Source organism: Zalophus californianus, chromosome 7 (genome assembly GCF_009762305.2).
Source record: "Zalophus californianus isolate mZalCal1 chromosome 7, mZalCal1.pri.v2, whole genome shotgun sequence".
NCBI classification, from domain to species: Eukaryota; Metazoa; Chordata; class Mammalia; order Carnivora; family Otariidae; genus Zalophus; species Zalophus californianus.
Window position 1 is genome coordinate 73,624,409 of NC_045601.1, and position 72,089 is coordinate 73,696,497.

At 40.8% G+C, this 72,089-nt stretch overlaps 2 protein-coding genes and 1 pseudogene across 3 annotated transcripts; 1 reads left to right on the forward strand and 2 right to left on the reverse strand.

The window, feature by feature from the left end:
* Positions 1-5,016: 5,016 nt before the first annotated feature.
* On the reverse strand, positions 5,017-5,831 carry LOC113927278 (annotated as a pseudogene).
* Positions 5,832-13,290: 7,459 nt separating this feature from the next.
* On the reverse strand, positions 13,291-14,095 carry LOC113927115 (40S ribosomal protein S2-like). 2 transcript variants are annotated; one of them, XM_027602754.2, is made up of 2 exons: positions 14,080-14,095; positions 13,291-14,033 (listed from the first exon to the last, which is right to left on the reverse strand). In XM_027602754.2, exons 1-2 carry the CDS (start codon positions 14,093-14,095, stop codon positions 13,291-13,293), a joined length of 759 nt encoding a protein of 252 aa, XP_027458555.2. The 2 variants fall into 2 exon arrangements, with proteins under 2 accessions (XP_027458555.2, XP_027458554.2); XM_027602753.2 differs by having other exon boundaries at positions 14,068-14,095.
* A 14,721-nt stretch (positions 14,096-28,816) lies between these two features.
* TBX18 (T-box transcription factor 18) lies at positions 28,817-58,154 on the forward strand. The gene is made up of 8 exons (XM_027600920.1): positions 28,817-29,502; positions 30,641-30,845; positions 33,030-33,131; positions 36,199-36,370; positions 43,970-44,137; positions 47,604-47,668; positions 53,511-53,605; positions 55,149-58,154. The coding sequence occupies exons 1-8, from the start codon at positions 29,196-29,198 to the stop codon at positions 55,871-55,873; spliced, it is 1,839 nt and encodes a 612-aa protein (XP_027456721.1). The 5' UTR covers positions 28,817-29,195; the 3' UTR covers positions 55,874-58,154.
* Positions 58,155-72,089: the final 13,935 nt, after the last annotated feature.

The following is a 72,089-nucleotide window of genomic DNA, read 5'->3' on the forward strand; positions in this document are numbered from 1 at the left end:
TCTGTCTTTTGTTTCTCTGGCTGCCTAGAAGATTTTCTCTTTGTCCATGGTTTCCACTAGTTTGAATATAATGCACTTATATTTGGGTATTTTGTGTGGTTTTTCCAAAGATTTTATTTATTTATTTGAGAAAGAGAGCTCATGGAGAGGGAGAGTAGAAGAGGGAGAGGGACAAGCAGACTCCACACTGAGTGGGGAGCCTAATGCTGGGCTCAGTCCCAGGACCCTGAGATCATGACCGGAGCCAAAATCAAAGAATCGGAGGCTCAACAGACTGAGCCACCTAGGCACCCAGTGTATTTGTTTTTATCCTGATTGATATCATCTGAGCTTCTCGGATTGACTGGAATCTTTGATTAATTTTGGAAAATTATTGGCCATTATATCTTTTTTCTTAACGTTTATTTGAGAGAGAGAGAGAACGCAAGTGAGCGGAGGCAGGGGGAAGAGCAGGGGGAGAGGGATAGAGAATCTCCAGCAGACTCCCCACTGAGCATGGGGCCCACATGGGGCTCAATCTCAGGACCCTGAGATCATGACCATGACCTAAGCATCAAAAGTCAGATGCTTAACTGACTGAGCCACCCAGGCACCCCGGCCATTATTTCTTCTTAAGAACAGATATTTTGTGTCCTATTCACTTTCTTTTCTTCTGGGATTCTAATTACACATATGTTAGACTTTTGTTATTGTTCCACAGATCTTGAGTTCTCTGTTCTGTTTCCCCTTTTCCTCTTTCTCCTCCTTTTTCAGTTTGGGTGATTTTTATCGATCTATCTTCAAGTACACTGATTCCTCCCGTGACTGTACTGATTCTACTGATGACGCAAGCAGGCATTGGAGGCATCCTTCATCTCTCTTAAAGTGATTTCCTAGCATTTCCATTTCATTCTTTCTTATAGTTTCCATCTCTCTCCTGATATTACCCATCTAATCATGCATATTGTACACCTTTTCCACTAGATCTTTTGACATATTAATCATTTTAAATTTCCTACCCAATTGTTCCAACATCTATGTTATAGCTTGGTCTAGTCTGTCTGGTATTTTGTCTCTTGAAATCGTGTTGTATTTTTCTCTTGCTTCTTTGTATGCCCTGTAGTTTTTGTTGAAACCTAGATGTATTGTGCAGTACAATAGAAACCAAAGGAAATAGATTTTATGCATGGAAATGGGCATATCTTTTCTTCTGCTAGGCCTTTAGTATGGGGGGCGTTGAGTGAATTTAGTCAGAAATTTAAATGGGTGTGGAGGATGTTGTTACTCAGGTTATACTCAGTGCACCATATGTTTCAAATTCCCATAGAATTACTTTGTATTTAGGGTGGTGGGGTAGTTTGCCAGAGGCTTTTCCTCAGTGTCTGCCCCACCCTCACTTTTAGGTCTTTCCTTTGTTCCTGTGCCTTGGATAGGTCTTCCTGCATTCCCATGCCCTTCTCCAGGCAGTGGACTATTAGCTGTTGATTCTTAGTCTGTGTTTTAGGGGTTGAGGGAAATGTTTACTCTTGCTCTAAAATTAAGTCTCAGTTTTAGGCACGAACTGTGTCACTGGATTGTAAGGCTGGGGTCTTCTTGGTGATGAAGAAGACCCAGCTCCCAGCTGTAGAAGACCTCTAATGGTCTAGGATAGAAGTGTTCTTGCCCCTCCCTCAGAGAGATTTCTCTGTTCCCTTCCACCAGCTCTAATGGGTCTTCACACAAAAATATGTAAATATTATGAAATGATTGGCACAATAAGGTTAGTTACATCCATTACCTCATATAGTCACCTCTGTGTGGGGGGCAGGGATGAGAATATTTAAGATCTACTCTCTTTGCAACTTTCAAGTATACCATACAGTATTGTTAAGTATAGTCACCATTTTATACATTAAATCCCCAGAACTTATTCATTTTATACCTGAAAGTCTGTACCCTTTGACCAACATTTCCGCACTTACCCCACTCCACAAGCCCCTGGAAATCACCAATCTATTCTTTGTTCCTATGAGTTCAGTTTTTTAGATTCTACATACAAGTGAGATTATTCAGTATATTTTTTTCTAGGCCTAACTTATGTCACTTAGCATAATGCCCTCCAGGTACATTCTTGTCACAAATGGCAGGATTTTCTTCTTTTTTATGGCTGAATAATATTCCATTATAGACATGGAATGCCATTGGAATTTTGGTAGGGATTGCATTTAATCTATAGATGGCTTTGGGTAGTATGGACATCTTAGCAATATTAATTCTTCCAATCCTTGAACATGGGATATCTTTCCATTTATTGATGTCTTCTTCAATTTCTTTCATCAATGTCTTTCAGATTTCAGCATACACAAAACTCCTTGGTTAAATTTATTTATTTTTTCACTTCCTTGGTTAAATTCATCCCTAAGTATTTTATTGTTTTTGATGCTACAGTGAATGGACTTATTTTCTTTATTTCTTTTTCAGATAGTTCATTGTTAGTGTATAGAAACAAATTTTTGTGTGGCTTCTTTCACTTAGTATAATGTTTTCAAGTTTCATCTATGTTGTAGCATGTATCAGAACATCATTTCTTTTCATGGCCAAATAATATTCCATTGTGTGGATCTACCCTTTTAATTCATTTATCAGTCAATGGATATTTGGATTGTTTCCACCTTTTGGCTATTATAACACTGTTATAAACATTCATACGCAAGTTTCTGGATGAATTATGCTTTCATTTCTCTTTGGTACATATCTAGGAGTGAAATTGCTGGGTCATATGTTAAGTCTTGTGCAATCATTTAAGGAATTGACAGATTGTTTTCCAAAGCAGCTATGTACTCTTTTACATTCCCACCAGCAGTGTATAAAAGTTCCAGTTTTTTCTCATCCTCACCATCACTTGTTATTTCTGACATTTTGATTCTAGCCATCCGAGTAAATATGAAATGGTATCTTATTGTGCTTTTGATTTGCATTTCCCTGATGGCTAATGATATCAGGCACCTTTTCTTGTGCTTATTGGCCATTTATATGTCTATTCAGATATTTTGCCCAGTTTTAATTGGATTGTCTTTTTATTATTGAATTATCAGAGTTCGTTATCTACTATTGATACAAGCCCCTTATCAGATACATGATTTGCTAAATGTGTGTAATATTTTATTTGGCAAGTTTTAGTAACTATCTACGTGATCATCATCTCTTTTTAGACACATTTTCTATATTCAAGTTAACTTCACCATGCTTTGTAATTAAATACTACAAATTAAATCCATTGGATACATATTTAGTATTATGCTTTCTCTTATTAACATTTCTATTAGATACATGCATACTGTACACAGCCAACACATGGAGGTGTTAATGGGTAGGAGAGGGTAGCTCTGGGGCTAGAGGTTCTGGGTTCTAACACTGGTTCCACTACTTATTTGTTGTGTTACTTAGGATGTTACTTCACCTCACTGAGTCTTAATTTCCCTCATCTGTAAAATGAGGCTAAGGATAATACCTACCTACTATATGGTAAAGTAATAGTGATTAAATTAAGCAAATGTAATAATGACTTAACCATAACTTCATACAAAAATATTAATAGTATTATGTTTGTTATTGTTATTATCATGTTTACTTTGTTCCAAGTAATGTATATATTTTATAGATATCATTTAATTTAATCTTCAGAACAATTATATGAAGTTGGTATTATCACAGATAATATTTTCCTTTTCTTAATATGCATACACAATTTTAAAATATCATTGTTATATAATCCAAAGAAGCACATTCAATAACAATTGCCTACCTAAAGATAACTACTGGATTAGAATATTTGTAAGACATATTTAAATTTTATTTCTCAAGATCCTGGTTTGTCTACCTGGTCTTGTGGATTCATTACTTAATCATAGTATGACTTAAAGGAATTCTTCATTTGTTTAATAAAGAATATTGACAGTGTTTGTTTGGATTCCTATCAAATTCTTCAGCAAACATTCACTCTTTTATTTGAATAGATTTTCATTGTCTTTACTCAAACACATTTTAGTGATTTATATTCTCTCATCACGTTAGTGAAATAAATGTTAAATGATTAACCAAAATGTTTATTTTAAAAAGTGACCAGATGAAAATATTTCAGGAGACAGAAATTTTGGAACAGCACATATTCAAAGAGAAAGAAGGAAAAATCTTTTTGGTATGTAGTATTAAATTCCACTGTCCCTGAAAACAGTCATCAAGTCCTTTACGCCTGCTCAATTTATAATTTATAGATAGCAATGGAGAGCCAATTATAAAAGCATATTTTGGAGGGTTGCTGGAAATTTGTATTGGCAATTTTAATTATTACCAGATATATTATTGTATGTACAGGCTATTTTGCTTTTGGATAAATAATGTATATGCTCTGACTCAACCAATTATTTGAGCACCAAACACTGAGGTGAATGCTATCATATTATTGTCATAATATTTCATTTATTCCCAAGAACAATGCACAGAGGTTGGTTTTATTATTACTTTTCTTTTATAAAGAACAGAAAACAGAAATTCAAAGAGGTCACATGTCTTGACAAAAATTCTTCAATTTCAAATATTTAAGAAAAATCTATTCTGTTACTTCTCCACCAGGAGGTGATGGAAGTCTTAATTAGTGAGTAGAATGCCTTTCTTTTTGCCCCCCCTTTTTTTTTCCACTTTTCAGACACTTTTAGTTTAAGAGGAAACTATTTCTCTTTCTTCCTTTTTTTTTTTTTTTTAGAATTTCAGCAACAGTATTTTTATTTGTAAATCATGCAAAGGCCTATGAAATAGGTTTTCTTAGAACAGACCCATCTTGGCTAACTCAGTAGCACAATTCAAAAGTGAAAAATTAAGATATATTCTTTGTACAGAAGAGTCTTCAATAAACCCAAGGAATGTTTTCCACCAAGATACAAACTAGACCCTAGTTTTGCACGCAAAGGCTGATGACTTTTATCACACACCAAGATTTGCTTTAATAGTTAAGGGACAGCAGTCAGGCTAGCAAAAAGTCACCCAAGACAACAAAACATTTCCATGAGAGTAGTCATTTATTAACTGACCAGATTACAAAAATAATCATGGCAGATACCTTAGTTCATCCTTCTAATAAGCCTATTGATCTGGTCTTCCCTGTTACCAGCATCTCCACCTTCTACAAAATGGGTGGTCTTTTTCTTCATTCCCCCTCGTGGAGAAGATAATTTGAAGGGACATAAAAAGTTGTTTGCTTCTTTGAAACGTTTTCCAACAGTATAGATCTCGTGAATCAGATCCTCCATGCAGATGATGCCATATTTACCATGAGATCGGGCAATCAATGTGTTATCTGTCAGGGCAATTCGCTTCTTGTTGATTTTGCCATAACCACGCTTGTAGATCAATTCATTCACCGACTTCAGATTTGGGTACCCCCATGCTATATAAGGTTCCACAATCCTTAGCATGTTAACTGAAGCCTTGTTGAGTTTAACAAAGGTGCCATTGAAGATCTGGCGAAGGCGAAGAAGCTGCAAAACCTTTCAAACCTTTGGGCTCACACCATTGATACCTCTGATCTTGATGACAAATGCCAATTTGGGTTCCGCAGGTACGTAGAAGTTGCCAGCTTTTCTTGCCATCCTTGCCATTCGAACCTCAGTTCTGTACATCTGCCTATATTCCTTGTGGTAATGCTTAGCTTTTTCATAGATAAGCTTCCTTCTTGCCTTTCGAAGCGTCTTCTGAGCAAACTTCTTCCTCAGACGCTTGATCTTCAACTCTGCGAAATTCCTTCACTTCTTCTTAAGGGTTTCTGGCACAGCAGGAACCTTCTTTTTTTTCTCTTCTGCACCCTCCATGGTTCCAGCCGGAAAAGCGAAACTATTTCTCTTTCATCCTCAAATAATCCAGTTGTTTTCTCTCTCTGGTATTCTATAGCGGTGGTTCTCCGAGTACGGTCTTGGATTGGCAGCAGTAAGTATTACCTGCGAACTTGCTAAAAATGTAAATATCCCCGACCAATTGAATCAGAAATGAAGGTGGGGGTATGTGGCTATAGAAATTGCTCTATAGAGATCACTCTGTAGAAGTTGATCTATATGATCACTGTCATTCTTAATTCCAAATTTGTTGACCTTAGTCCTCATGTAACTTTCCTCTTTGGTGGCACTTAGTAGAATTCACCACTACCTTAATCTTAAAACTGTCTTATGTTGTTTTCTAGAACACATTTTTATCTGATCACTTCTTCTGAGAAATCCTCACTAGCTCTCCTCTTTATTCCTTAATAAGATTTCCTAAGGTTTGGGGCACCTGGGTGGCTCAGTCATTGGGCATCTGTCTTCGGCTCGGGTCGTGATCCCAGGGCCCTGAGATAGAGCCCCGCGTCGGGCTCCCTGCTTGGCGGGAAGCCTGCTTCTCCCTCTCCCACTCCCCCTGCTTGTGTTCCCTTTCTTGCTGTGTCTTTCTCTGTCAAATAAACAAATCTTAAAAAAAGAAAAAAAAAGATTTCCTAAGGTTCCTAAATTCTCTTTTCACTTCTGTTCATGCTTATGATTGTTCATTCCTTCAGCTCCCACAGCTTCAAGTATCACAGATGCTGCTGACTTCCAAATCTCTATCTCCTCCCTAGGCCTTTCTAGTAGTTGAATTATTTAGTCATTAACTCAGTATACTTTTGTTACTGTGCGGTGGGCACCAATGAGCACCAGTGAGCACCACTGAGCACCATTTGCTAAGGACAGCAGAGGAAAAAACACTAAACCTTGATATTCTTTAGGCCTTATCCTAACATGCTCTGATGTACTAAAATCACCTTTCTCCCTAAAATTGATTTTCCTTTTGAGTCTGATATCAGTATCATTACCCACATTGGAACTGACTACTCCCTTTCCCTCATCCCACATATACAACCAACCGCCCTAAGTCTTCTTGTTTCTTTAAAAACATATCTCACAAGCATCTCTCTCTCTCATGGGCAATGTTTTGAGATCTGTTCTCATGTATACTGTAGTAGATCATAGTATATAATAATGCAGTAGATTCCTATGATTATTTTCCCATTCAGTATATCTTTCACAGTGTTGTCTGATTTATTTCCCTAAGATTAGAGATTATGTCCTATCTATGTCCATCTTAGAATAACAAATAACCATAAGAAACTCTTAATTATAAGAAACAAACTGAGGGTTGCTGGAGGGAGGGGGGAGTGAGGTGGGAGGATGGGGTAACTGGGTGATGGACATTAAGGAGGGCATGTGATGTAATGAGCACTGGGTATTATACAAGACTGATGCATCACAGACCTGTACCTCTGACACCAATAACACATTATATGTTAATTAACTGAATTAAAATAAAACTTAAAAAAAAGAATCACACAAATAAACAAATAACACACTTCAATGTTCCCAACTGCTCCCAAAGACCAAAATCTTAAATAAAACATTGAAAGTCCTTCTAAATGTGGCTTCAACTTCCCTTTCCAGCCACAAGTCCTAGCCTCCCCGTGCTACTTCCCCAATATGCTACACACTCTGACCCTGCCATGACTCTCATGTGTCCCTACAAGTGACTTGACCAGCACTTGTGCCTGTGGTAGTATCCCACATCAGGACCCAGCTCCAATGTCACATTTTCCGTGAAACCTTTCCCACTTCTCCTAACAGCCTCACTCCAACACCCGACAAAACAATAACTCCCTCTTTCATACTCCTAGAATATGTTGTTGATGTCACAGACAACGTCCCACTGGATTTTAAAAACTTGAGAGCAAGAATTATCCTGATTTATCTGTGTATGCCTGACATTTAGCTCAGAACTTGGCATATTAGTTAAGTGTTTAAAAAAGAGATGGGGAATTGATCTACCCAGTTTAAATATGTTTGATTTCCATGGTGCAACTATCTGGGGGCAGAAAAAGTTGTTAAACAGATTGTTCTACCTTCTAGATGCAGGCCCACTGAATTAGAAAGAGGTGGAGCTGACAAGGTAGGCAATCTTATAAACACGGTCCTCATAGGCTGGTAGTTGTGGTCTCCTAGATGTTGGCACATATAATCATAGCTCTTTGTGGTGATTCTTGTTTTTTGTTTGTTTGTTTTTAAGATTTTATTTGTTTATATGAGAGAGAGCAAGAGCGGGGGGAGGGGCAGAGGCAGAGGGAGAAGCCGACTCTGCTGAGCAGAGAGCCCCATGCGGGGCTCCATCCCAGGGTCCTGGGATCATGACCTGAGCCAAAGGCAGAGGCTTAACTTGCTGAGCCAGCCAGGTGCCCTGATTCTTGTTAATCACACAAAGATTAAATCACATTTTAAATTCTCAGTTTAAGGATTAAGAAAGTAAGCTATGTTTTGTTAAATAAATACTTTTTTAAAAAAATAAGGATTTTTAAATTGAACTTACATTGGTTAGGATTGGGTTCAGCAAATAAATGAAATACCAAAATAACACTCTCTTTAAATATACAGAATCTCGGGGCGCCTGGGAGGCTCAGTCAGTTAAGTGTCTGACTTCAGCTCAGGTCATGATCTCAGGGTCCTGGAGTCCAGCCCTGGGTCGGGTCGGGCTCCACACTCAGTGGGGAGTCTGCTTGTCCCTCTCTCTCTGCCCCTCCCCCTGCTCATGCTCTCTCTCTCGCAAATAAATAAAATCTTAAAAAATAAATAATAAAACCTTTTTTAAAAAGGTACAGAATCTTATTTCTTTCCTACATACCCGTCCTGATCTTGCAGCCTAGTGTGGCACATTGAGTCCACGGTGAAAGGGACAGAGACTTTATCTGTCTTGTCCCTGCGCATTTCAGGGCTTCCAATTCTAAGGCAGCTAAAGATAGTAATGGTGGAGCCCTAGCAATTATGTCCCCATTCCGGTTCTTTCCCTTTCAGGCTTCCCAGAAGATGTCACACCATCTCTGCTTATATGCTACTGCCCAGAACTCAACAAATGACCACTCCCGGTGGCAAGGAGGCTGGGAAACGCAGTTTCTCTTTCACAGCTAGAGACTGTGGTTCTACTACTAAAGGAGAAGGAGAAATGGAGGCTGCAAGACAACCAGTATCTTCTTAACCAGCATTTTTTAGCTTCTTTTTTTCTGAAGCATTCCCCAATATGCACTTTCACAATCTCATCCTCTAACCATGACCCATAAAGGAAGCATCACAGTATTTGAAAGATGAGTCAACCTCCCATGTCTGTATCAGTAAAATGTCAAAGTAGAAAACAACTTTGAAAACACCTATTCCAGTGACAGTCCCTAAATTCTTTGTTATTAGTTCAAAAAGAGAGAAGATCAAAATTGAGAACAAACACTTTAAGATTTACAACACTTTGACATTTCTGAGACATGCAAGCCCATGATCAATAGAGTCATCTCACTGAATTGAGTGTACACCGGTTCAAGTGTCACTTAATTTATTTGGTAAGTCATATGTGGCACAAGCTGAGTGTATGTCATTATACCGAGACCATGGGTCAGTGGGTTGGAAATGGAAAAAAAAAAAAAAGGCCTTCGTAGAGAATTTGAGAGGCACTGGGCTCCATCAATTTAAAGGAAGCACTAGGGCCAGAAGGTGGGGTTCCTGGTTTCTGCTCCAGCATTAGCTGCCTTGGTCCTGCACTGCTCTCAGACACTGGCACTCATGCCATCCACCCACATTTCTGACCACCCGGGGAGCTCCAGAGCCATTTCTCATCGGAGCTCTAAACCTGCTGTGTGTGCTTCTGAAACCTGACTGGCTTCTCTGTGTCTGGACTCCAGTATTCGTGGGATGGGACCTATATACTTGGGTTCTGTGGCCATCTCACACCCACCATTTGTCTCCATTCTTGTCCTATCCTCAAAACCATTCTGGATCCTGCTCCAAACCACATAAACTATAGAAAATTGTGATCTTAACTCTCACCCCGCTTTGAAGATTCCCATTGCCTAAAAGCACCATTGCAGTGCTCTTTCTTCCTCAAGACACACACACAATGGGGAAAGCAGTGCAGACACAACCCACTCTCTTTTATTTATTTTTTATTTTTTTTAAGATTTTACTTATTTATTTGACACAGAGAGAGAGAACACAAGCCGGGGGAGCTGCAGGCAGAGGGAGAGGGAGAGAGCCCTACGTGGGGCTGGATCCCAGGACCCTGGGATCATGACCTGAGCTGAAGGCAGACGCTTAACTGACTGAGCCACCCAGGCACCCTGCCACTCTCTTTTAAGTCAATGGTCACCCTCTACTAATCTGACCAAGTTGTTGAATTCACTGAGTTACTGCTGAATTTTTTTGAAAGTTTAGCTTTGGTGATTGTTCACACCAGTAGTTTCCATGGATGATTTGATAGAGGAGCTCACTTATCAGTTTCCTATGTGAGTCACATTTCAGATGCTGAAGCAATTCTCCAAGACTCAACATGAAGATGTGAGTGGATGAGCTTCCTTTTAAACACATTTTATAGCCTTTTCTATTTCTGCAGGTGTATGCCCTGCCCCTGCCTCTACCTCTGCTGGTAAAAAGTCTCTTTACAAACTCTCCTCCACTGGGTAAAAGATATATGCTTGCTGGTTTCCTGCAATTGGTAATTTGGCAAATTGATTTTCAGAGAAATGATCTAGTGTCTCCACCAAGTGCCACAACCTACTGTAGTTAAATTATGTTTCCATTCACATAGTAAATGATTTCAGCAGCTGGAAGCAAATTTTTAGGAAAAAAAAGGTCTTCATCCAAATTACTCTTTTTACATATACTTGTGGTGCCAAATAGCATACCAAATAGCCACCTCCACCCAAAAGTGTTTTTTCCTGCACTGCAATAAAAGAGTCCTGGTAGCTTGCGTGTAGAGGAGGGGGTGGGGGACAGATGAAGAAGAGAGAGTTGAGAATGCAGAACTAAGGCTTCTCTTTCTGCCTTTACCTTGATGGAGCACTTCACCATTTTAAAGCACTCTCAAAGATGCTGTGTCATCGGATCCACACAATCAGTTAACATATTTGCCAGGATCCGCAGTGCTCTGTTTTTCAGTTGAGGTAAAGGAGGCTTATAAAAGTTAAAGAACTTCCCCCAAAGTCACACAAGCAGTAGTGAAAGGAACTGCACTAGAAACAACCTCTCAACTCTTACTCCTTTACTTGGCCCTGACTCCTACTTGGACATTTTTTATACTTCCACCGAAAAGAGTATCAGCCAACTACTTTTACCTATGTTTCCTTTAGGTATTTTCATTAGTTCGCCTCAGACCATGCTTTTCCTGCCCTTTTAATACAGTTAATTTATTTTTTATTTTTCACACGGTTCATATGGCTATAAACTCTTGAAGGTGAAGGCCAGGTCTTCTCCATGGTCAGCATAGTTCACAACTTGTCTCTGGCATTCAATGGATCTCCATTTAGTTCCTCTCTGTGGCTAGACCTTCCTTGGGTGCTTTAAATAGTGAATACTAACCAATCAAGCAGTTTCTAAGGTTCTGGCAGAACTTCTAAGACCTGCTCATGTATAAGTTCAGGAATGAGAATAATATGTCAGGCTGTTTTAAACAATAAATGCAACTGTTCTAAGAACAGACAACACAAAGGTTTTTTTTTTTCTAATCTCTTTGAAGACTGGAAATACAGATCAATGTACAATGTCCATCATCTCCCCTAGAAGCTGAAGATTTCAAGTTTTCTCCTCTTAACTATACATCTCATCTGGAAAATTTGATCTGACTGGTGTTGAACCAAATATCCTAAAATGGTATTACAAAAACTGTTCATTGAGAAGGTAAAATGCAAAAGCGTGTTGGGGAAAGAACTTAACAAGAAGGCTGCAACCACTTTAGAAGTGTAAAACTCCTTCCACAGGGGAGTTGGGACACTAAAACTTCCATCAAAGCACATGAAAATGACATCAGTGGTCTGTTATCCCCTCATAAATGGGCCAGACCTGGGCAAAGACGTTTGAGCAATGTCAGCCCTTGTCAAATCCATAACAAAGTTTGACATCTGTTAAATCATTAAAGATACAAATAAAATGCTAACCAAGACAGAGAAGGAAGGGAGAGTGCTGATAGTATGTATTAGGACCAAAAGTAAAGGCCAGAAAAGACGTGATTAATTCCTGGACTTTGGAATATCACCATAGGTTGTTGGCTAAACCTTCCCAAGTTCCAAGTCACTGGAAACAACTCTGGTAATAAAAAGACTATGGAAATCTGTAATAGATGGATTTAGGGCTTTTCACACTGATATGGCTCTTTCTACAATAAGGGGATATGCTTTGGCTCCTTACATCCCCATCTTCCTCCAGATACCTGGTTTCAATTTCACAGAATGTAATTCTCCCTGACCTCAAAGAGAACTTTGTCCTTGAACTAGCTCCATAGAGCAAAATCCAAATATTGGCCTATGGTATTCATCTTAGTTTTTGTACCTGATTAAATAGTGTTTTCTATTTTCCTTGTCCTTTGAGTATGGGGCATACTAGTCTGGAAGTTCTCTTGTCCAGCAAAGAGAGGAGTTGCCCTTCAAAACTTGTGACAGAGAAAAAGCTACTTAGACATCAAGTAGCTTGTTTTACTTTCATTTTCCTGGGAAAAAAAAAAAAGGAAATACTACATTTCCCAGAGTCCTCTGGAGGTACACAGTGCTATGGGATTGATTTCTAGCCAACAGAATGTGACCGGAAGTCACAAGTGTCATCTCCAGGCTGAGGTAATTAAGAATGGGTATGCTTTCCCCACACATCCTCTCTTTCCTTTCCACCATCAAACTTGGAAGTCAAGTCCTAAATGACATAGCTACAAGAAGAGGTCAGCCTAGGTCCCTGAGTTACAAGTTGGAAGAAAGATGCCACCTCACCCACATGGGGATCTTAAGTAAGTGAGAAGTAAACTAGTATTGGGTTATTCCACTGTTACTCAGAGACTGTAGTTAGTATTCATGTCCATGACTAATAAACAACTTTTAGAATGTTGAAATTTTCTAAAATAAGTTTAAGTGTGAGGCTTACATAATAAATGCACTGTAAATGGATGGAGATGAATATGCATCCAATTGAGTTCAAGGAAACCTAACTGGCCCAAAGGGGAACAGATTCCAGACTTTATATGTGGGTAAATGGGGACTTCTTGCAGCTACAAAGGCGCAAAAGAGGAGAGGTGCACAGGGAGTACCATTCCAAACCCTTGGACCTGCCAATCAAGGAGGGGGCCTTTATTTTTTTTCATTTATTTATTTATTTTTAACAAGCTTTAGTTCACTTTATTTTTCTTGTATAAAACTAGGTGGTGGCCGCAGCTGGAGCCTGAGTCCTCTGCATGGAGACTGGTGTGGGTCTTCACAAGATGGTCAGTGAATTCCTGTTATGGAGACTTGGTGAACACCATCTCCTCCCAGATGTCAGGGGTGAGACAGCTGTAGATCTTGGAGATGGCAGCAAAAGTGGCATTAGCAAAGTTCCCCAGGGTGGCAGTGCAGCCTCTGGCCAAGGTGTGACAGTCGTTGATGCCAGCCATCATCAGTAGCTTCTTGGGCACAGGGGCTGAAACAATGCCAGTGCCTCTGAGGGCAGGGATGACACGCACCAGCACAGAGCCACAGGGGCCAGTCACCTTGCATGGGACAGTGTGGGGCTTGCTGATCTTGTTCCCCCAGTAGCCTCGCCTCACGGGGACGATGGAAAGCTTGGCCAGGATAATGGCCCCACGGATGGCAGTGGCAACCTCCTTGGAGCACTTGACACCCAGGCCGACGTGTCCGTTGTAATCTCCGATGGCAACAAATGCCTTGAACCTGGTCTGCTGGCCAGCACGGGTCTGCTTTTGCACAGGCATGATCTTCAGAACCTCGTCCTCGAGGGATAAGAAATCAATGATCTCAGATTCCTTGACAGGCAGAGAGAAGAGATAGATCTCCTCCAGGGACTTGATTTTCATGTCCTTTACCAGGCGGCCCAGCTTGGTGACGGGGATCCACTCCTTGTCCTCGGCATTGAATCCGCAAGCTCCGCGGCCTTGACCCCGGCCCCCGCCACGGCCACCACAATGGCCCAGAATGCCACTGCCGAAGCCACCGCCGAAGCCGCCGCGGTCTCCCATTCCAGGGCCTCCAGGGCCTCCAGGGCCCCCAGGGCCCCCAGCCTCCTGCAGCACCGGCGTCATCCGCCATTTGGTGTTCTCTTGGAGAAGAAGCAAGGAGGGGGCCTTTGGAAGGAATAGCCAGAGTGCACTAACTCACGAAAAGGGACTTCCACTGCTGTGTGTGGGTGGGGCTGGGAAAGGAAGAAGGAGAATCCACAGCAGGAGGAAAAGGCAAGTAATCTGGACCACCACAGCTCAATTCAATACAGGTAAGCAGGCAAGCTTCAGCAGGGCCTCCAGCGTGCAAAACCCAAGGGTGTACCCAGGCCTGGAGATGAGAAGTTGGGATGACCATGAAGAGCGTTTCAGTAACTTGGGGGCAGTGTGAGCAATGGCAGCAGAAGCTCCAGAAGCACCAGTCTTCCAAGGCAGAAGAGCAGGAACGTTGAGCCAGCTGGGGCAGGCTGAGGCTCTGGGAGGGCCACGGCATGAAGGGAGGCTTGGAGGAGCTCCGGTTTAAGGTAAGCGTTGAGGACTGAGGAAGGGGCAGGGCTGCAGGCCCAGTGATCCAAACAGTGCAAGAAGCAAGGAAATTGTGAGAATTTACTGTATCCTTCTCCTACCAGGACTGTTCTAGAAGACAGTTTACTGGTTCTGCATATAGCCATATTCTAGAATCCATTAAAGCCAGAAGAGGAATCCAGATGCACACATTTTAACAGGATGTGGCTGTCTTCTCACTCCTCCTTTCCACCTCCCTTTCCCTGGGAGAGCTTCAGGGAGTTGGCAAACATGAACAAGAAAATCATGCCACAGGAATAGGCAGGCCTTGCTGGTCCCCCTTCATGGGATGGGTAGACCCCATTGCCGGCTGCCTACCACATTGCTCATACCTACTATCTACACTCACGAGGGGAAAAAATTTCTTCCTCATATGCCTCTCTCTTTTGTCATCATAAAGCCTGTTTTCCTTCTGTCACATTCTGTGCATCTGCTAAGGAAAGGGGCTGGATATTTGTTGTAGATCATTTGGCCTGTACCCCACAAATGAGAAACACAGGCTTAACTGTGCACCCGGGCTGACATGGAGATAAGACAGCAGGACTTGTGCACCAGCCCTCCAAAAGTTTAGCCTTCCTCTTTTACCTCAAGCTAGCGGATGTTATGAATAAAGGGTAAGATTTTATTCACTCAAAAATATTTATTGAGTACAGTGGTGCAAAACACTGGAATAGCTCTTTTGGAAACTCTAATGTAGACATTGTTCCTGCACCCGTGGGGCCGGCTTATGGTATGACAGAGGAGATAAGAAATAGTTTCCAGTAAGTTTAATGTAAGGAAGAATGTATTATGTGCCCAAAAGATGAAGAAACAAAATGCCGTGAGGGCTAATTCAGAGGAAGAGGAGATTACTCTCAGTTGGATTCAGGATCATAAAGTATCGGTGTATGCGGCATACATCATCTAAATACTTCAGGTGGAAGCTAAGGCTGTTAGATGATGACACAAGTTCATGAAGCCAGTGATGGAGCCAACAAAGCCTTGAGCCCCTTTCTTCCGAATCCAAGTCTTTGCCCACCCTGCTATGCTATGCTGCTTCTTGGCAGCTTAGTCAAGGGGCTGCCTGAAACAAATTACCTGCTGTTCTAGATTCAGCCAATCAATGCATCAACATGAGGAAGTTCAAGAGCTTGGGAAGCTTACCAATCTAGCAGAGCAGGTCAAAGGCATACATGTGCATTTCCATACTCTTCTAAGATACAACTAACCTCAGAAAACGTAGAGAATATGTTAGATACACTAGATTGATATATTTAACCCATTATCAACCTGCAAGATTTAGCAGGAGGAGAAGGGTGACAGTTTAGTGGGTATTGAGCAGATGAAAGAGGGAAAAGGGACAAAAAGAGAAGATCTCAGAGGCCAGTGGTCTGGATAATCTTAGGTGGTAGATCCAGGACAGAGAACTTGTCTCCATAAAACCTAGAACCAGTGCTGGGTTCTCAACAAGTACTCAGTTTAAAAGGTCTACACAGTAAGAGACAGAGTGAGGGAGGATGGGGGAAAGGGGAGTGTCACTTGGTGTTTTGCTCCTGGTCCCAACCCCCTACATTTAATGGAATACTGACTTTCTGTAGTGACCTGTAAAACCTTCATGCTCCCATCCCCCTCCAACATAATACTCAGAGATCTGTCTACCTCCTCTTGGAACTCATTCATGCAGTGACTTATCCCAATATCAAGTGAACCTGACAACTGCCATTCACTGGTGATTAGGAGTGGGACTGCTGTCCAGAATCCACAAGACGACCTGCAGCCTCAGGGACTGAGCCACCCCTACCTTTGCTGCTGTAGGGCAATGCCTGTCTTACTAACATCCCCTTCTCTTTCCAGAAACTTAACCACTATGGGCAAGTAAGGAGAGTAAGGGAACTCAGAGACCTTGTTCATTTAACTCGACTAACAGATTTGCAAGTCCAAACTTTGGTATTCTTATTTGCTCTGAAGCCCCAAAGTAGTAGTACCCAAAATATAGTAGAATACTATATTGCTGTGGAAAAGGAGAAAGGAAACTAACCTTTGTGTTATGTTTATGACAATAAAAAACAGCAGTAATAACCTAACACTTACAAAAAAAAAGTCCCTTAGTGCCAGGCTCTGGAATACCCTCTCTATAAGCCTATGGGATAGACTGTCCCCGTTTTATAAAGAAAACTGGCTCTCAGAGAGAGAGATTAAGTGCCTTGCCAAGGGTTACAGCAGAATCCTAAGTGCAGAAGCCAGCATTGAATTCAGGTCTTTCTGATTCCAAAGTTCCTTCCAGAAACCAAACTGCCTCTATGTAGAGAAAGAGCTTTATTTTAACTGTAACAAAATAAAAATATCCCAGAAGAGTATCCGAGTGTGTGGGGGCTTGTGGAGGAGGGGAGCAGTTGGTCACAAATGGAGCATTTGAGTATCATTGTTATTGCCACCACCACCACCACCTTAGGGAATACCTTGCATACTGTAAGGAACTTCTATGCTTTCTTTTTGTGCTCAGTGGGAATCATGTTTCACTTTTTCTCCTAGGAGGCTCAGAGACAAATTTAAAGTTCCTCTTTAATAACTGTCTAGTACTCCACATACATATCAGCGTTCTTATTTTCTTCTCATCTTGACCCAAGATTGCTATTTCTATTTTAACTTGTTGTAATCACTTATTCATCATTTTTGTATTTATTTCTTATATGGATTCTCATGAGACTCCTCAAAACTTTAGTGGAATAAGGTATGCATGATATTAATTGAAACATAACTTACCTGGATAGAACTTTCATCTGTAGCATCACACAGATTCTTTAGTCCTTTGAATTCTATTGCTAGCAAATCTGAAAAAAAAGAAAAAAAATCAAGACACCATCTGGCTGTCTTTGGAAAGACAGAGGTAATTCAGGTCTTTGATCTGCTCTGCATATGGACTGGGAGAGGGAGAGAGGACCAAATCTCCCTGACACAGACAATCACTTGCTTTATTAAACAAGTGTCTTGTATTATACACAGAGAGTAGTGCATTATGTGGACGCACAAGAAAAAAATATGATGAAAAGTAGATACTGAGCATACTGAGTACTCTGGGTTTCGAAACATTAACGTCACAGCTGTTTCTAATAATTTTTCTCTAACTGCAAGCTTATATCCACAATATGTACTAATGTAACTGTAACTGCCCCAAAATGTTTTTCTTTTTTTTTAAACGGAGTCTTCTTAGAAATAACTATGCAACTGAGAGCCCATAACCATCTTAGATCACTACCCCATACACAGGTTATGTTGCATTATTTTTTGGTCTGCTATGACTGAAGATGGGGCAGTTTGAAACAGCTGACCTACTTAAAAACTTGTGAAATATGCCTTTCCAAACAACAATAACAAAACAAAAGAGAACCTCATTAATGAGAGAAGTCAAGAAAGTTATTAGGTGGTGTGCTCTGGGCTTTTAAATGGCAATGGCAATGGGGGAGAAGTGCATTCCTAACCCATATCTGGGGCGATGGTAATGGTAACAGGTCGTGGGAAGCTGACTGAGAAATCTCTGCTGGCTGCCCCAGGGCTTGGGGAGATTTAAGTCTTCTGTTTGAGGGTTGCCTTATATAATTAAAACTCGGGTTTACCTGCACTCGAGTGCAAAGAAAACGTGTGTTACTCTTCCTTTCAGGTTCCTCCTTCTAATTACCTTTCATTTGCAATTGTCTCCTTCCATCCAGTAGATGCTTCCTTTTCCAGATGGTTTTATATTTTTGTGAAGGGTTGGGAGACTTCTTCCTTTAGAGCCTCCCCGCGTAGGTTTGACGGAGTCAGAAGCCAATGCCTTCTCTGAGGCTGGTTCTCCTGCGCGACTCGGGGTCGCCTTCATTGCGCCCGCAGATCAGGACAACCTACACGACTTCCCTTTCAGCCTAAGTTGCGTGGGCCGGCGCCCAACTCAAGCTTCCGCCGGGGGCTGCGGAGTCCACGGCTGCTGCCCGCGGCGACGAGGTGGGGGGGGGGGGTCAGCTCGGAGCCGAGTACAGGGCGTGGGGCCGGGGCCGAGCCTGAGCCTGCCAGACGTGCCGGGCGAGGCTTCTCGGCCTCGGGCCGGGATAGGGCAGTGCGGCCGACGCTGCCAAGGTCGCCCCGTGCCCCCACCCGGCGCTCCGGCTGCGCCCACCGGCCCGAAGTATGGCGGGCTCCGCGGAGCCTAAACGCCCACGAGCTCCTCCCTGGAGGAGGTCGCAGGCCAGGGCCTGAATTACTTCAAAATTCTGGGCTGGCTGAAAACAGGCACACAGCGGGATAGTTGACAGTCTCTCTGACAATCCCCCTCCCTCCCCACCGGACTATATTACCCCACCACCCAGCGAGCGAGCCCCGCAAGGATTATTATCCCAGTTGTAACTTTGAGGAGGTTAAGGCTGGGACATGGTCAAGGTCACGAAACAAATAACGTGCGGCATCGCGTCGGGAGCGCAGCTCGGTCGGCCGCCACCCCTCTCTGCGCGTCCCTGAGCGCTCTGGAGGGGCGGGCCACTGGCCAGGGCGCAGACAGAGGCCCGAAGTCGGGGGTGGATTCGGGTTTACGCCCGGCGGTGAGGAAGTGGTGGGCGGCTCGGCTGCGGAGGTCGGCGAGGGCCGGGGACCGCGGGGCGGAGCGCGAGAAGGGGCGTGCGTCGCAAAGCCTCCGAGCCACAGAGGCCCAGGCTCTCCCGGACGCGGCTGCAGGACCTCACCAGCGAGGGCGGTGGGCGCCCAACTCCCGGGCGCTGCCCGCAGAAAAGCATGGCCTGCGCTATCCCAGAATTAAAGCTCCCCGCGGAAGGTGGAGGGTTTTAGGTTTTTCACTCTTTGCTCTGTAGCCGAGTTTTTTTAGAGGAATTCTTAATTCAAATAGAAGACAAGAATAGCCTTCTCTCCTCCACTCCATTCCCTCCTCGGCTCTACCGCGGTAACCCAGATAGCCTGAGAAGAATCCACATACGCGCTCGCGCGCACACAGATAGGCACACAAGCAGCTTTCGTTAACCCCGGGGTCCTCCTCGCCTCCAAGGCTGCCCCGGTAGGGTGGTGCGGCTTTAAGGGTCTGGGGAGGTTTTTGAGGGATTTGATGATCTTTATTATTCGTTCCCTTGCAGGAGGCAGACGCCGCGCTAGGCGGTGGCCAAGGCTGCGCACCCTTCTCGCTAGCAAGGGGAGGTATAGGGGGACCGCGGTCGCCCACACTAATCAGTAACTCCCAGAGGCCACTGAACAGCGGGGGCCTTTTCAGGGCAGACGCCCCAAGAAATGATCTATTTACTGTTCGCACTACTGTGCACTTAGCACCGAGAGAGTTGTTCTTTGCACTTATCAACAGAAACCCGCGGCTCCGCGGCTCGAATTCACTTTGGCCGCTGAGCGCGAGTCGGCCCGTAGCCCGGCGTCGCCGCCACCGGCAGCGCAAGGTCTGGCTTCACCATTCCAACAGGTGGCGAGGGCCGGCGGCGCCTGGTCTGGGCGCCCCTTGCCTTGCCTGACCTACAGGTCCGGGGGCGCCGTGGCCTGCCACCTCGCTCCAAGGAGGAGGGCGCGGGCTGGGCGGGAGCGGGGGTTCCGGAATGGGGCGTGTGCACTGGAAAGTGAATGCGCAGGCGGGCTCCGGACACCGAGAAACTAGAGCAACTACGGCGCCGCCGCGGAGAGCTTCCCAGGGAGCCACCCTTGATTTCCCGTAAAAAGAGTTTAATTGTTAAGACGAATATGCCTTTCAAGTGACTTGAGCAGAGAAACTCCTCCGGGATCCAGACACAGTCGAGGTTGTTACTCCTTGATCATCACCCCTTCCGCCGACACACACACCCCGTGCCAAGTTTGCCTCCCTTAGTCTTCTTTGATTTTACACACACACACACACACACACACACGTTTGCCTCCTTAGTCTTCTTTGATTTTACACACACACACACGTTTGCCTCCCTTAGTCTTCTTTGATTTTACACACACACACACACACACACACCCCACTGGTGAATTAGGGGGGTCGCTGAGGCGTAGTCATGCCTTTCTCCGCCAGTGTGTCCCTTCTGGGATGACTCTGAACCCGGGACCGAGTCCTGTCCCCACTCGGATCCCTGCGGCCAAGCCCACTCACTCCGGCCAGCCGAGCCCAGCGGCTGCTGAAAGTCGCTGCGGCGTGCTGTGGACGCGCCGCTCCGAGCGCGCTGCTTCCCGAAGCCGCCCGCAATGCTGATTTATGCTCCAGCGGCTCGCGAAAACCCCAACGCTTTGGCTGGGTTAATTTTTGTCAATTGTTCTTCATCATACTGAGATAGTTTGCAGCTCGAGGCGGGTCTTATTTATCACCCTGAACATTTGAAATACAGTCAGACATAAAAATAACTGACTCTGGGACTCTGGCGCAATATTGGAGCCGTCGGGGAATAATTTGGCTAACTGTCTTGGACGTTTCACCTTCTAAACAGAAATGCAATTCTCAGTCAAACTGTAAATCAGATTGTCTTCGGCAATGGAGGCGGGGGAAGCACCAAACCCAGAAGGGAACGCAAACAAAATGAAAGAAAACGCAGAAATTGACCAAAGCAAAATGAGCTTTAGAAACCCAGACTGGATTTTAATTTTAAGCGTGGAACCTCATCGGGAATGTGAATTCCTAAATGTTTTACCAGCCGGATCCGTCCCAGAAATTCTAGGTGCTCCGGAAACTGAAATGATTTATTTCTTTTTACCGTTATTGCTGTTTTTGTTACTAAACAATAATGAATTATAAATGCTGTTTTCGGGGTCTCCTTGAAGAGGTCTAATTATAAATGTTAATGAGAGGGCGCAGAACAGTTTGGGAAGGACTGGGTGGGAGCTTAGAAGTGACCTAACACTTGGAAAAGAAGGAAATTAGAAATTACCCTCTCTCTTTGTTCACAAAGTTCTGTGAATAGATAAGAAAGAATCTGATAATCTTTTCTGCGCCTCAGAGATTCCTTTCCCCTGCCTATGTGGAAGCCCCCAATAATGAAAGCTCAATTTCTTACCGCCCCACTTAGACCAAGTAGTTTAAAGCCTAGCCATGACTAGCCTTCCCTAAGGCAGGAACTGGAAAAGAAGAGAAAATCCATGCAGGCGACCACTCAACAGTTGATCATAAAGGGAAACTCAAAACACAACCAAATAAAACTTATGCCGGGGAAGGGTGCATCTGCTATTATTCTGCATTATTTCTACCCTCAAGTAAATTTCATTCTAGCACAACGAAGGGGAGATCAGCCTCCCGCTTTCACAGCAGAAATCTGAGGACGGTTTTCTTGACCTGAACCCACAGGGACCTTACCTGTAGGCACTTGCCCCACTTTTAGGGTATTTAAACAAGTATATATTTGTTTAAACTCCTTTTTTGACCAAGTCCTTTCACATAACTTGCTTCTTACATTTCTCCAAATAAACTTGAACAAGAGAGCTGTGACTTTTAAAATCCACAAATTAAAATTAAATTTAAAGATACCATGGGGGGCTTCAGGTAGAAAATTGGAAGGATTATTTTAAAATAACTTTGAAGCTTAAGGGATGATACTTTGGTGGTTGATAGTACTTGGTATCTATTGATAATACTGAATATATAATATTATGATTGCAATCAAAGTATGTAGTTTCAAAGGTGTTAAATGAAATAAATGAAATAAAATTTAATCTTTTGATGGGAAAAAGATCAGCAAATAGTTGGGCATTTTTTTTTTCATTCTTAAGAGTAAAGTGAACTGCTGCGTTTTTGACATTTGTGATCCAATTCTTAATCCGGTGGTTTTTATATCGGCCCCAACCTAATTTCCCCAAGTTGACATCTCTGCTTCTTCGAAGAGGGATCTCAATAAATTCAGAATGCTATGCTGATGGGCAGTACCCCTGTTGTGAGTCATCCTTTGCCAATAGAGGCTCTGATGTCCTTTTCAGTATAACCAGCTGGGAAATTAAAGGAAATGTGTTTGCTTCTCCACATGTTTATTTTTTTGTTTTTTCCCTTTATTTCTAACACATCAAGATGAGTCCTTTCTCTTAGAATCCCAAACCAAAGATATCTCCAAAAACGTATATTTCGAAAATTAAATCTACAGATGTAATACATACTGTGAACCCTATAAAATGCGTTTACAATGCTGACTTAAAGAAAGAAATTTATAACTTTCATATGTACCTTCCTTGTGCAATAGGCAACTGCCATATGTTTCCGACTTCCATAATTCAGTTTTTCCTGGACATCTGTAGCAGGTAGTGAGTGCTTCTTAAAGTACATTTTATGTAATATGAGAAGGAACCCGCACCAAAGACTAAAGGTTAACATAAAAAAGCAGAAGTCTTTCTAGAAATGCTAGTTATTCTAAATTTACATCACCTATTACGAGTGGCCTGAGATGGGTTTTTTCCCCTCCCTCTTTCTTCATGAGGCTGGATTTGGAAATGCAATATTGTATATGCCAAGGATTCTTTACAAGCAACATTTCCAAAACATCGAAATGTTTGGGTAGATTTCCTCTTGTTATTATTGTTCTTTAGGATTTTGCTTGAAGATTCTCATTTGGCTCTTCCTGAAAACCCGGGTTGGAAATACATTCCAGTAAGATTATTTTAAGACAAAGTTTAATATTTTTGTATTTCCCCCTATATTTTTAAGGGGAAAAGAACTCTAAGATCTTCATTTTTCATTGATCTCAATTGTTCCTGATACACTTCTTAAAGGATGGAAGAGTTCACACAATTAAAAGTGAAAAGAAAACAAAACCAAAGTCATGCAGAAATGTCATAGTTTGTTGTCAATTTTTTTGCCCATATGTTTAAATTCAGGGTTCATTCCCACTGCTAATACTATTTTTCAATCGCCCCCTTCTTTTTGTGCAATTCTTGTGCTAACTTTAAATTACTGTTAAAAATCTTTTCATTCAGCTGAAAATGTCTCATCTGTCAGTACAAAAATATGAATAAATCCCAGTCACATTCTTCATTGTTTACACTTTCAGCAGATTATATAAATGTGCACAAAATTTCCACTGTTCAAGAACTTTGGTATCTACAGTTGTGAAAAATGAGAACAGGGCTCAATTCACAGCCAATTAGAGGATGTAATAATTTTTAAAAAAGTTAAAAACCATAGCAAGTAATTCTTAAGTAGAGCCTAGTTAGAGACGCTTATTTCCATTTTCAATTTATTTTAGTAAAGCAGCAGGCTCAAAATAATCTTTGTTTATAGGGAAATAGTATTAAATATTTAATTCAAAGAACATGAAAGTACATATTTTAAAAATCAATTTAAACATAATTTTTTATAGCATAAGCTACTAAAATGCCCATTACCTATTTAGAGTATATAATTTAATTTCCCCATTCATTGTCTCAGTTTGATTTATATCCAAATCAACCTGTTGCAATGTTGGTATCAGCAAGGTCCAACTACCCATCCTTGGTATTTATTTACATCTGGATGTTAATTCCATTACTTCCTTTAAGCCATCTTATGTTTGAATCAGGTTTTAGTGATAGAGAACGTGTGGCCTTCTTGGACATTTCTGTTACTAACCCCTAACTGTAGGGCTGTGGGAGGAGTGTGGGTCACTGAATGAGGAAATGAAGCAGAGATTTTTTTCAGCACAGGGTGAAAAATAATTGCAGTATAGTCTGGAGGCAGAGCAGATACTGCTGGAAATTGGACATGAATGGGGAAGCTCATTAGCCCAGCAGAGTGAGTTTTGTTCTGGACACCTCACAACCCCTTTCACTTCTTTCCTTCTCCAAGCTGGAGAACTTGGAGATGGGAGGAATGGAGGAATGAAGACCAGCTTAACTTGAGAGCACACTTTCCTTTGGCTTTACCAAAACCTTGCACCTCCTCTAAGCCCCAGAGAGAAATGAGCCTTGATTTAAAAACCAACACTACTGGAGACTCTCTCTGGGTCCCCTGGAGCCCTGAAGGGCTCTTCTGTAGGCAGCTGGAGTGCTTTTGTAGAAGGACTCAGTCTCAAAAGATCAGACTTGTGGAACAGAGTGGTTGTTGAAGAGAAGAATGGTAAACAGGCGCCAACCCGTGCGAAGATGCTGTCTGTGTGTGCTATTTGCGACAGAAGGGAGCAGGGAGGAATTGCGGTTCTCCACGGGGCCTGGGTTTGCTGCTGGAGCCTGAGACTCGGCAGAGAAGCCCACGAGAGCACAGCCAGACAGACCCTGGCTGGCTGCATTTATTCCTGTAGACTTTGTAATCTTGCAGATTATAATTTATTATTTTTATTGACCCAAATCAGAGGGAGAGGCAAGAAGAAGAGTATGTACAAGGAGAAGGAAGGGAATGGGAAAGGAATGGAGGAGAGTGCGAGCCCTAGCCCACGTGTGGCATGGTCCTGTGACTCCGGGCGGCTTCTGGCATCCCTGGCCCCCAATTACGATATGGCTTCTTACCAGATCAAGTTACAAAGTAACACAGCCAAATAAGTATCCTTCTTGGGGCTCGGATTGGGCCTTCCTTCACCCGACTCTCCCATCTCTTACTCTATTTCTTGCCAGGCTAGTATTTTAGCGAATAATAAAATGTCTTTCTATGCATGGGAAGGAAGTCCAGATCCTGGGTGTTTGGAAATTTGGAGACTGCCTGGTGCATCTAGAGTTCAGGGGGCAAAAAACAGACCCTCCTGTATGCCAGGGTAAACCGCCCTGTGTCAGATTGTTAGTCTGGGAAATCAAACATGAGTTTGGAAATTTACAGCGATTGTCAAGTGTTAAAGAAAAACAGAAACAACAACAACAAAATAAGTCTATTTCGAGAATGAAATCCTGGCGCATAGGACTTTAAAATTTGGAATTAAAAATAACAATTGTTTATAAATAAAATACAAAAATAAAAACAAAATACAAAAATATAAACAATAGTAACTTAGGTAAGAAGAAACAGCAAGCTATATCTAAACATAGATAGATAGATAGATAGATAGATAGATAGATAGATAGATAGATAGACTCTAGACGAAAGCACAGCAGGAGCCAACAGAAAGAATGAGCTTCAAAAAAGAATCTTTTCAATGTTCCAATTTTAAACTGCAAAAGAAAGACGAGAAAGAAAAGAGAGACAAGAAACAGGAGGAACCAGATATGCTTTTTAATCCTCCCCCCCCGCCCGCCTCCCCTCCCCCTCCCCCCCCCCCCCGTTAATTTTCCTATCTGTTTGGATACAGATCCCACTAGGTACCATTCTCCCAGACCTGGATATGCAAGGCTCATATTATGCCCTTTCCCCTCTCTCCAAGTCTCTGAGACAGACCCACTCTGATAATGTTCTTCCCTGGGTGGCTTTTATTTGAAATAGAGCTTGGCTAGTCTTGCCAGAGGGCTGAGAGTTTAATTCAGTTTTAATCATTTCCTTAATGTAGCACAACCTGGGAAAAGACATTTTCTCTTAAAGTGACAGGAGGCGCACGCTCCCTGTACATACGCTCTCCTCCACGTTTGCACGTGCGCAGGTGCACACACGCGCATCCGCGCACACAAGCCCATACAGACAAGTGCACACATAGACAAGTGCGCACGATCGTACTCACGTGCACACAAGCACAGACATGTGCACACGCGCACACGTATTCCACCGAGCTTTTCTTCTGCCAATTCGCGTCCTGTCCCGTTTCTTTTGCTCTCTCGACAAGCAAAGTGCAAGGCCCTGGCTTGGCCCTGGCACGCGCAAGCCACGCTTTTGAGAAAACGCCTTGTAAGGGCGTTGGCTTCGCCTTCACTCCGAAGGCCGAGAATCCTCCCCGCCAGCGGACTCTGCCTTTCCTTCCCTCCCGCGCCTGGGGGTGGGGGGTGTTGGTGGTGAGGCGCCCCCCTCTCCTAGAGCTAAGGTCCTGGTGCTGTGAGGTCTGCGACTAGCTGCTTAGCGGGGTCGAGTACAGCTGGTCCTGTTAGGTCCAGAAGCCTGAGCCAGATGCAGCGCGAATCCCAGGCGGCAAGCGGCGATGCGGCTTTATAGCTATGGTTCCCAAAGCCTAGGCTGGACCTGTACTAAAAGGGACCAACGCTTCCTCCTGCCCTGGGCACCTAGCGCACACCTGGATTATTTGTAAGGGCCACGTTCAATCTGACATCCTGGGTGTCTGCGAGGCTCAGCTTTCCAGCTTGTAGTCTATGTGGACACAAGTACTCCGGTGTCTGTGGGTTCCGGGGTCTGCGCCCCTTTCTGCTCTGGGTAAAGGTGAAAGAGGAGGGAAAGAGGAGGCCTTTGAGTTGCATGATCCTGAGCGCGCCGTTGCAGGCTGTCTGGCCCCTTCTATATCAGTTTGAGCTGCAGAGCATGTAAATGGACAAGAACCCATCTACAAGGCAAGCTTCACGTCTGGAAAATGCGTTCGTCCCTGGCGGCCTCAGGTTTCTCAGGATGAGCCGCTCCTCGTCGGGCCCCTGGGCAGGTATAGACCTGAGGGTCCTGGTGACTCCACCCATAGCCCTCGCAGCCTTCTCCAAGTCTCAAGGGCTGCCTGAAGGAGCTTCGCGTCACTGAGTCTGGGCCTGCAGCGAGGCGCTGGGACCTCGAAGGCTGCTGATGCGGGCTTCAGACGCCCAGCGCGCGGAGCTCGGGGAGCAGCCTCCAGGCCCGTTTGCACACACCCCCCCACCCCCACCTCCTTCCACTCCCACTCCCAGCCCAAGCCCTCCAGGTGGCCTCCTCTGCTCTCCTACGCCTGCTTCCCCTTCCGCTAGGCTTCAAAAACCGGGTTTGCGCTTACATTTTAGGCTGTATTACCCGCCTGGGGCGCCCTCCGGGGTCTGCACAACTCCAGACTGTTTGCAAAGCCTTCTTTTACAAATGCAAAACATCTCCTTCCAGTTGAATCTGTTTCTCAAGAGTTTAAAAAGAGCCCTCTTCCTCGAGGGTGTTACCCAGGCGTTTTTTGACTCAGGCAGCTGGGGCCCCGCGGGAGGCGAGTTCGTGGATGCCCGGGGCACCGCCTGCTCAGGTTCCGGCTCTTCTAGTTACCTCTCAGGAATGGCGCGTTCCCCACGAGCAACGGTAAAAGGAACTCAGTCGCGAAGCTACTGCCTATCACTCTACTGAAAGCTTAGAGGGAAGTCAGAGGTAACAAGGAAGCCTGCAGTTGTGGGGGTTGAATTGAGCGCGAGAAAAAAACAACCCTTTGTCGTGTCTTTTATACCAAAGATTTAAGAGTAATATGTATCAAATTTTCTTCTACACTAGATTTGCTCTATTTACATCAAAACCATTTTGGGGGTTAATCCTGACCAAAAAAGTCGAGTTGAAACTATAAACTGTATGGATGCATGACTGGTGTTATTCAATTAAAACGCGTTTTTTTTTTTAATTTTGCTGTAAAGAAACAAGTTGGCTCTTTAAAAGCCTGAGGAAAGAAGTGGCAAATTGTTTAAAGCAGGACAAATATGGAGCCAGGTTAAATCATAGAGATATTTTTTAAAAACCGCAATGGAAATTTTATTGTATCTTAAAACATTTCACCTTGCGAAGTTTTTAGGAGATTTAAAAGCTAAATCTTAATCACTGAAGACATGCAGGATTAAAATCCCACGATTTAACGTTTTAAAATTATCATGCTTTGAAAGGAAAGGGAGGCTCTGAAAAGGGCGTACTTTTACAGACTAGTAAATATGGGGGACTGAGCGATAATGTAAAATTTTGCTCTCCTAAATATAAAGGATTTAAATATGCCTTGATTTCCCACACCCTCCCCAAGAAAAAGCGACTAAGTAAAACATAAGCATAAATAAATAAGCAAGTCTAACGCCATTCGTGGCAGAGTGGGCGCTACTAAATACAGGGATGTTTAAATGAGAAAAGACGGGCCTGGTGGCTGTGAATTGTCCCCACTCAAAAATGTTCGGAGTTGTAGCAATATTAAGTGATAAGGGAGTGGGACTGGAGTTTAAAGTTTCTTGGAAGATTCTTGATATTCTAACTTGGTGATACCTCGCTTTAAGGCCAGGAGCCTCACCCTTTCCTGGCCTGGGTGAGGAAAACTAGAGACGGGGATGTGGCAGCCAGAGAGACTGACCGGGTTCAGCGCCCGGGCTGGCACTTCCAAGCCAGACGGCGGCGCTTTTCTCTCTCTCTCCCTCTCTCTCTTTTTCTGAGACCTTGTAAGGAAGTGGGCGTGGATTGCGCGCAGTCGGCGCCACCTGATTGGCTGGACTTCCCGGTGATTGACAGGGCCCCAGACTCCACCCCCGCCGCTTTATTGACACTAATGAGCAAGTTCTTCCCACCGCTCTCCTGCCTGTAAGTGCTGACAGATCAAGGCAACAAATTTCAATTACAATCCCTAATTTGTGTCCGCAGAGTGTTTTTTACCCATGTTAGTCCTCTCTGGCGCATCAGTCGAAGCAGATCTTGGAGCAGCAGGAGGAGGTGGAGGGGGTGGGAACGAAGGAGTGCATCAGTGAGAGAGCGCGCGCGAGAGACTGAGGGAAGGAAACTTGGCGGGCGCGTCGCTGGTTCCTCGGATCCCAACACAAGCGAGAAAGAGGAAACGCCAAATTTGTTTTTGCCCGCGGCAGGGAAGGGGCCAGATCGGCCTGCGGGAGGCCCTGAGAGTCGTTCAAATTTTGGTGGGGGAGTAGAGCGAGTGTGTGTGTGTGCCCGCTTGAGTGTATGTGCGTGAGGGGCGGGCGGGCGCCAGGCGGCGGGGATGGCCGAGAAGCGGAGGGGCTCGCCGTGCAGCATGCTAAGCCTTAAGGCGCACGCCTTCTCGGTGGAGGCGCTGATAGGCGCCGAGAAGCAGCAACAGCTTCAGAAGAAGCGACGAAAGCTGGGCGCGGAAGAGGCAGCCGGGGCCGTAGATGACGGAGGCTGCAGCCGCGCCGGTGGCGCGGGTGAAAAGGGCTCCTCCGAGGGAGACGAAGGCGCTGCACTCCCGCCACCGGCTGGGGCGGCATCTGGACCCGGCCGGAGCTGCGCAGACCTGGAACGGAGCTGCGGCTCCCGCGGAGCCGCGGGTGAGTCGGCCCTTTCCCGCCCAACTTCCCGGCGCGTCCCTCCGGGTCCGCGGGGAACCTGAACTGCGAGTTAAGGGCGCGCGCGCGCGCGGTGCCCCTCCGTGCCTGAGGCAATTCAGCCACCAGCGCTTTGGCCTTGGGTGTCGGGGCGCGAAGCTCGCAGCAGCCCTGGCCGCTCTCGCCGCTCAACTCAGGTCGCCCTCCAGACGGTTAAAATGCAGCTCCTAGCCCCGCTTCTTAGGCTGCCGCCGCCCACTTGGCGACCCGCGCCTTCGGCCGCAGCTCTTTGCGGCTCTCCGCGGTGCAGGTCTGTGCCTTCCGCATCTGCCTCCCTTGGGGTTCCAGCCAATGGGTGCTCTTTTTTCTTTCCTAACTTTTAAAAGCAAGGGGGTGGGGGGAGCGACGGCATAACCCCCCCGAAACCGGAACGAATGCCCTAAACAGTTTGGGCAAACCAGGAAGAGGGCGGCGTATTTGCAAACGTGGTTTCGCGAGGGGTAGCTGAGCCCTTCCCTTCCCCTCTGGATTCCCTCTGCCGAGGCCGTCGGCCACCGTGAGCTTGCTTTTCGCGCTCTTCTCGTCCCTTCGCTGCTTGGCTAAGGGAGCTCAGGGCGGTCGGGGAGTTTGGCGGGAGCCGAGGCTGAAGAGCTTTCTTAGAGGATGCCTCCGCCTGGGCCCAAAGCGAGGGGCCTCGGACCCCTAACGCTAAAGGAGGCCCAGGCACTTCGGACCAGGGACACCGACGCCAGGCGGTTTTGCTGCGTGCGTTTTGGGTCGCGGGTGTGTCGGGGTCTGCAGTGGGGCTCTGGACTCGGGAACCTATCTCAGGCTCAGTCGGGCACGTATCCTAGACCCCCGCGGCGGCGCGAAACTTATTTGGGGCCTTGACCTGGCGGAGGCCGGGAGGGACGGGTGGACGCGGCCCTCTTGCCTCTGCGGGACTCGGTCCTTGGAGGCCTCGCTCCGTCGAGTCCCTTTGGCGGGCAGAGCGGGTGTTAAAAGAATCCGAAGGCACGAAACTTCCCCCTTTTCTCCTGGTCCTTTTCGTCTCCCCAGCCGCCCTCCGGGGGTCAGTCTCCCCATCCGACTTCCTCTCTCAAGCCCTCACCGTTATCCCTCTTTGCCCTTTGCTGCCCAGGCGGCTGTGAGGACGGCTTCCTGCAGGGCGCTTCCCCGCTGGCGTCCCCGGGAGGATCCCCGAAGGGGACCCCGTCGCCCTCCCTGGCACGGCCGGGAACCCCGCTGCCCTCGCCGCAGGCCCCGCGGGTGGATCTGCAGGGAGCAGAGCTCTGGAAGCGCTTTCACGAGATCGGCACAGAGATGATCATCACCAAGGCGGGCAGGTAAAAGGGCGATCTGTCGCCAACGCCCGGGCCCTGGCCTCACCCTACCCCTTGATGGGTTAGGAAGGAGAAGGGCCTGCAGAGCTGTGGAGTCTCTGGTTAGCATTTTTGTGCAGACAAGACAAGGCCCGGGTTGTGGTTCACTTTTGAGACTGGCTTTGCCTGCCTATACCGGAGTGCGGTCGGTGAGGGACACAGCCCCGCCGCCCTCTTGGATGTTAGGGAAAAATCCCCGTCGCCGCCTATGCGGCTGCGGCAGCGGCTGCGGGTGATACTCTGTGTGCTGGGTAGTTAGAGATTCGTGGTTATGTATACATCTGTCCAGGCATGTTTTTAGGCTCTAGTTATCGTTTCTGGAACTACTGAACAGATGACTTCCCTTAACCCCCCTTAAAAAAAAAAAACAACGCAGTTTACTCTTTAGAAAACTATGATTTGTTTTTTTTTTAGATTCCAGACTTCCAGGCTGGTTCTTTATCAAAAGATTTCCTAGCAATGTAAGAACGTGATGTTTTGTACTATTTTGATATTATACTAGAATGAAAAGTTACTGGAATCATCAGTAATACATGTATAATCCCTGAAAAAATAATAACCCGTTTTTTAAAAACCATTCTGTTTGTAGATCCAGTTACGTGGTTATATATATATATATATTTTTTCTAAATGAAATCCAACACATTCATCTAAATTTGCTGAAGAATACTAAAAAAAATTGTAAGAAGTTACATGTATTTTTTGAAAGTGTGAAATTTGCACATCCATTAGTTAGTAAAATAAATAGATTTGTTGGCCAGATACTGTTAATTTGAAGGAAGCACAGAAATATTTGCATTTTAAAGTTTTCAGTTCATTTAGTGCAATGAAATCTATCAATAATATCTTCCTTAAAAGGAACTTTAAAAAAGCACAGAAACTCTTTCAGGGAATACACATGGCAAAAACCTGGATAGCATAAAAGTATCCAAACTTATTAGAAATTACAAAAACATATTTTATTGAATCCATATGCTACCTTCTACATTTTCACAGAGCTTTTATTAATGATCCAAATTCAGTCTTCAACAACACAAAGCAACAGTTGTCTTATAAAGGATGTAGTTAAAGACCTTTACTCTTTATCTTACAGGTGCACTGAAATAACACTAAAACAGCAGCATATTAAACTGTTCTCATGCCTAGTTAGGAATAATGGACTTTCTTTTCTCTGGAAGTGGTCTTTAATGGCATTATTGTTAAAGAAAAAATTTTTGGTAAATAACAGTACTAAAATTTGTGTTACAAGGTTAAATTAGCAAAAATTAGATTAACTGGAAGGGTCCTAGACATAAATCATTAGATGAAAGTTAAAAAAAAAAAAGAACTGCTCTATTTGTTTTTCATATACAATAATTTGCTGTTATATTCTTGCTACTGTGTCCTTTTTTAAAAAGATAGCCTAGTGTACTTCAGTATCTCCTTTGATATGCATCTCTGGGAAGCCTAAAGAAATGCAGATTTTCATTTGTTTTAATTAGTGAAGTTTTGAGTAAGTGTGGTTAAATAAGAGTATTTCCAGGGTATAGTGGGGGAAGGAATGATTTGGTAAATATACATTGTGTTTAGTTTCTGCTTTCAATAAAGAAGTTTTACTATACCTTTCAAATTTAGAGCAACTTTTGCACTTCACCTTTACCATGCTGCAGACAGGAAGTCCTGTCTCAATAAAGAACATATTGTTTGGTTATAGCATGGCACATTGGCTCCTTGTGGTTTTTTATAACCCTTTTAAAATTTCACATTATAATATATTTTATCACTTGTACAAATTCAAATTTTCTATTTCTACCTTTGGAACATTTTTGTCATTTGCATTATTAAAGTAAATATGCTCATTGATTGTTATTTAAAAAATAAACTGCTTTTTTTTAGTGCTATTACTCCTTCAGTGTACAGTTCTTTTCCTTTTAGCTGTAGTGACATTTCAGTAAACAACAGTGCACGACAGGGTACAACAAATTACATTTAAAAGCCTCAGTTTTGCTACGTCCTGTATTCTGATTCTTTGAATTAATGTTATCAAAGTGAACGCTATAAATTTGTCCATATGAAAAACAGAGAGGTTTCTTCGCTTATTCGTTCTCCATGCTTAATTACAAACAAAAACAAAACCCATACCCTGTTTCCTCCCCTCCATATGCATAGGCGCATGTTTCCAGCAATGAGAGTGAAGATCTCAGGACTGGATCCTCACCAGCAGTATTACATTGCCATGGATATTGTGCCAGTGGACAACAAAAGATACAGGTACCGTGATCAGATGGATACAGCAGGATTAAGAATACACTAGGATTTTACAGGCTGTGCCTGTTTCATCTGTGAGGACTGTGATGTTTGTTTCCAGAAGCCTGTAGAATTTCTAGATCTATAACCCAACTCCCCGACAGTTCCAGGAGACCGGGCGGTGCCTTCTCTTGCAGTAAATGTGGAAACTTAATTTTTGTTTTGCTTTTAGCAGACACAGAAATGTCCTTTAAGTATTGAGAACTTAAAATAGGGACGAGTTTAGGGTTGCTAAACTGTGTCTTTTATAATGATTCCCTTTTCAATTAGAATTTGAGAGGAAATGTTAAGTTTGTAGGTATAGGTAATATTCAACGAAATGTTTCATTTCCTTTGTGATTATTTTGAGCTTTACATAAATTCCCTTTTTCTTGTTGTACTCAAAATCATAACTGTTGGCAGGCTTTTTCCCTTTAATTTTAGGAAATTATTGAATTTAGAAAAATAAAATCTCATAATTCATTAGGATATTAGGACATCTTTAAACTGGTAATGAATTTGTTAATTTACTGTTGTTTTTGGTTAGTAGTTAACACAGTAGATTAAAAAAATATTGTAAGATTTAGATTTTGAAAGAGGGTGGTAATACCTGGATATCAAGTAAGGTTGGAAAAAATACACATTCTTCAGTTTCAAACCAACCTTTGCTCTTTTTCTTTGGCAAATCAACAGTTTTCAGTGGACAATGCTTTCTACTTTCCTGAGGAGTTAAAAATGCTAACATTTGAAAAAGGAAATTTTGAGTAGAAGACCAGAAGATGCTTGCTTTAAAATTTTGGTCTTGTTTCTATTTTTTTTTTTTTTTTACTTTTTATAAACAGCTAGAGTACTTAGTAAGTTTTTAAATGAAGTCAGATTTGGTTTTTATCGCTTTTTAAAACTTAGGGAAGTACTTTTTTGAAACAGGCTTACCAGTGTCAGAAGTATTCAGATTTAATTAGTACAGGCACATACGGATTACTAAAAAAATGGGTAATAAAAAAGACAGTTTTATTGTTTTGTTTTGTATTACATTGCTTATTTTAATTAAATAACTCATTAGAGAGTTTGCTAAAATTATCTACTACATGGTAGAAACTAGAAGGCACTGTTTATTCTTTAAATATACTTGGTTAAAAATCCATATTCTAATTTGGGTTTTGTGTTGAGAAAGATAGTGTAATTCTTAATGGGCTTAGAAATTATTCCTTTTTCTTCCAAATTTCTCTCCTATTTCTCCAAATATCTTTCATGTATTTTGGGTGGTTTATTTTACTTAGTTGATTCTTATTCTCACATAAAGCAAGAAAAATTTCAAGTATTGGTATTAAGATGTCAAATTTTAAAAGATCAAACTGTTAATCATAAATTTGTTTTTCACTTATAATGCTTCCCAAGAAATTTGGTTTTCGTAATTATATTTAGAATGTTTCACAGAGAATATGTAACATGTAACATTTATTATCTTGGTGGGTGTGGATTTTTGAACTATTGGATATGCGTACTTTTCTAGGTTTTAATAGAGCATATTACTGTTTATTTTGGGAGTAACTATAGCGCAGTTTTTTTCTTGCATTTCTAAGATTTGCATTTTATTTTCTAACTTTTAGCAGTAGTAGAAAAAGTTTTTGGCTTATTCTCTGCTGTCAAAGAGTGGTTATTTGGTCAAATTCAAAATGCTTGTGATTTATTGTGATGCAAATTTAATATTCACAGAAGCCCATGCACTTAGGAACTTATTTACTGAAATTACGCTATACCAATTCAGGGAAGTTTTGAAAAAATTATTCTTAATTTTGTGATTATGTATTTTTTCCCCAAGGAAAGGAATTAAAGAATAGAAGGCATACTGAGCTCAAAAGAGAATGAAATATGTGACGTTAGTTGAAACAGAGGGCCTCACCAGAGATGTTATGAAAATGTTTCATGCTATTTTTAAAAGAAATTTGCATACTCCACAGGTAGAATTCTCTGAGACTATCCACAAATTATTGCTTTAAATTGTATGTCATATTTTAAGATACTAACGGAAGGAAAACACCTAAGTACATAATTTCATTTTATACCCTTTTCTAAGTGAATCATGATATACTAGTTTCTAGTTTTTGAATTAGTGAATTTTAAATTAACAATTAATAAATGATAACCTGAATATAGGATGAAATATTATGATCTTATTACCTGAAACATTGTTATTTAAATGTATCATTCTTATAGAGTCAGTGTATCTGACATATATAAGCAAACAGAAGAGGACGTTTGGTCCCTTAATTAGAAAAATAATATTAATTAGATATACGCTCATTTTCAAAATTTGATGAATATTTTCATTAGCGGTGTTTGCAAACTAAGGAATTTTCTTATAAAGTTTGGAAAAGAAAAATTAGGAGATAAAGACTTACATTTTTTTATTATACAAAAATTTTAAGTTAAACTTAATACATTATCTGTAATTTTTAGTTTAATAGAATTAGAAAAATATTCTAAATGATCATAGCTAAAACTCTTTTTCTAAGAAAATAAAAGTTATGGAACTTTTGACAATTTCCCCTTGCCTTTCTACCATCTACGTAATCCGTCTCTACATTGCCTAAAATGGGAAATGGTCTTAAAGGAAGTGGGATACTTTAAGTTATAACTCTCAAGTATTTTTGAGATTTACTTAAAGGTGAGCTTGACAACTTTAAGCTTGACAACAGTAGTTTCTTCATGTCAATTGAATATCCAGATGTAAAATGGAAAATATCAGAATACAGATGGAATGTCTAATGTGAATAAATGTGATTCATAAGAATTAAGATACTTGAATTTAGGGGGGTGATAATGTGCATAAATCCTTAACACATCACTTACTCTGAGAGGTCAATAGGCCACTGCTGCCTCAGAGAGTTTTTGAAAAGTGCTTGAAATCTTATTTTATGTGTATTGGATGTAAAGAGTAAATTGTTTTTTAGACTTAAAAATGAAAGATACGCAGTTTGTCTGATTCGACGGACTTGGAAATTCCAAGAAAACAATAGTCTGTATACTGAGCCTTGTCATTGCCTTCTAGGTATGTTTACCACAGCTCTAAATGGATGGTGGCGGGTAATGCTGACTCCCCTGTGCCCCCACGGGTGTACATCCATCCAGACTCACCTGCCTCAGGAGAGACTTGGATGAGACAAGTGATCAGCTTTGACAAGCTGAAGCTCACCAACAATGAACTGGATGACCAAGGCCATGTGAGTAGATGGCTTCCCTAATGGGCCACCATGGGGTGGTGTAGCCACATCTATACTGTGTCTGACTGAAGGGCATGAATTTCTCTCCAAAGTTGATCAGCATGTGTCTAATCTTTGCAAAACCAAGGTTATATTTGCATCAGAGACTATGCCTGTTGCCTGAAGCGTATCCTATGAAATATTTAATAGGTTAAAACTAGGTATTGCATTTGTATTGAAGTGATAGAATCTCAGGCAGCCATTTTAGCCAAAACATTTGTTTGAAACACTATGAGGTGCTAATTATTATGCTCTGAATGTGAATACTAGGGAGTTGGGTTAACAGGGATAATGGTTTATTGTGTCCTGCCTGGAATTCAGCTCTTTTCCCAGTTGAAGCTTATTGCTTCTCAGTAATGGTTCAGGCTTACAGGAGTTGTGTATTCCATCTGCAAGTTCCCAGTTGTTTTGTAATGGCATCTAATGCGTCAAAATATGTTACAACAACAATTCCTTTTAGTCTTAAAACTGCTGAAACATGATGTGTAAGTCAAAGTCAGTCATTCCAATAATATAGTGATTTTTAACGCCTTATTGTTACGCAGTATTGTTCCTAGGCCAGATTTCTATGTTATTATTTTAATAAATAAGTAACTCTGGATACATGCTGATTTCCATCATAAGCTAGCATTTCTATTAGGTTTTTGTTATTTGAGAAGGTTTTGATTGAGGCAGGATTGAAATGCCTTTTCAAGAGTACATCATACATGCCAACTAGTTCATTTCTCAAAGGGTGACCTAAAGAGTATATTTATAAGCAAATCTTTTTTTTTTTTTAAGATCTTTTATTTATTTATTTGACAGAGAGAGAGAGACTACGAGAGAGGGAACACAAGCAGGGGGAGTGGGAGAGGGAGAAGCAGGCTTCCCGCAGAACAGGGAGCCCTATGCGGGGCTCGATCGCAGGACCCTGGCATCAGGACCTGAGCCAAAGGCAGACGCTTAACAACTGAGCTACCCAGGCACCCCTATAAGCAAATCTTTTAAAACAAAAATGCAAACTGTCATAAACTAGTAACACAGTTATGATGGGAAATGATTTGCAAGTTGCTAGGCAGTATCTTAAGCAATTGACCTTAATAAAAACATTCAAGTATAAATTTTATTGTGGTACAAATTCAGTATCTAGATTTTTAAGATATATCTATCTTACATTGCTTTTGTTTGTTGCCTTTTATGATTTAAAACAAAATCAAATAAGTATCATAGTATATTTCATTTCTGAATCCAACTTCATGCCCTGTATTTTAGTGCATTACTTCATTTCTGTTCTTTTTATTTATGTACACAGTCAAGTAGTTACAGTTATTTTTCACTTGACTTCAGGGAAGGAACACTAGTTTCTACTGTCTCATTGAGGGCACTGGCTGAAATTTTGCCAGCACATTCATTGAGGGGTCTTTTGTTTTTAGAGTAGAAAATTTAAAAATAATGCCATTAAGCGTGACTTGTTTTCAAAAGCTTAAATATCCTCTACTTTTCTGAGTTCTACAGTTTGAGAACATATCTTTTAAAGAGACAACTGGGTCTAAAAAATATACACTATCGTATATAAGGTACACTTCTTTAAATAATTTAAATCTGGGTGCCTGGGTGGCTCAGTCGGTTGAGCATCTATCTGCCTTTGGCTCAGGTCATGATCTCAGGGTTCTGGGATCGAGCCCCAGGTCAGGCTCCCTGCTCAGCCGGGAGTCTGCTTCTCCGTCTCCCTCTGCTTATGCTCTCTCTCTGTCAAATAAATAAATAAAATCTTTAAAAAAATTAAATACATACAGAAATAAATAATTTAAATCAATGTGGTCACTTTCTAGTTCTAATTCTTTCAGATGAAATTATTGGCTTTATATATAATACTCAATATATCTGTAATATTTGTATAGATAATTTGTTTCTATAATTTTAACTTTGTAATTTCACTAGACTTTATGTAAAACAGTATTTTCTAGAGGAACAGAGCCAGTAGAATGTGTATAAATATATACATAGAGGTTTATTTAAGGAATTGGCTCACATGATTGTGGGGGCTAGTAGGTCCCAGATCTACAGAGCAGGCCAGCAGGCTGGGGACCCAGGGAAGAGTTGATGTTACATCTCAAGCTTGAAGGTGCTCTCAAAGAAGAATTCCTTCTTCCTCAGGGGATCTCAGTCTGTTTTTCTTAAGGCCTTCAAGTGATTGGATAAAAGCCCACCCACATTATGGAGAGTACTTTCCTTTATTCAGAGTCTACTGATTTAAATGTTAACCTCATCTAGGAACACCTAGGTGACTCAATTGGTTGAGCATCTGACTCTTGATTTTGGCTCAGGTCTTGATCTCAGGGTTGTGAGATTGAGCCCTGCATTGGGCTCTGCACTCAGTGCAGAATCTGCTTGAGGTTCTGTCTCTCCCTCTCCCCCCCACCTGCTTACAAGCTCACTCTCTCTCTGTCTCTCTGAAATAAATGAATAAATAATATAAAAAATTAATGTTAACCTCATCTAAAAAATACCTTCATAGCAACACCCAAACTGATGTTTGCCCTAATACCTGGATAACATGGCCTAGCCAAGTTAACACATAAAATTAATGAGCACGCAGAATTTATTTAAACACAAAAGAATACATTGCAAATTGAAATTCAGTTGTTTATGCCTAAATAATCATAATATTTCACTTTTAGAAAAAATGAAAAACATAACAAAACAGGCAAAACCTAGAGAAATGTGTCATCTATCAGTTAAATTTTTCTTTTAAGGTTGTGGCACAGGACACAGGATGTAATACTTTAATACAGGGAGGTAATTAATGAGTGTGGAAACAAAGAGAAAGATATATACCTGTCCATTTTGGAAGCAAGAAAATTGCTTGGTAAAAATGTATGAATCAGTTGATACTAGAGGAGAATATAGGAGAAAAAAATGCTCTTTTCCATTATTTATTTAAAAAATATATTTTTTAAGACTTTGTAAAATGTAGTGTAACATAAAAAGCCATAGTCTCTGCCTTCAGTGATCTGGCCTAGATGGGGAGAGAAGACGTACACACAGATAATCATGCTGTTGGCTCAGAGAAGTATAGACACCACATTATTCCAGCCAGGAGAGATTGGGAAGGTTTCATGAGGAACATGTCTATTGTATTTTTTTACTCAGTTTGATGACCTCAAATGAGGTTAGTTCAAGATTAGGAATTCTTTTCTTAGTCCATTGTTGATGTGATTCAGCATCTAGGAAGACAGTAGTACCATTATGGTGGGACTTTCTAATTCAGTTTCATCATTTCTTGATACAGAGACCTCTCAGGGACTCACCCCTCTACCATCATGTGGTTGAGGTTCTCCTGCCCCCAAAATCTAAAGGAAGTGACACTAATTTCTAATTAATCAAGCTGTAGAGTTAAATGAGAGGTGATTTTCTAATTTACTTTTTAACTTGCTTTCTTATTTTTTTTTTGGCCTCTCAGTTCCAATTTTACTCTGTGAAAGGTATATAAGCATTCAACGTAGTATCCTGAGAACTGCATGTATGACTTGGGACTTTTATTAAACACAGTGTGTTTAATATAGGAATCATATCCTCACAGGGCTGTGGCTGGACCTAGACCTGTATGAGACATGAAATTATATGCCATTGGGTTTTCCTCAATGTGACTTCATCTTCCCAAATACAGGGATTGTTTAGAGAGAAATATTGGTGAGAATCTAGAGTGGAATGTCCTACCACTCCACAACTAATCTTTGAATGTTGTAAAGACTTTATAATCTCTACTTACTCCTTCGGGAATCTGTAGTCAGCTTTATGTTCGATTGTATACAATCTAAGACTGGTGCTTGGGCTACCAATGTGCAAATGGTTAGCATGCTTGGGTAAGATATTTCCTTCCCATCCTGTGCATGTTTCCCTACTCATCTGGAATTTGTTATCTGGAGGGAACATTTAGATGAGCATTTCCCTAAAAAATTAGAGGGGCACCTGGGTGGCTCAGTCGGTTAAGTGGCCAGCTCTTCATTTTGGCTCAGGTCATGATCTCAGGGTTGTGAGATCAAGCCTCACCTTGGGGGGGGGTCTACGCTCAGCAGGGAGTCTTCTTGGGATTCTGTCTCCCTCTTGCTCCTGTTCTCTCTTTCTCTCAAATAAATAAATCTTTAAAAAACTAGAAGACATTTAACAGGTAATGGTGCCTTTAAACCTTGGCAGGACTCATACCCGCAGTGCTGGGGTGCTTTGGAAGGAAGCATGGCCAGTCTGCCAGAGTCAGGGGACCTGTGGAGAATCTCTTTCTCAGCTGCTGAGGAGTCAGTGACATAGAGTCACCCTAGCTCTAAGTTTGTCCTCACCCTCTTCACATTTCTGCTTGAGAATCAGGTGGGGAGGCAAGGTGTTACAGGGGAGATTGCCAAGGTCTCCCTGATGGAAGGAACTTGCAACAGCTTGGAGATCCAACATGTTCATGTTCATGAGCGTGCCAGTTTGGCTCTCTGAGGCTTGGTTTTCTCATGTGTTGTTAGAACCAGAGAATTTTGAGTGAATCAGATGAGCTGATGAACTTGAAAGTACATGTGTATAAGGAGTGTTTCATAGACAGTGTGTGTGAAACAAAACCAAGGCCATCTTGCTATGGAGCTTGTGATCTGGTGTTACTGTCTTGACCCCTACCATTTATAGTGAGTCAGTACCAGGTGTCATCAGTAATGCAGGGAGCCAAGGATCTGCTCCTCCTTGGCCCTTTGCTTGACTTGTTCCAGCACTGGCATTTAGGTCATCTAGAAAATTTCCAGAGTGAGCAGGTAATGTTTCCTTATTGAGCTGTTCTGTAAGGCACAGCTGGCTTTTCTGTCAACTTCAGGCACTGTAGGCCCTTCACATTAAACATAAATAATATCATGCTTCTTTTGACTCAAAACTAGTGTCTTTAGAGTGGAAAAAACGAGGATTAACCTGCACATGGGACAGCATTCTGTGTTTATGAACGTTAGTCCATGTGACTATCTGTGTTACCAGGTAATGCCGAAAAGAAAAAAAAAAAATCCTCCTTTTAAACAGAACAGAGAGCATGGAACATGCAGATCAGATATAATTATTTGAGTTTCAGCATTATCATTGTGGTCTCCTTATAAGGCCAGTAGTTCTCCTGGTTCTACTTGTTTTATTAAATAAGCAAAATGTTATTGATCACTCATCATTATAAAGTCTGATAGATCATTAAAAAGCAAATAATGCCATTTTATACAGAAGAACTGAGGCTTATTTAGCATTCCCTGAAAACATCTGGGGATATACTAAATTCCTATAGATAATATTGAAAGCATGTTATTTTGCTGGAAAGATCCCCAGATTACTATTGGCAGTTGCCCTTTAATGTGCAGACATAGGCATACATCAGCTATTTTTATACCCTACCCCAAAATACCCCACCTTATGTCATTTTGGAAATTCTGTAAAGATAGGAAGAAATAAATAAAATTTAAATATATATAGCTATATGGAGGAATCTGCTTGAGAGAACAAAGATGTCCTAAAACAAGAACCTATATTCATTGACTAGTAAACGGAAACCCAAATCAGTTTTTGTTTCCTTCAATCCAAGTCAGTTTATTCCAGTTTTCTGAAATTAGCTATGTACTTATTTTTGTTTGTTTGATGTAAAGTAGCTTTCTCCAATTTCTCTTCTACCCTGGAATTTGCTGATCACTAGAATCATAAGAATAAATCTTACACCTATGTTTTTCGGACTTTTTACCTGACTCACATAACTAGATGTACATGTTATGTTGTGAACTGGTATAAACACACGCAAAGAAAACAGACAATGTTTTGCAAAATAGTACTTATCCTTACTATAAGGATACACTCTATGTTTCTACTTTATAATTTTATTTATTTAAAAAATTTCCGGTTGCAACTGCTTAAATTGATTTTTGTGAGCCATTAATGGGTTACTGAAGTTCTGTCCTTTTTTTAGACCTGGAAAGAGACTTTTCCAGAGGTTGCAGATTCATGTGTGTATCTGCAGGTGACTATGAGGGCTATTGTATTCTCTTATCCTTTCCTTATACTTGTGTTTTACCCTCCCCGGCACCCCCCATCAAGCAGGTCTGGTGGGCAGTGTCATTAGATCTGCCATCCAGGATCTCTTCCACTGATAGAAAATTTTAGGGTAAAAAAACAAAACAAAACTGACCACCATGCTGGTTACTGCCAGGAGGGAAAGACATCCTCTGGTGGCTGCAAACATGCTCTCCAGGTATAGGGCTATTTGTTTTGGGGCTGACCAAATACTCTGAATTTGGCTTTGTTAAACTGCCCGTATCCTGAAAAACACGAGGCAGGTCAACCACTGTGTTTTTCCAAGACTTTGTTTAAGGATTTCTCCTCTCAACTCTCAACTCCCTAAACCTGAATTCAAATCGTGTAACTCCGGGAAGATATAGCTCTTTTAACTAAACTTATTAACGAATACCTGAACGTGGCCTCCCAGCAGCAAATAGAAAAATTCACTGGGTAAGGCTGTTTTTTTGTTATTCCATCTCCTATACCTTGAAAGCATAAAACATAAAGAAAAAGAAAAAAATTCACCCACAATCCCATTATCCAGAGATGATAACTGTTCCTATCTTTCTGTGGGTCCTTTTTACTGTCTTTATGTTATTGTGATTAGTTTATAAACAGTTTAAGGTTTAAAAAGAAGCATTTTATTTTGTGGTGAAAAATGTCCTAAACAGCACTTAGTAATGGCTGAATAACATCTATCCCATTGTATGGACTTTCATTTACTTAACCAGTCTACTCATGTAAGTGGTTTATAGTTTCTCTGCTGTTATATAATGGTGTGCTGCCCATCTCTATACATAAAGCGTTTTTTTGGGATTTGAAATATTTTCTTGGATAAATTCTCAGAAGTGGAATCATGAGGTAGAAAGTAGTTGAACCGTATTATCAGATTTCCCTAGAAGAGTCTGAGAGCACCAGCTTTTCTGTCCCCAGGTGCCTGGGTTTTGGAAGTTTCGCTCTGATGGAGACATGGACACTGGGTTCTCCAGGCAAACCAAGGATGTTGTAAGCCACACACAAGGCAGACTCTTGGGTACCCTTAGAATTCCTTTTGCCCTTGAATAGACACGTTGCTGTCACCAATGGAGGAAAAGTATTCTCTGAAGAAAACCTTGGTGTGCAAATACTTATTTTTAGGGGATGGGTGTGGTGGAATTTAAATTATCATTTCAATCTCATTTTTAGTTTTACTGGTTTGGACTCTTATGTTCCATTTGGCTCATTATAAATAAAATACTGATGAATTTATTCTTGTATTTTCAGAAACAGAAAATTAGATGTTAAATTCATGGTTGTACACCGCATTCCACCAAAATAATGATTTTTTCCTTTTGTATTTTTATGCATATTTTACAAATAACTTCTTAGCCCTCCCTTGCCAATTTTGACATACTTTATTAAATTGGCACTTCTGCATCCTTGGACATTTTCATTTCCAACTGGGATTTATTTTACACATTAAATATTTAGTCATGGTGTTGAGATTGGGCAGAAGTTGTTGATATATTTGGCTTTCTTTCCTTGACACAGATTATTCTTCATTCTATGCACAAATACCAACCGCGGGTACATGTCATCCGTAAAGACTGCGGGGATGATCTTTCTCCCATCAAGCCTGTTCCATCTGGGGAGGGAGTAAAGGCATTCTCCTTTCCAGAAACTGTCTTCACGACTGTCACTGCCTATCAGAACCAACAGGTATTGTTCTTAGAATTGCTATCTTTCTAGACTTTTTGTTTCAGGTGTCAATAGAAAGCTAGCTATCCTTTTCACTGTATCTAAATGTTATGAAGTGTCATAAAGCATTTGCCATATAAGACATCTAGGAGATGTGTGTGTGTGTATAAACATTTTTTATCCATGATTCCCCAAGTAAGGCTACTTCTAGTGAGAATTTCTTTAGAAAAGAATGTGCCTCATGACTAACAGTGTAGGTTTGCTTTCCATTTTGAGATGTCGAATCATGATGTCATAATTAAAATAAAAAATCATGTGGGGGCTCCAGGGTTGTTTAGTTGGTTGAGTGTCTGACTCTTTTTTTTTTTTAAGTTTTATTTATTTATTTATTTGATAGAGAGAGCACAAGGAGGCAGAGCAGTAGATAGAGGGGGAGGGAGAAGCAGGCGCTCCCCACGGAGCAGGGAGCTGGATGCGGGGCTCTATCCCAGGACCCTGGGATCATGACCTGACCCAAAGGCAGAGGCTTAACCAACTGAGCCACCCAGGCGCCCCTGAGTGTCTGACTCTTGATTTTGGCTCAGGTCATGATCTCAGGGTCCTGAGATTGAGCCCTGAGTCAGGCTCTGCACTGCGCGTGGAGCTTGCTTAAGATTCTCTCTCTCTCTCTCTCCCTCTGCCCCTCCCCTCCATTTACTCTATCTCTCTTTCTCTACCAAAAAAAAAAAAAAAAAAAAAAAAGGCATGTATATTGCCTAGGAAATAGACATGTAGAATATGAAACCTGGATTGTATCATAGAGCATGGGATTTGATAATTCACATATTTTAAAACTATAATCCATGTATTATAGGAAATATTTCAGAAGCATTTATCTTACGTAGTCATTTGGCATATATACAAAAAGGGCTGTTTCTTTTAAGATATGCTTTAATTGTGACAGAGGGTGATACATATGCTTATAGCTTGGGAGATCAGCAGTTGTGGAGCAGTCTTCTCATAAAATTAGTAATAATTTCAAAAGTGAAATATTTCTCTTCAATATAGGTAAGTGTATGTATTTCTTTAAGGCTGTGTCAAGTAGGTGGAAAATTGATTCAAGGCGATTATTTAGTCCATGCGATTATGGCCAGTTTTCATAAAAAATAGTGATGTAGTTGAGGCTGATGTGGTCTGTGGTAGACTTTTTTTTTTTTTTTTTTAATTTTAGTGGTCAGGAGAATTATTTTAGGTCTCCACTTCTCTTTACACTTATTTACATCTCGGTTAAATTTTAAGGCTTCATAATCTCCCAGTTGTGGTTTTTGTTGTTAAAACTTATGAGGAGATTTGGATCCTGTCCCTGCATCTTCCTTCAGGGCTGGGAGGTGCATCTGCTCTCACCCATGTGGAGCCACCAGTCCCACAGCTGAAGCCTTCCTGTCCTCTCACTCACATTGTCACGCTTTTGTATAGAAGTTAACCTTTATTCAACAATGGACTGTTTGATTTTGCTTGGAAGGTTGGGTCTATGAGGTTAAGAGGAGGCTAAACCACAAAACCGAGATCTGCAAACACTGGTAACTGTGAATTTAGGGCTGGCATTTTGTAGACCCTGCAGAGGCAATGTAAGTCTTTATATTTGTGAAACAATGAATAGTTTATTAAATTTTTGAATTAAAAATAAAAGCGATATAAATTTAAAAAAAAACAAGTTAACCTTTAGAAGGACTGGAGATAATTAGGAAAATATTCTTAAAATACATTAGATGCAGAAAATGATTTTTTTTTTTTTTTTAGGAAGAGTGTAACGCATGAGGAGAAAAGAGCAGAGACGTTTAGTACCTTTTAAGCAACCCCAGTTTACCTGTCTCTCTTTTTGTCTCAAACACCAGCAGATTAATAATGTCAAATGTGTATTTTTCTCCCAGCCTCTGATACAATAAACAAGATGCAGTGGGCTTTTGGTACGTGTTGCTGACTAATAGCAATTGACAAACTTTGACAAATCGATAATAGGGTAAAAAAAATTAGAGGAAGGGAAACTGATAATGACCAAATACAATGATGTTCATTTTTTAACTTCCTGGCTCCTATTTTAAGAACTCAGGGAAAATTGGTGGTTAACAGCATGGGGTTCTGAAGCCCAGGGTTCCAGCCTAGTTCTACAGACAAGTAACCTTATGATCATAGGAAACTTAAGCCTCAGTTTAAAAGCAAACATAAGATTGGGATAATAACTACATATAAGTTGCCGTGAGAATTAAATGAAATATGCGTATAAAATTCTTACTACAGCATACATAGTATGCCCTCAGTAATAAAAATAAAATGGCAATAGTAACATATCTCTATTCGGACAAGACACCATTATATAAATCTACTCTTTTTTGAAATAGTATTTTATTTAAATTATTTAATGTTATTTAAATATTATTTAAATGAACAAAGAATTAAGCTATAATGAACTATAAAGAATTCCTTCAGGACAGTATATAGGGGGATTGCAGATGAGTTTTCAGAGATGCCTTTCCTTTGCCTTTGTGTTATCCAACAGTGTTCATTGGTCCTTAGCTAAAATGGCACTGTCAGAAGTATGTTCCTTAACTTTGTAGATTCCACTAAACCAAAGAGCATAGAAAACAAAGCATGATGTGCTTCTTAGAAAATAGGCTGTAACTTCCTTTGGGCAAGGAGCAGATCTATTAAGAAATAGGTGAGATGTTATTAGTGTCAATTACAAGATGGTGTAGCTAAAAAAATTTTTTTAATGGAGATGATTACACCGTTTGTAAAAATCCTACTCCCAAATCTCTGTTAAAATTAAAACATTTATTTCTACTACATGAATAAGATTTAATCTCATTAGAGCCTTTCGGTAGTGGTTACCTTTGATTAGACATTCACTGAAGGGCTCTGACCAGGTCAGGACTCAACAGAAAACAAAGGAAAGAATAAAATTATCAGATGAGAGCCATAAAGATGATTCAAAGAGAGACAAAGAAAAATACAGAGACAGAGAATTTAAAGAAGCAGATAATACCTAATTCTGAAGAAGAGAGCGATGCATAGGAGCTTGATGGCATTTAAGTGTTGTAAGTAACTTGACTAAATAGAAGGTGGATATTAGCTGTTAGCCATTACCAAGAGGAACAGGATTAAGCCATGTCACAGAGTTAAAGGGAAGAGCTTTAGTTCTGAGGGATTGTCAAACAAAGGACTGGTTATCAACAGATGATTCAGAATTTCCTTCTCTAGTGATATTAAAAGCAAAAGATTTTATTTACAGAGTTTGAAAAGGGGTGGGGAATGTCTTTTTCATAGCAGATGAATGTCTAGGTGATTTCTGAAATTTTCTTCTAGCTTTGCAGCTAAGGCAAAAAAATACCTGAGAAATAGGGGAGAGGAACACAGTCAATTTTGTAATTGTAGTTCTTCCACCATTTCTCTTTTTAATGACCTTACATGACATTTATAATATTTGATACGATTTTTTTGTACTCTGTAGATTACTCGCCTGAAGATAGATAGGAATCCATTTGCCAAAGGCTTCCGAGACTCTGGGCGTAACAGGTAAGACTTAGTGAAGAACATTCTGCCTCTGACAAATATATCTGGCTTTTTGTTGTGATTTTCCATGACAAGGTAAGCAGTTAAATTTACCGACATGCTTTTGAAATAATTTTCTGATGAGGATTAAAATTTGTCGGTACCGCTGGGCCTTGGATGTAACTTATTTTTGGGTGTAGTGCTATGGCCTGCCCATTCCTAAGGGGGATTTTGATGTGGGATGCTGGCTGAAAAATGCAAGTTCTCAAGGTGCACAGTGCATGCCACCTCTGAAGGGACCTTGAGGAAACCTGTCTTTCAGACTCAGGGGCTTCAGTATCTCAAGTCAATAGCCTACCCTTTAGGCCCCGGGGCTTCAATATTTCAAGTCAATAGCCTCTCTGCATCTGCTGTTTTATAATTTGCTTAGTGATGTCCCAACAATCTATTGATTCTGTCTTTGGAATATGATGGGGTTCCGTTCCCTCAGATTTCCAGCTAGAATATGAAACTACTCCCCATTGCCAAGAGAGCTGATGTTCTTTACTTTCCAAATTTGTCTTGGCTGAGCTGACAGCTACACACTTGTTTATTTTTTCTGTGTCGTGTTTTACGGTGTTTGTACTAGGAGGGAGAGCAACAATAATGAATTCCACTCTGTTACTTTTATCAAAAAGCAGATCACCCTTGTGTGTGCCATGGACTTTTGAATTTATTGATATGATTCTATTCCAATATAGTTTGGTGCAACATTTTCTAAAATAAGTCCTGATAGTAATAGAGAGTAATAATAGACTAACATCATTCTCCAGATGCTTTTTCAGGGGAAGGCTTTGACGTAAATGTTTTTAAAGCTTTTAAGAGGAAATATTTGAGAAATTTTTCTTACTTTACTCCAGAAATTATTCTAATACTTCTTGAAAACTTGGTATTCTTGAAAACTTGGTCTAGGCTGCGTCTACAGGAAGTCAAAGTCCCCAATTGTTTTGTTTTAGGGACAGTTTGATTTAAAATTGTAGAGCAAGAACAATCAGGTGGTAGTCCAGATTTTCAGTTTCTCCCAGCTGATAATTTGGGCAAGGCTGGTGCAGAGATCTTTTCTCAGAATACAGTCAAGTGCTTGCAGAGTATACTCATATGCAGCGGCATTGTTTAAACACCATGCAACATGAGGACTAAAATGCAGCTGAAATGCTTTGAGAGTAGAGTAGCCTTTAATTTAGTGCAGGTACATCAACAAGACGGACTAATAATAGGACTAATAATTCCCTCTGAAATTCTTTATTCTGTAGGAAGATTTGCAGGTATTCCTATAATACCTATTGTCTGATACATTGAAATCATTCTGTCTTTTTAGATGTTTGTTTTAATGTGAGAACAGCTTTGCTTGGCTTGTGTTATGTTACATTGACAACTTTGCTGTCCAGAGGAGTTTCTAAAAGCTGAATAATTTAGTAACTGAGAAGGTCACTGGTGGGGACTAATGGGAGCCTTTGGGATGACTTCTTTTCTGCCTTGACAAATACTTTGATGGAATTTTCTTGTGGTTTTGGTGATAGCAGTATAGTATTTATCCATTTAAGGGTCGTGCATTACTTTCATTTCATTATTTTTTTTAAGCAGTGAATACATTTATTAAAACTCACTGCAACTCCAGGGAGGCAGCACGAGGCTTGAGGAATGTAACAGCCAGAAACCGTGTCCAGGCTCTCCTGTAAGACTGACCTAGCAGACACCTCAATGCTATCGACACTGGGGGAGTCACACTGCTTGGAGACTGTCGGTTCATTTTAAATGTATTGCTTCACAATACATTTAAAAATATTTTTAAAGGTATATTTTGGATAGATACCAATAGTGAATAAACCTACAAATAGAAGTGAGATGATAAGATGCATGGGACAAGTTTTCAGGAAGAATTTTAGAAATGTCAGCATAATGAAAAGGCATTTGAATTTGGTCAGTGAAAAAAAATCAGTGGGATTGGTGAAAATAAACTGCTAAGTCCCTTGTTTGTTATCATGAGGTCAGAATGCTGGGTTTGATATGAATTTTTTCCTTCCTTTGTTTTACAGGAATATAGGTGTGGCATCCGTGGTGCTTGCTACTATTTCTTTCCTGACTCTATAACTTTTAAAGTTTTTAGTGAACATAAAGGACATAAGGAATTACGTTTTAAAACTTTTTACGTTTTGTTAAATTTTAAATTTTTTGTTTTGCTCCAAATGTTTAAACAATATCATAGTACAAGAAAATTATGTTGAGTCTATACATAGCTTTCTTATTAGTGAAATGAATAATTTCACATTTTGTCTCATTAAAATTAGTTTTCCTTCTTATGATAGATAGCTCTTAGGTGCTTATTTTGGAATACTAAATATTTATAAATCAAAATTCTCTATTTAGAAATCTAATTTTAACATTTTCCATTGATAAATGCAAAAACTCATATATGGAGAAGAGGGAATTTGGTCAGCTTTAAAGATTTCTAACATGTATTTTCCTTAAAAAAAAAAAGTTTAAGTTTTATGTAAGACTTGGAGGGTGCATTGGTGTTGAGGGCTTAGGGAAGGAGTGATATTTTTTCATATAAATTGAGAAGAAAGCCCATGAGAAAAAGTTCATTTTATTTCTTTAATGCCCCTGGTCTGTAATATATAAATTCTGTTTTTATTTTTCCCCATATATGAAATAAACAAATTAAGCAGGACAAGAAATAAACACGGACTTGATTTTTTTTTAAACTTTATATAAAACAATTTGCTTTAATTAAAAATTATCCCTTCCTGGTTATTTATGGTTCTACAGCCTATTTTATAGGAATCAGTAGCTTCAGCCCTTAAAAGCTCTCCTGCAAGACATTTGCTACATGCAAGAGAATTTATGTGCTGAGAATAGTTTCATTCTTCAGTTAGGCCTTAGGTTTGACCCTATAAAATTTTTTACTCAGGAAGGTACAGAAATTTCTTTGCTTTAAATACTTCAGGAAAAACATAACCATTTTACTAAATAAACTTGGCCATTTGATAGCGTAAATTAGGGTGGTGATAAAATGTGGAAATTGTTCAAAGGCATCTTGTATAAATTATCGCCTTGGCTACACTCCTGCAGGAGGTGCCTTTTATCTTTTCTTTAACTAGATGGGAAAAGTCTCCATTACTGGAGAAAATGAAGGCCTTTTTTAAAAAGTCCAGATTCAGCTAATAAATATTTTATAACTGTTTCCTGCAAAATATCTGAAATCCTTTCTGGAACTTGCAGGGTGAAACAGCAGCCTCAAGAAAAATATCAATAGCTTCAAGTCAGATCACTTGTAGATATGTCATTTTCAGAGCATCTTTTTAAAGCTTAGGGTTATATGTTTGCGATGATCAATAATGTCTCCCCAAGAACTGGGTGTATGGATTTGTATCCGAAGCATAATAAAGTTTACACTGCTAGAACAAATGATGCAGTAATGCTCCTCTCCATAGTTAATAAATCTTTAAGTCCAGTGGATGCTTATTAATTACCTCTTAGCAAACTCCCCTTGAAACCACTCCATGGCCACTTTGGTATCCTTAATATTCAAATCTATGACTATTAAAACTCATCTGTGTGGTAATAAAAAAGCAGTTTTATACAAAACTGCATTCTGACGTTCTTTAGCATTTAAAAAAGCTTGTTTCTAGAAAATCATAAAACCTTGTACAAATGAAATATAGAGTAAGCAGATAAAGAGTACCCAGCATTCATTAGTTGAGTATTAAATGCAACCTGCAGGCAACATGGGGTTTTGGGACTGACCAAGCTGCCAAACTGCCCCCAAATCAATACTTTAATGAACATAAAATATTACTGAGTAGATCTTGCTTGCATCTGGCTCATAGTCAGCCACAGATATGATGTCTGGTTTTGGAAAAATCACTTGGGAGCACACAGCTTTAGAGCTAGGAAAGGATGCAGAGCTTTCATAGTCTGATCCTCAGTTTGTGGGAAACTGAAGTCCAGGGAAGTTAAAACATTTACTTAGGGTCACACAGTGAATTTTAATGAGGTGGAACCATAGCCCAGTTCTCCTGACCCCCAATCCAGTGTTCTTACTGTGAAATAGTCCTCTCTCTGTAGAACACTGATTACATCCAAAGCTAGATTCTGCCCTTCACACTCAGTGCAGCCCAGGTGGAAGGCATGTGCACGTCCACTCTGCCCTGCTCTCCCCTTTGGCAGCCCTGTACTAGCACCTGTGTGGGGCTGGTGATGGCTTTTGGAAGTGCTCCCACAGTAGCACCCCCTGAACTTGTGACTTGAGAGATGAGTCAGGTTCATGTCTGGATGCATGTGAGGATGGTTCATGCACACAAGCCTGTGCATGCACTCAGTACCACCCATCCACACACACACACACTGCTGTCTCCTTCTATCACTAAGATGGGATACTGATGCTCCATGGAGTCATGATAGACATCAACAAATCAATGGAGTCTACAGTCTGAACACTAAGAAGTAAATTCAGTGTGTAAAACCTTAGAACAGTAGGGCAAGTTGTGTAAGATGGTGTTTTCTGCACATATCACTTACTAGGAGTGTTTAGAGAGTTTTCACCATGTTGTGTAGGTAGTATGACTATGGGGCCAGTGGGTTCCTCTAGTCTTAGTTCATAGTTCTTGATTTGGGGATGCAAGGTATCCAGAGGAGGTAGCAAGTTGAGTGCAAGTAATTAAAGACCCACTCTTTAACATTTGCATTAAATACAGATTATCTGTGTTAAATAAAACCGTATCTAACAATCACAAGAGAAGTCTGAATATTGTTTGATACTCAGAAGGCAGGCATTTCCTACAATGGAGCTCTATGTTTCAGGAAAAGCACAGTGTTATTAAGATTAACAAATTGCTTAGGGCTTTGGTAGTTGAGGGAAGACTGGTGAGGTCTGAAGAATGGGCTAGTTGAGTGAAGGGCCTCATTTCCAGAATCTAGAGGACTTAGTTATCTGATTCAAAGAGAGGAGGACTCTGAATCACTTACAGTAGGAGATACATTTATGTATGTATTTAGATATATAATATATATGTTGTTTTCAAATATATATATATTTGACATATATGTCATGCAAATAGTTTACAACCAACTTATCTTGTCTCTTTAAGTATCCGTTCACTAAGTGTATGTAGGGGCCTGAAAAGAATGTTTGATGCTAATCCTAGAGCCATATGTGGTACCGGCCTGTGAGATCACCTTTCTGTGTTCCGCCTGCATGTTGGGCTGAGAGGTCAGTGCTGCCTGCCAACCCCCTGGACTCCCTGTTGCTGAAGGGAGAGCCTACGCTGGCTGTACTGGGTGTGATGGAGATTGTGCCCCCCCTGCCCTCCGAGAGAAGTTGGTTTTCTTTGGATGAGTGCTCTTCTAAAGCTGGCTACCAAGGCACCAAATGATGGGCAGAAATGCCTCTTCAGAAAAAGTGTCTTTACAGGGTCAGGCTTTTGTGTCAAACCCTTCCTCATCAGAGGGAGAAGTAATGTTACAGGGGGAGAGGGTGGATTCCAGATCCCAGAAGAGCCTTGGACTCACATCAGCTAGGATGGACCTCTTCACCTGAGCTCCTTAGCACAGAGAGACAACTTCTTATTCTCCAAGGTCGGCTTAGTTTTCTGAGAATGTTAACAGCATATCTTGGGTGGTTTCCATCGTCCTGTGCTCCTGGGGACAGAACGGTAGCCCATCTCTGAAGCGTTTCTTTCTGCCTGTGCCAAGCTCCTGCCCTACCAATATGGGGGGACACTGTCAACACCAGCGATGTGTTCTGAGCTGCTTATTACTGGCAAAAGCTCCAACTGTTCCTAACGAGGCTTCTTTTGTCCACCTCCATCCCAATCTTTCCGTTTAGAATGGGTTTGGAAGCCCTTGTGGAATCATATGCATTCTGGAGACCTTCACTACGGACTCTCACCTTTGAAGATATCCCTGGAATTCCCAAGCAAGGTAAAACACAAAGTCTCCTGGGTCATAGATACAGCCGGTTCTTGACTGGAAGCTCGGGCACTGAAAAATAACACCTGTCGTCATTGGCATCCACAATGGCGACCTCATCACCAACATTCTCTTGTTACAGAATCCACCTCTTTTCTGTGAAGAATGGGGATGGGAACCAGAAAAATGGCTCTTGTGGTCATAGGTTAAGTCTTGCATGTTGTAGGCTGTTTATGTATTTCACGACCTTTACTTTACCCTTAAATCTCTTGTTAAAATTAGAGCTGGACTGTGGGCCCTTGTGCCAGGCCCACCTCACAGGGAATTGCCAGTGCCGGTCCCAGTTCACCCTTCCTTGCCAGCTTCTTTCTGCACTTCCTTCAGCACAATGGCCTCTAGGCAGGGTTCACCTGTTGGATTTATGCTGAGGAGGTCAGGCACCTCGGGGCTCACCTCTGAGTGTTTCCCCCAACTTCAGGCTAGTGTTTCCTCAGAGGGAGCTGCTTGCAAAGGGATGATGCTTCCTCCTCTGCTCGGTAGGTAGGACTCTTGGCCCGCTCTTGCACTCAGCCTTTTTATGCCTGATCCTGCCCAGCACCCCAGTGACAATTAACATGCTGGGTTTTAGATAATTATCATTGACTGGATGGGTCTTTTAGATTATTTTGAGAAGCTATATAAAACACTGTTGCTGGAGCAATGAAGGCTTTACAACCTGTCCAGCCTGTTGGAATTCTCCTCTCCCCCTAAGTTCTGTCAAGTTTGCAAACATCAATCTGCCAGTGAATCCAGAGAGGGGGAGACGGCCACCACCACCGTTATTGATTGGACACAAGGTCAACCACCCTCTCCGTTTCACAGGACTGTTTATTTGGTGGGCCTCTGCTCTTGTGTTAGCATGTGATTCACCAACCTGTGTTCTGGTTGGAAATGAGATTTTTGAAGTTCTAGACTATTGCCTTCTTGTAATAGCCCCATGTGATACAGCAATGAATACACAGAAGCTTTCAGTTTGAAGCTGCAGATATGTTTGAGGCAGGGTGTGTCTTTGACCAATTTGGCTCTTTCCTTGGAATTTTTTTCCATTTTCATAATGATCCAGAGCAACGTCTGCTGAAAGGGTAAAATATGGAAAGAAGAGAGGTGATGGCTATACTTTAGGAACAAGATACAGAGTAAGATGAAAATTGTCAAGTTGCCAGGAAAGTATTTGTAAATATTTATTATAGAAAATCAGAAAACTTGAGGAAAGCTAACGGAGGGAGAAAATGTGAAAATTCTATGTGGCAGTGTCCTGATCTCTTCTGCAATAAAAAAAGAAAATTATTGCCTGGGGAGATCATATTATGCCTTAGAAATATTGAGAGGATCTGTGTCTAAAATATTTCAGTCTGAATTCAGTTAAATTATAATTCCTTGAGAGTCAAGACCATGTTGTTTTCATCGTTCCATGTAGGCTTCCTTGTGACAAGCTGTGTCTAGCTCATGTTCACAAAATTGAAAGGAAAACATGGCAGTGGAGTCGTTGCTGTTTACATTTCAACTTCTTTTGTAGGAAATACAAGTTCTTCCACATTGCTCCAAGGCTCTGGGAATGGCGTTCCTGCCACCCACCCTCATCTTTTGTCTGGATCCCCTTGCTCCTCTCCTGCCTTCCACCTGGGGCCCAACACCAGCCAGCTGTGTAGCCTGGCCCCGGCTGACTACTCCACCTGTGCCCGCTCTGGCCTTACCCTCAACCGCTACAGCACATCCTTGGCCGAGACCTACAACAGGCTCACCAACCAGCCTGGCGAGACCTTCGCTGCACCCAGGACTCCTTCCTATGTGGGCGTGAGCAGCAGTACCTCGGTGAACATGTCCATGGGCGGCACGGATGGGGACACTTTCAGCTGCCCACAGACCAGCCTGTCCATGCAGATTTCGGGGATGTCCCCCCAGCTTCAGTACATCATGCCTTCACCCTCCAGCAATGCCTTTGCTGCTAACCAAACCCATCAGGGTTCCTATAACACGTTCAGGTTACACAGCCCCTGTGCCTTGTATGGATATAATTTCTCCACATCCCCCAAACTGGCTGCCAGTCCTGAGAAAATTGTTTCTTCCCAAGGAAGTTTCTTGGGGTCCTCACCGAGTGGGACCATGACCGATCGGCAGATGTTGCCCCCTGTGGAAGGAGTGCACCTGCTTAGCAGTGGGGGTCAGCAGAGTTTCTTTGACTCTAGGACCCTAGGAAGCTTACCTCTGTCATCATCTCAAGTGTCTGCACATATGGTCTGATGAATCCTTGAAGTGAAACCATACTCAGATTGGTCTAATGTATTTTCTTTCTTCATTTTCTTTTTCTTTTTTTCTGAAAGCAATATGAAAAGAAACTATCAGTAGCTTGTAAGATTTACATATAATAGGAAATGAAGGCTCCCTGAGTGTTTTGACTTCCTCATGGTGAGATTGTAATTATCTATGGTATATATGTAAACTGTACATAGCATGTGGAGTTTTGCAGCCTATAAAACCACATCCTCCCTCTCCCCCTGCCCCATTTCATCTAGTTGCACAGAGTGTTGGCATAAGTAGGATGTTTAACCAAAATTCTCAGACTCTTTTAAAAACCAAACAGCAAACTTAAAACTTGGCAGTGATACTAACCAGACCAAGACTTATAACTTAATTTATCAGAAAAATGCTCTACACAGTTTCATACTTGAGTGTTGATAACTAACAGTAACCAGCACACAGAGTCTTGTGATTTCTGTTATTCTTGGGCACAGTGTGAGAACCTAAAATGCAAAAGCCAGCTGAGATCTAAGTATTAGTTCTGAGGTATTTGTAATCATGAAGGATTAGCTTTTGTGTTCCTGCTTGCTCTTGTTTGTCACAGGTATTAGATGATCTTGGTTCTGTAAAAATCCATGACCTATATAATAATTGTTTACTTAGGTAAGGTGGAAGAGAGGCTTATACTTTCTTTTCACTTTCCATTGGGTATGTAAGAGGTATTTATTCATCTGCAGAGAATAAATTTCCAGTATTTTGGATCTTTTGCTCATTTTATTTAGTCAAAGTAGACCATTAAAGAATGTTCTAGAAACATTTTTAAATTCCAGTTTTCACTGGGGAAGGACTATATGATATGAGTGGAATGCCAAAAAGAAAATAAACCCACCTCAAATTCTTTGATTCTGATGAGAAATGTCTGTCTTTTTAAATCAAGAGGAATAATATTGTCAGCTATCCCTTAGGTTTTTATAGTGTGGTTTTTCATTGAGGATATTTTTTCCATTTTGTTTTGAGATTCCTGACCTGTGGTCTATAAGGAAGGAAAGAGGCATTTGTGCTACTTATTTATGTCTCGTAACTCCTACAAATTGAAACCTCCCCCCTCCTTAACCTTGTTTCTCTGTCTGGGTCTTTCCCGAAACAAATAGATTCTAGGCCTTTATGGTATTAAATAACACTGTAAGGAATTTCAGGGGGTTATCTCCAGCAATCTGTCTTTTGGGGGTTGTAGTGCAAAGGCCAAAGCCCATTACCATAAAGACCCTCTTAGAGGATGAAGGAGGAAGATACTAATTATGAGAAAGGATCTATAAAACTTTTAACCTCAACAGCATTTTCAGCCTCAAAATTGGAAAAATGAAAACAGGATTAGTTTTTGAAAAATCCCTAAAATAATGTATACATGCTTTAAGATTTCAAAACAAGTAACTTTGATAGCACATTAGATGAATAGGAAAGGCTAAGAATGCATGATGAGGAGAATTACCATATGTCTGTTGAGAAATTAAAATAATATGTTTGTTCATTGACTCATTACCTTTCATATGTTTGTCAGTCTAAAGTAGATTTCCTTTCCAAGCTAAGTGAGATTTCCTTTCAGTGCTAAACAGAGTTGCTTTAACTCGTCCCTAGTTTAGATGGGGAAAGGGTGTAGCTCCTGACTTGCTTCTTTACTTTAAAACAGCACGGCTGTTAGATATTTAAGCAGATCACTGTTTGAAAAGTATTTGTTTAGGATGTGACTCTGTTTATGGATGTTGATAAATTTCCTCATGGATTTTGTAACAGTTCCTCAAATCAGTATTGGTTTTTACACTGAAGATTAGCATGAAGGGACACAAAATACTTCCAGTAGGTAGATCTGTAGAAGATACCTGTGTATGGTATTAATAGCTGGACAGAGATTTGGCAGAAGTCCTCATGAGTACATTCCAGCCTTAGTGCTTAGTACAATTCAAGAACAAGAAAGTTGTCTCTCTTGAGAAAACATGGAAAGTAATGATCTATACTCATATGTATTAATAGGGAGAGCATTTTCCTTTTTGCTGTTGGTGATTTGAAATGATACAACAATATGAGTAGAATTTTTTATTAATTTTTTTGATTTAGCAATATTGTACAAATTGCTGTTTCCTTTAGGTTTTACTGTAAATATTAATCACCATGTCACTTCAAAGATTAGCCTTTTATCGTTATATTAAATGACATACATGCATTGATAATTATAATTATATATCTGTATTTTATTAAAAAGTGCTTAAAAATTATATATTAAAGTGTGTTACTAAACCCTTTTATGACTTTGGAGGGTAATCATTTAAAGTGTCTGTAAATGTTGTTCCAAGAATAAGCACACATATGAACACCCCAAACACAGATTTTGTGGCTTTCAATGACAAGGCATGGAGAAATGGGTCTGGCATTCATTTTTCATGTGTTAAATATAATTTCTTGGGGCCCTGACCATGTCATTGAAGGTGAAGCCCTGACAAATGTTGAACACATGAAAATTCAAATGTAAGAAGAGGGGGCCATGGTGGTATGTTTTGTTTCTGGTCCGGGGGAGAAGGGCAAGGATACAAGAATGAGCTGCTTATGCCACTGACCAGTGATGACAGATCACTTCTAGACCCCTTGACTGGAAAACATTCCAAGGGGCATTGTCATGAGGTGAGGTTGCTGCTATCCCAGCCAGTCACATTTTGAAAATTAACACTTGCTTCTATACAGGCTCCTTCCCAGAGGTCAACAGCTTTTCACAAGCAGGGCACCCACTTGCTGACCCCTGATTTCTGGAATGTAGGGGGTCAGGAGACTTTCGTGGCCCCCAGAAGAGACTGAAGCACAGTGTTGCTGATATAGCAAAGGGTCACACTCATTCCTCACATCAATTAGTGAAATTTTGAGCAAAAGAAACCTCACCTTTAAAATGTGAATCCCTTTCGAGACATCACTCCCCGGATTTAAACCTATCAGCAACTCACAGCTTAGTATGAATTAGATGAACAGAAGCTTTGGAGGTAGCCAGAGGTTTGATTAGAAGAAAAGAGTAATTTTTGGAGTAGGACAATTCTGGGAAGATTTGGTTGGGGGGGAGGAGGTGCAAGGAGAAGGATCTCCAAGCAAACCTGGTGTAAAGCCATTAAAAATAATAATTTCATGAGCTGCTTTCAGGAGTCATGGTAGAGTTGGTGGATGCTATGCTGATGCTCTCTCTAGACGGATTTGTAAAGAATCCTTTCAAAGTGCAATCATGCTGGGTTTCCTAATGGGGAATTTATTGACTCATCTACATGGAGGTTTTCTAAAGCCTTCCATTGGAAATTAAATAATGTTATTAAGTTATTGCCACTGTGTTTTAATATCCTTGATAATCTTTTAAAATATATGCTCAGACAGGTTGAGAGAAAGGTTGAATATGTGAACAGTTAAGTAGACATGCATGAAGGCAGCCTTATGGGAACTCATTCAGTGATGGAAATGAACAAATAATATGTATTTAAGTATAGAAACATCCAAGACATATATAAACTTAGTATCCATCTACATGCTGATAGACTTTCAAGTAATTCATTTTCTTTTCTTTTCTTTCTTTCTTTTTTTTTTTTTTTTTGAATTTTGGTATGGTGAGAACATCATTTTCTTGGGAATTAGGGAGGATGGTTTCAAACCATGGGCTTCCCAATCATGATTTTGGACAAAAACTTAACCAGTTTAGGTCTCAGTTTTTTTGTGTGTGAAAGGAGTGTCTGGAATGAGGAATTTTACATTATAAAATTCATATGACATTGTATCAATATCAGTCAGCTTAGTAGGAAAATAGCTTTATAAAAATAGGTCTTTTGAGATAGATAGTTAGATAGATAAACGTATATACGTGTATATCTATTTTTACAAAGAACATACCATGACCTTGACCAGGATTATTGATTATTTTAAATTTATTGGATTACTTAGAATTTATCTTTTAAATGGAACTATGCTATATTAGTTATAATATGTAGGACATACTTTAGTAGTTGGGGGAATCTGAACTTAATGTATTTGCTACTTTATAGTGAACAGAAAAAGGTGTTAATAAAATTTCTTTTTCATGATGCTCTTATTGAATGGCATAAAATTATTTCACTTTGGAATAAGCATGGCATCTAGTAAAATATCTAGAAGTCATTCCAGGTACATTCAAAATACATTTAAATTGTCATCCAGAAAACACTTGACTTTGATTTTTTGAAGGGTTTTATTCATGCTGAGACTCAGATAACAATCATATAAAATAGTTGGTTATTCTGGAATTCACTGAATTTATACAAGGCTGGATCTTCATACATATCTTGTGTCCATATTTTATATTAATCAGGCCACTAGAATAATTTAATAAGGCCAAAACATTTTTCTGAATAACAGCTTTGTTGAGGCATAATTCACAAACCATACAATTCACCTATTTAAAGTGAGAAATTCAGTGTTTTGGTTTTTTTTTGTATATTCAGAGTTGTGCAACCATCATCACAATTTTAGAATATTTTCATCACCCTGCAAAAACCTCTGTGCTCATTAACAGTCACCCCACTTTTCCCTCCACCCCTTCTTTACCCCAAAGTCCTAGGCAACCACTAATCTACTTTCTGTCTATAGATTTGCCTATTTGGGACATCTCGTGTAAATGGAATCATACAATATGTGGTCCTTTGTGATGGGCTTCTTTCACTTACGTTTTCAAAGTTCCTTTGTGTTGTAGCATGGATGACTACTTAAATTTTTTAAATTGCTTAAATCTTTTTAAAAATAAGATTCCACTGTAGGTAATTTCCACTTTTTATTTATCCATTCATCTGATGGACATTGGGTTGTTTCCATTTTTTTGGTGTTATGAATAATGCCGTTAAGAACATTGGTGTACAGATGTTTATGTGGGCATATGTTTTCCTGTCTCTTGGGTATATGTCTAGGAATGAAAATGCGAGGTCCTGTTGTAATGTTTTGTAAAACTTCCAAACTGTTTTTCAAAGTGGTTGCACCATTCTGCATCCAGACCAGCAGTGTGTGAGGGTTCTGATTTCTCCATATCCTTCCTAATAGTTGTTAGTCTTTTTGATTATAGCCATCCTAATGGGTATGAAGTGGTATCTCATTGTGGTTTTGATTTGCATTTCCTTGATGACTGATGATGTTGAGCATCTTTTCCTGTGCTTTATTGGCCATTTGTATATCTTCTTTAGAGAAATATCTATTCAGATCCTTTGCCCACTTTTAATTGGGTTGTCTTTTAACTATTGAGGTGTAAGAGTTCTTTATATATTCTAGATTCTAGTGTCATCAGATACATGATTTACAAATATTTTCTCCCATTCCATGGGCTGTCTTAGCTTTACTGATGATGTCCTTTGCATTACAAAAGTTTTTAATATTGAAGAGATTCAATTTACCTATTTATTTCTTTTGTTGCTTGTGCTTTTAGAGTGAGGGCCAAGACATTTTAAAACTTTTAAAATTTGCCTTTTCACATTCTTAGAAGTAGTAGTAACAGAAGTGCATTTTATTTTATTTTTATCTTAGTATTATTTTTAATTTAAATTCTAGTTCGTTTACATATAGTTCAATATTAGTTCAGGAGCAGAGTTCAGTTATTCATCATATAACACCCAGTGCTCATCATAATAAGTGCCCTCCTTAATACTCATCACCCATCTAGCCCATTCCCCACCCACCTCCCTCCATCAACCCTGTTTGTTCTCTATAGTTAAGAATCTCTCATAATTTGTTTCCCTCTCTCTCTTTCCCCCCTCCCAAATGTTCATCTGTTTTCTTTTTTTCTTTTTAAGATTTATTTATTTACTTTAGAGAGAGAGAGAGAGAGAGGGAGAGAGAGCATGAGCAAGGGGAGGGGCAGAGGGAGAGAGAGAATCTCCAGCAGACTCCCCACTGAGCACAGAGCCTTATGTGGGGCTTGATCTCATGACCCCGAGATCATGACTTGAACCAAAATCAAGAGTCAGACATTAACTGACTGAGGCACCCAGGCACCCCTCATCCGTTTTGTTTTTTAAATTCTACACATGAGTGAAATCATATGGTATTTGTCTTTCTCTGATTGACTTATTTTGCTTAGCATAATACACTCTAGCTCCATCCATGTCATTGCAAATGGCAAGATTTCATTCTTTTTGATGGCTGTGTAGTAATTCATTGTGCATGTGTATGCCACATTGTGTGTGTGCACACGTGCGCATGTATGTGTATATGTATGTATGTGTGTATATATATATATATATATATATATATATATATATATACACCACATCTTTATCCATTCATCATTTGGGGATTTGGGCTCTTTCCATAGTTTGGCTATTGTTGATAATGCTGCTATAAACATTCAGGTGCACATACTCCTTTGAATGTATTTTTGTATTCTTTGGGTAAATACCTATAGTAGTGCAATTGCTGGATCATAGGGTAGTTCTATTTTTAGCTTTTTGAGAAACTGCCATACTGTTTTCCAGAGTGGCTGCACCAGTTTACGTTCCCACCAACAGTGCAAGAGGGTTCTCCTTTCCCCATATCCAACACCTGTCGTCTCCTGTGTTGTTAATTTTAGCCATTCTGACTAGTGTGAGGTGGTATCTCATCATGGTTTTGATTTGTATTTCCCTGATGATGAGTGAAGTTGAACACCTTTCCATGTGTCTGTTAGCCATCTGGATGTAGAATTACATTTTAGAAGTGATTTTTGGGTGTATAAATTTAATAGTTTCTTGATAAATTACACCTCCTCCCAACGCACCTGAAGTGTTGTTCTTGAGTAAATATTTATACATCCTTCAATATCTTAAGAGTAAGGTAAAATGATCCGAAAGCATCATGAAATTTTTATTATCATAGCAAAAGTTTTGCACTTTCCGAATGTTTTAATCATTTAGTATTTATTGAGCATCTCCTATTTGCTTGGCATTAGACATCGGCTATAGCAAGCAGTGGAAAAACCTTTGGTGTCTTCAAATGCCTTGTAAAAGTTGAAATGCTGGTTTCCTGGAAAACCCTTCTTACTAGAATATATCAGAGTTGGCAGGAAGAAAAGTGTTGCCTCTTGGCTTCTCTATGCGCTTGTGCCCTTGCCCTTATTACAGTGTTACATATCCCAGACGGTCACTGCAAAATGCTTGCTCCTGTGCCAAGGTACAACAGGGATGCATTATCGCCTTAACTCTGAGTTTGTTTTGTGGTTTTCTTTGGAAATCCTAACATCATTTAAATGCAACTTTTTCAATTTGGCTCTGTTTACAGAACTGTAATGAGATATTTCTCTATTAATAGCAGGAAGGGAAAACCTTGCTTGTTTAGGGTTTTGGAAAACTCCTGCACATTTTTCTTAAAGGCATTTGGTGAAATGGATTGCAGGAGATTTGCGGATTCCTTTTTCTTAATTTGCCTAAATGAATTTCAAGGGAAAATTAAACTGTATGTTTTTCAAACAAAATAGAAGTTCTCACTCCGCAACAATAAAGAGAATCTTAAAGGAAAAGTGCCTTCCCTTAGGGAAGGTTGGCTCAGAATGAATGAATATCAAGGTGGGTCCCTTATAGCTTCTGCTCCTTTTGTCTTTCTGAAGTTGATAACTTTGTTGTGTGGGGAAGAGAGGAACTAGAAATAGTGTGTGTTTAAATGTCTTCTGTCTGCTCAGGTTTACCTTAAAGAAATATACAAATTTAGAGCCAGAAGTTCCTGAGAGATCAAGTAGGAGAGTTGTGTGTGGGGAATAAGTGACCTTCAGAGGTAACCCATGTTGATCCACCCACAAGTTTTGGACAAGATATTCAGCAAATTCAGTGGTAGTCTCCAATGACATCAAACATTTTCAGACTTCCTTGTCTTTTCTTCATGTTTTTCCCTCAGTCCTGACTGTCGTTCAAACCTACATTCTCATTTTTCAAAGACTTACTCAAGTCCTTCTTCAGTGAAGCTTTTCTAATTTCCATTCCTTCCATCTTCCTTTCCCCAGTGGAAATGAACTCTCCCTCTAAAATATTTTCACAGCACTCTGTGCATACTTCTTTTAAAGGACTATACCTCAACATCTGCTTTCACGTAGGTCAACTAGACCAGCTACGATGTGAGAGCCACAAAGGGAGGAAGCTGTATCTCATTTTTTTATTTTTTTTGCCACAGCATATAGTAAAGATAAAAAGTGATTAATGAAGGAATGGATACATGAATACATGTGTCAATAAATGAATAAAATAATAAATTTTGGGATTTTATAGGCCTAGAATGGAACCTCAAATTTGGTAGATCTAGGGGTTTTGTTTGGTGAGCTGCCAATTTTCCATTATCAATGGAGATGCAGAGGACTGTGCCTCCCTCACAAAAGATAAGAAAGAAGACTTCTCTCCTTCTTTTCTCTCTTTCCTTCTTTTCTCTCCCTCCCTGCCTCCTTCTATCCCTCCCTCCCTCCCTCCTTCTATCCCTCCCTCCCTCCCTCCTTTCCTTCCTTCCTTCTTCTCTCTCTTCTTTCTCTTTCTCACTCTTCTTTCTCTTTCTCTCTCTTCTTTCTCTCTTTCTGTCTTCTTTCTCTCTCCCTTTCTCTCTTTTTCTTTCTCTCTCTTTCTTCCTCTCTCTTTCTTTCTTTCTTTCTTTCTTTCTTTCTTTCTTTCTTTCTTTCTTTCTTTCTTTCTTTCTTTCTTTCTTTCTTTCTTTTTCTTTCTTTCTTTTACTTCCTCTGTTTGAGCTGAATTGTATGAAGAGAGGATTGTAGCTAACACCTAATTAAAATGCCCCTCTCCAAAGTGTAGGCATTTTATTATGAATATCTCTGAAAACTATTAGGATGTTATGTGAATTCAAAGGGGAGATACTACTAAGGAAAGAATGTGTTACATGCAACTTGGAGATCATTCAGTGTGGGGAGCTTTAGTGGGCTGAAGCCCTGGTTTCAGGAATTGACTGTTTCTGTTGCAGGCACCTCCTAGAGTCTAGTCTAGAAATCATGGTTGGGGGGGGGGCGTAGTGAGGCTTTCTACATCCTGTCATTGAGCTAGCCACAGATGTGTTGTTGATTGTAGCAAGATAGTCAGGGTGATAGAGAAGTCCAGGCTTCACAGGAGATCGGCCTATTATATCCTGGGAGTCATGGGCCCAGTGGCTCTAAAGGGATTGCTGTACTAGGTTACTAACATGCTTACTTACAGGTTATTAGTTGTATATCTGTGCAAGTGAGTTGATATTGTGATAAATATCATTTCATCTAGAAAAAGTGCTTATTTTATAACATAAAAAATAAAATTGCAGAAGAGGACCTAGAGATCTCTCCATCTCCCATGGATTAGAGGTGCTGTATCAGGAAAAAAAAAAAAATGTTTTCTCTCTTGGTGGAGACCCAAGACACTTTGGAGAAAATCTTTTTTGCTCTGAGAAAAACCATAACAATGGCTGTTGACCCAACAGCTGGTGCCATCTTAGGGGCAGGCTGCTTAGATGAGTGGGGCACTGCGTATTGGGACACACGTGCTCCTTCTTGCTATCTGTCCATTCCTTTTTCTCTGGAATATAGGATAGTACTTTGGTGTGTTTGTTTGTTTTCATATTCTAGTGGTAAGATCCACCTAAGAGGTTGGGGATGAAATAGGAATACATGGGGGGAAAGAGTATCCATAAAGAAGGAGCCCCTATTGAGTTCACAGAGTATCTGTACCTAGCTCTGCTTTGGGGCTATCAGGCATCTGCCCAGACTGATAAAACTGTATTTCATGTCTATTTTTTCCTATTTTCCCTGTGTGTGTATGATGCATCTTTCAGAACCCCAGGGAGAAGGTTGTGAATGACAGCCTGAGTTCCTAACCCATTTGTTTGATTTTTTACATGAAGTTTACTCATTCATTCATCTCTGGATTTAGAATTTGTTTTTTTTTAATTTAATTTTGTTTTACTATGTTATGTTAATCACCATACAGTACATTATTAGGTTTTGATGTAGTGTTCCATGATTCATTGTTTTTGTATAGCACCCAGTGGTCCATGCGGTACGTGCCCTCCTTAATACCCATCATCGGGCTAACCCATCCCCCCACCACCCCCCAAAACCCTTAGTTTGTTTCTCAGAGTCCATAGTCTCTCATGGTTCATCTCCCCCTCCAATTTCCCCCCTTCATTTTTCCCTTCCTTCTCCTAATGTCCTCCATGTTATTCCTTATGTTCCACAAATAAGTGAAACCATATGATAATTGACTTTCTCTGCTTGACTTATTTCACTTAGCATAATCTCCTCCAGTCCCATCCATGTTGATGTAAAAGTTGGGTGTTCATCCTTTCTGATGGCTGAGTAATATTCCATTGTATATATGGACCACATCTTCTTTATCCATTCCGTCTATTGAAGGGCATCTCGGCTCTTTCCACAGTTTGGCTTTGGGAAGATTGTTGCTATGAACATTGGGGTGCATATGGCCCTTCTTTTCACTACATCTGTGTCTTTGGAGTAAATACCCAGCAGTGCAATTGCTAGGTCATAGGGTAGCTCTATTTTTAATTTTCTGAGGCACCTCCACACTGTTTTCCAAAGTGGCTGTACCAACTTGCATTCCCACCAACAGTGTAAGAGGGTTCCCCTTTCTCCACAACCTCTCCAACATTCGTTGTTTCTTGCCTTGTCAATTTTTGCCATTCTAACTGGTATAAGGTGGTATCTCACTGTGGTTTTGATTTGAATTTCCGTGATGGCTAATGATGATGAACATTTTTTCATGTGTCTGTTAGCCATTTGTACGTCTTCTTTGGAGAAGTGTCTATTCATGTTTTCTGCCCATTTTTTGACTTGATTATTTGTTTTTTGGGTGTTGAGTTAGAGAAGTCATTGGAATTTTGATCAGGATGACGTTGAAGGTATAGATTGCTCTGGGCAGCATAGACATTTTAACAATTTTTATTCTTCTGATCCATGAGCATGGAATGTTTTCCTATCTTTTTGTGTCTTCAATTTCTTTCATGAGTGTTCTGTAGTTCCTAGAGTATAGATCATTTACCTCTTTGGTTAGGTTTATTCCATTGTATCTTGCAGCAGAATCAGTCATGGGGCACTGAGATGTGGTGATGAGCAAGAAAAAGTTGTTCTTTTGGTGGTGGCTCAGAGCTTCATCAGAGGGTCACATGTGCAAACACATAGTCAAGATACAACATGGTAAATGTTAAAATAGAGGTAGTACCGAGAGTACCAAGAGGTAATAACAAGTACCAAGGGAACATTGGAGGATGTGACTAAGATTATATGGCAGGGAGGAGAGGGATCAAGGAAAGCTGTGAAGACAAGGCTCTATTTGACAAAAGTCTGGAGGGCTGGGGAAAATGGGGGATGTAAGTGATGAATCACTAAATTCTACTCTTGAAACCAATATTTCACTGTATGTTAACTAACTAGAATTTAAATAAAAATTTGGGAAAAAATGGGGGTGAGCATTCTGGAATGGAATACTCTAATAGTCCAATGGAACTTTCTGCGACAATGTAAATATTCTCTATCTGCATTGTCCCATACAGGAGTCACATGTGGCTAGCACTTCAAATGAGGCAAATATGAAAAGGGACTGATATTTTTTATAATGTTATGTTAATCACCATACATTACATCATTAGGTTTTGATGTAGTGTTCCATGCTTCATTATTTGCGTATAATACCCAGTGCTCCATGCAGAACGTGCCCTCTTTAATACCCATCACCAGGCTAACCCATCCCCCCACCCCCCTCCCCTCTAGAACCCTCAGTTTGTTTTTCAGAGTCCATCGTCTCTCATGGTTCATCTCCCCCTTCGATTCCCCCCCTTCATTCTTCCCCTCCTGCTATCTTCTTCTTCTTTTATTTTTTAACATATAATGTATTATTTGTTTCAGAGGTACAGATCTGTGATACAACAGTCTTGCACAATTCACAGCACTCACCATAGCACATACCCTCCCCAATGTCTATCACCCAGCCACCACATCCCTCCCACCCCCCACCACTCCAGCAACCCTCAGTTTGTTTCCTGAGATTAAGAATTCCTCATATCAGTGAGGTCATATGATACACATCTTTCTCTGATTGACTTATTTCGCTCAGCATAACACTCTCCAGTTCTATCCACGTCATTGCAAATGGCAAGATTTCATTCCTTTTGATGGCTGCATAATATTCCATTATATATATATATATATATATATATATATATATATATATATATATATATATATATACCACATCTTCTTTATCCATTCATCTGTTGATGGACATCTTGGCTCTTTCCACAGTTTGGCTATTGTGGACATTGCTGCTATAAACATTGGGGTGCACGTACCCCTTTGGATCCCTACATTTGTATCTTTGGGGTAAATACCCAGTAGTGCAATTGCTGGATCGTATGGTAGCTCTATTTTAACTTTTTGAGGAACCTCCATACTGTTTTCCAGAGTGGCTGCACCAGCTTGCATTCCCACCAACAGTGTAGGAGGGTTTGAAAAGGGACTGATTTTTAAATTTTATTTAATATTAATTATTTCAAGTTTAAATAGCCATATGTGGCTAGTGGCTACCATGTTGGACAGTGAAGCTCCAGGAAACTCAGCAAAGCAGAAAGTGATGCACGTCCTAAAAGAAGTATGGATAATGGGCAATGGACAGAACAGCTTCTTCAGTAAATAGTTCACCTCCTGTGTGGATGATGCTTCTGGAGGGTTATTATGAGTAGGCGGTGACTTTGTGGTCACTAAAAGCTGACTAATGCTGTGTGACTCTGCCAGGCAACTCATTCATGAACCCCTGTGCAGTTCTTCTTCTGTCCTCCAAACAGTTGGTCATATTATACAAGCACCCAGCGATGACCCAGGCCTCAGATTGTTTCCCTTCTCTCAGGCAGAGAGGCCAACAGGGTATTTTCTGGGGAGTGTACACACTGTAATTCCCTTTGACAAGGTTTGCTTTGGGAAAAGCAGTTATTAGGTCTGAAACAGGGAAGGTTGTTTGCGGGCTCAGTGGTAACCTTCCTGGCTGGGGTGACTGCCACCCTGGCCCCTTTCTTGCCCTGCCCGCCCCCCTTCTGTGCAGTACCCGCCATTGCCGGTGTTATCTGGTGTCGCCTCGTTGTCTTCTCTTGTCAAGCCAGACTAAAGCCCAGATAATCATTTATTGGTGAATGTGATTCTTTCTCTTGCTTTACTCCCATTAAATGAGTTAAGAAGACACTCTCAGGGAAAGGTGGGGACAAATTAATTCAGGATTTTCCTCATGTGAGGAATAAAAAAACAACTAGAGTTTGTGCAGCATTTTCTAGTACATACTTCATATTCACATGCATGATTTCAGTGAGTCTTTACAACAATCCCGTGAGATGCTTTGCTCCTCCCTTTATAAGTAAAGAAACCGGGGCTTGCAAAAGTTGAGGAGTTACCCATAGTTATCCCCGTCAAGTGACAAGCTGGGGCTCAGCCTTAGTCTTCTGATTCTTTTTTTTTTTTTTTTTTTTTTATATCAATATTAATCAATGTCATTTTTTTTTAATTTTTATTGTTATGTTAATCACCATATATTACATCATTAGTTTTTGGTGCAGTGTTCCATGATTCATTGTTTGTTCATAACACCCAGTGCTCCATGCAGAACGTGCCCTCCTCAATACCCATCACCAGGCTAACCCATCCCCCTACCCCCCTCCCCTCTAGAACCCTCAGTTTCTTTTTCAGAGTCCATCATCTCTCATGGTTCGTCTCCCCCTCTGACATACTCCCCTTTTCTTCCTCTTCTGTTATCTTCTTCTTTTTCTTTTTTCTTAAAATATGTTGCGTTATTTGTTTCAGAAGTACAGATCTGTGATTCAACAGTCTTGCACAATTCACAGCGCTCACCGTAGCACATACCCTCCCCAATATCTATCACCCAGCCACCCCATCCCTCCCACCCCCGACCACTCCAGTAACACTCAGTTTGTTTCCTGAGATTAAGAATTCCTCATATCAGTGAGGTCATGTGATACATGTCTTTCTCTGATTGACTTATTTCACTCAGCATAACACCCTCCAGTTCCATCCACGTCGTTGCAAATGGCAAGATCTCATTCCTTTTGATGGCTGCATAATATTCCATTGTGTATATATACCACATCTTCTTTATCCATTCATCTGTCGATGGGCATCTTGGCTCTTTCCACAGTTTGGCTATGGTGGACATTGCTGCTATAAACATTGGGGTACACGTACCCCTTCGGGTCCCTACATTTGTATCTTTGTGGTAAATACCCAGTAGTGCTATTGCTGGATCGAACGGTAGCTCTAATTTCAACTGTTTGAGGAACCTCCATACTGTTTTCCAGAGGGGTTGCACCAGCTTGCATTCCCACCAACAGTGTAGGAGGGTTCCCCTTTCTCCACATCCCCGCCAACATCTGTCGTTCCCTGACTTGTTAATTTTAGCCATTCTGACGGGTGTGAGGTGGTATCTCATGGAGGTTTTGATTTGGATTTCCCTGATGCCAAGCGATGTGGAGCACTTTTTCATGTGCCTGTTGGCCATTTGAATGTCTTCTTTGGAGAAATGTCTGTTCATGTCTTCTGCCCATTTCTTGATTGGATTATTTGTTCTTTGGGTGTTGAGTTTGATAAGTTCTTTATAGATTTTGGATACTAGCCCTTTATCTGATATGTCATTTGCAAATATTTTCTCCCATTCTGTCGGTTGTCTTTTGGTTTTGTGGACTGTTTCTTTTGCTGTGCAGAAGCTTTTTATCTTGATGAAATCCCAATAGTTCATTTTTGCCCTGGCTTCCCGTGCCTTTGGCGATGTTTCTAGGAAGAAGTTGCTGCGGCTAAGGTCGAAAAGGTTGCTACCTGTGTTCTCCTTTAGGATTTGGATGGACTCCTGTCTCATGTTTAGGTCTTTCAACCATTTGGAGTCTATTTTTGTGTGTGGTGTAAGGAAATGGTCCAGTTTCATTCTTCTGCATGTGGCTGTCCAATTTTCCCAACACCATTTGTTGAAGAGACTGTCTTTTTTCCATTGGACATTCTTTCCTGCTTTGTCAAAAATAAGTTGACCATAGAGTTGAGGGTCCATTTCTGGGCTCTCAATTCTGTTCCATTGATCTATGTGTCTGTTTTTGTGCCAGTACCATACTGTCTTGATGATGACAGCTTTGTAATAGAGCTGGAAGTCCGGAATTGTGATGCCGCCAGCTTTGCTTTTCTTTTTCAGTATTCCTCTGGCTATTCTGGGTCTCTTCTGGTTCCATACAAATTTTAGGATTATTTGTTCCATTTCTTTGAAAAAAGTGGATGGTATTTTGATGGGGATTGCATTGAATGTGTAGATTGCTCTAGGTAGCATTGACATCTTCACAATGTTGATTCTCCCAATCCATGAGCATGGAACGTTTTTCCATTTCTTTGTGTCTTCTTCAATTTCTTTCCTGAGTATTTTATAGTTTTCTGAGTACAGATCCTTTGCCTCTTTGGTTAGATTTATTCCTAGGTATCTAATGGTTTTGGGTGCAATTGTAAATGGGATCGACTCCTTGATTTGTCTCTCTTCTGTCTTGTTGTTGGTGTATAGAAATGCCACTGATTTCTGTGCATTGATTTTATATCCTGCTACTTTACTGAATTCCTGTATGAGTTCTAGCAGTTTTGGGGTGGAGTCTTTTGGGTTTTCCACATACAGTATCATATCATCTGCAAAGAGTGAGAGTTTGACTTCCTCTTTGCCGATTTGGATGCCTTTGATTTCTTTTTGTTGTCTGATTGCTGTGGCTAGGACTTCTAATACTATGCTGAATAGCAGTGGTGAGAGTGGACATCCCTGCCGCGTTCCTGACCTTAGGGGAAAAGCTCTCAGCCTTTCCCCATTGAGAATGATATTCGCTGTAGGTTTTTCGTAGATGGCTTTTATGATATTGAGGTATGTACCCTCTGTCCCTATACTCTGAAGAGTTTTGATCAAGAAAGGATGTTGTACTTTGTCAAATGCTTTTTCTGCATCTATTGAGAGGATCATATGATTCTTGTTCTTTCTTTTGTTAATGTATTGTATCACGTTGATTGATTTGCGGATGTTGAACCAGCCTTGCAGCCCAGGGATAAATCCCACTTGGTCGTGGTGAATAATCCTTTTAATGTACTGTTGGATCCTATTGGCTAGTATTTTGGTGAGAATTTTTGCATCCATGTTCATCAAGGATATTGGTCTGTAATTCTCTTTTTTGA

Coding starts and splice junctions, on each gene's coding strand:
- LOC113927115 (XM_027602753.2), bottom strand. CDS start 14,095: ATGGCGGATGACGCCGGTGCTGCAGGAG. Junction 14,034..14,067: donor TGACGCCGGTGCTGCAGGAG/GCTGGGGGCCCT, acceptor GAGGCCCTGGAG/GCCCTGGAATGGGAGACCGC.
- TBX18 (XM_027600920.1), top strand. CDS start 29,196: ATGGCCGAGAAGCGGAGGGGCTCGCCGTGCAGCATGCTAAGCCTTAAG. Junction 29,503..30,640: donor CGGCTCCCGCGGAGCCGCGG/GTGAGTCGGCCC, acceptor TTTGCTGCCCAG/GCGGCTGTGAGGACGGCTTC. Junction 36,371..43,969: donor AACTGGATGACCAAGGCCAT/GTGAGTAGATGG, acceptor TCCTTGACACAG/ATTATTCTTCATTCTATGCA.